The following is a 71,410-nucleotide window of genomic DNA, read 5'->3' as shown; positions in this document are numbered from 1 at the left end:
AACAGAGTTGACTGTTGCCCTGGAAGGAACCTGACACAGTTTCTAAGACCCCAGGACAAAGGGACGGTCAGGTGTGAGGCTTTGGATGGCCTGTCCCAGGATAAATGGTATAAATCCATTTCGGAACAAACCGCGGCCCCGCGGCCCGACGCCAAACCCCGGCTGTGCAGGGGTGAGGGAGGTGGGGTGGGAGGGCTCAGATGACACGGCAGAAAACACAGAGGTAGAATTTGCAGGTCCCCCTGCTTACTGCTTATTCGTGTCTCCTAGGACTCGTTCTTGCTCTGACACCTACAGGAAATCCATAAGCCAAGTTTTTCTTTCCTCCTTTGATGTTGCCATAGCAACACTGGGCGTCCCTGGGCCGATGGCTTCCTCCCGGAGAGCCTTGCAGACACATGTCCTCCGGGAGCCTTGCCGGGCCCAGGTGACCCAGACCGTCCTGAAGGTTCTGTTCATCCGCTTTTACCCGCACGCAGGTCTTGCCTAGCTCTGCCACGCTTATGGTTGACTGCTTTGCTTAGAAGCAAAAACCCAGCTCTGAAAATGTCTCAGCTCTGAAAGTAGTGTCCCGCTTGGTTCCCAAAGTCTCTCGGGCCTGTAATCAATCAAATGCATTTCTTTGCACACCGAGAACTAAGCGATTTGGAGCAGTTTTGTGCCGTTCCTTTATATCTGTTATTTAAAAATTTTTTCACCTTCATTTTTGAGAGAGAGAGAGAGCGCATTAGCGGGGGAGAGGCAGAGAAAGAGAGGGAGATACAGAATCCGAACCAGGCTCCAGGCCCTGAGCTGTCAGCCCGGAGCTCGGCCTGGGGCTATAGAACCTACCCGAAATCATGACCTGAGCCGCAGTCAGGGGGACGCTTAACCAACTGAGCCCCGCCCCCCAGGCGCCCCTATATCTGTTATTTAAGTGGAAATCCCACGAACGCCAAAAGGTTCTAATTCAGGTCTCCTCAAGTGATTCTCTAGGTTAGGAGTCGCTGCTGTTCCTGTGAAGGCCACGTGGTAAATATGTTACAGTTTCAGGCCAACCGGTCTCTGTTGCAAACACTCAACTTTGCCCTGGTAGCCGGAAGAGTCGTAGGGCCTCAACAAATGGATGTGGCCAGAAGGCGATAAATCTGTATTTACAAAAACAGGCAGCAGGCTGGGCTTGGCCTGGGCCATAGGGTGCAGGCCCCTGATCCAGGTGGCTCTTTCAAACAGCCCCTTTTAAACATTTTTACGTACTCCCTATTACCATTATTTTAAGACAGTTATTTTAAGAAAGTTCCTAAATTTGCATAAACTAGCTATACGTTTCTGTGATTTTCTTAAAAGCACACATAAAAACATACTTTTCGATCTTTTTTTAATCATAACCTTACGCATAAGAAAAACACAGTAAGTTCCATCTGGCGTAATTCCAATTCTTGCTCCAAACACGTGAATGTATTTTTATTCAGTTGTGGTTCAAACATATATCCCATTTGCTCTGTTGTCATTTACACATACTCTGGTAGAACCGCTGTTATCTGCTGATATAGTCTGCCTTCTCCTTTCTAAAGATAATGCAGTATTTCACTATACCCACAGAGCTGGCTTACTAAAAATTCTCCTATTGTTAAATATTTGGATTTTTTTCCCCATTATTTTTCCATGAGCTAAGTAAGGCTGGACTGAGCCACCCAGGAACCCCTTAAATAAACAGTTTCACGAACGTTGTTAACAACTGCACAATTCACTGTTACGCTCAAGCTGAGAATTTTCTTTTTCCAAATGTGGAAGCGTGGCATCTCAAGATGAGACATTACCTGCTCCAATAAAAGACTTTTCCCCAGCTGAAAGTTCAGACATTGCTTGGTATTTCCCTGCAGTAAATTCTTGCCCCTGAGATCCACTGGAGACGCCGAGTCTGAAGCGACAGAGAGGGCTGGGTAGAGACAGCGTGAAGAATCGTTCTCGGGCATTCCTTGGGAGAAAGGGGCTTTCTCAAGATGGCTCTGGTTCAATTGGAGCTTTTCAGAAATACAAATCACCTGTTTGAAACAATCGAGACAACAGGGCACCGAAATACACACTGGCTCCTAACTCTGGTTCTATCCTATTGACATCTTCAGGTACTTAAGCCAGCAAGACATAGGACTGAGGATCAGTGCTTCTGAAACAATCCATGGTAAAGAACCAGTCTGGATTTCTTCTTCTTTTTTTTTTTTTAATTTCCAAAATGTCACCAGCTGATAGCTTTAGAAAACACAATCAAAGAACGATCAGAAAAGTAAGTAAAAAGACAAGACATGCAAAATAGCAACCCCCAATTATGCATTTGCCATTAGAGACCATTTTTATTTTTTATTATATAGTTAATATAAATGCAGGTATTATTATTATGTTAGAGATCACATATTAAATTGGAGTTAAATAAACACAATCATAGCACAGATAAAATGATAAAAACTGAACCCATTTTTCATGAAAAGGGCGTATTGGTGAATAATACAGGCTTTACCTTGCTCATTATAAACTAGTCTAAGGCCCAAACTTAGAGTCAGAGGCTGGCCTTGCTCAGTCTGCTACTGGCTGTGTGAGCCAAGGCAACTTACTGTCTAACCTCCATTTCTTCATCTATAAAGTATGGATAAAAATACAATCAAATCGGGTTGTTGGGAAGATAAAGTAGGACAACACATGGAAAGTTCTTAGGGTAGTACCTAGAGTAGTAGATGCTAAACAGTGATAGCCAAGGGGCACCTGGGTGGCTCAGTCGGTTGAGCATCCGACCTCGGCTCAGGTCATGATCTCACGGTTCGTGGGTTCGAGCCCCGTGTCGGGCTCTGTGCCGACAGCTCGGAGCCTGGAGCCTGCTTCGGATTCTGGGTCTCCCTCTCTCTCTCTCTCTGCCCCTCCCCTACTCACGCTCTGTCTCTCTCTGTCTCTCAAAAATAAATAAATGTTAAAAAAAAATTTTTAATTTTAAATAAAAATAAAAATAAAAAGCGATCGCTAACCTTTCTGTTACAGGGTCAGCCAGCATGGAAAAGCTTTGAGGAGACTGGGTGATGAAATGTGTGAAGAGCATACATTCATCTGGCTTCAGGGTACCATCTAATAAGAGTCAGATAGGCAGTGAAAACCCACCGCGTAATAGACTCCTAAACTAATAAGAGTTCGGTAAGGCTGCCAGATACAAATTCAATTCACACTATCAATAAGCAACAAGGGACTGTAATAGAACATGAGATGCCATTCGTAACATCAGGAATCTCTCAGGTTTCTAGGAACAGAAATAAAAAGGAAGGCGTGAAATTTTATGGATAAATCATTCAAATTCTATAAAAGGCATAGAAGAAGACATGAATAATGAATGAATGGAATTATCTGATATTATAAACCTGTCGGTTCTCCCTTAAATGAATCTACACATGCCATATGTTCCCCCCAAAAGCTCCAGCAGAGGTTTGGGGGAAACTCGACAAACGGAATCTAAAGTCTGCATCGAATAATTCAGTTTCACAAATAGTGGGTCAATTTTACGTGTGTGTGCGTGCACGCGCACACACACACACACACACACACACACACACATACACACACACACAAAAAGCAAGGAGAGGAGAGTATACACCAGCACAGCAGCAGAGAAACAAAGCATAGAACAGAAAGGAATGACCAGGAATAGAGATGTGTACAAGGAAGACGTCTGATAGAGGTGGGGAGTAGATAAACTGTTTAGCAGACGGTGCTAAGAAAGCTGGCTCCTTAGAGCTGGTAGGAGAAAATATTCCCGTAAGTGGAAAGAGATTTTTTGCAACAAGACCGTATAAGCACAGGCTATAAGGTAGGAGAGTATTGGGTCTGGCCACAGATTTCTATTCAACACGGACACAGTCGACGGTTGTTAACAGGTGTATACCATATCGAGAGACTGTTCAAAGTTTAAAATCAATGGGATTAATGTTTAGCTGAGAAAGGAATTCCTATTAATCCTTGAAAGAATAGGAAAATGGGTAGAGGATAGAAATAGGCAATGCACAGAAAGGAAGACACCCTGAATGGCTAAAGTTCAAGAGATTCTCGACCTCACCCATAATGACAAACATCAACATGAAAACAACAGTAGTTGGGGCTCCTGGGTGGCTCAGTCAGTTGGGCGTCCGACTTCGGCTCAGGTCATGATCTCACAGTTGGTGGGTTTGAGCCCCTCGTCGGGCCCTGTGCTGACAGCTCAGAGCCTGGAGCCCGCTTCGGATTCTGCATCTCCCCCACCCTCAACCCCTCCCCTACTCGTGCTCTGTCTCTCTCTGTCTCTCAAAAATAAAGGGGCGCCTGGGTGGCTCAGTCGGTTGGGCGTCCAACTTCAGCCAGGTCACGATCTCGCGGTCCGTGAGTTCGAGCCCCGCGTCGGGCTCTGGGCTGATGGCTCGGAGCCTGGAGCCTGTTTCCGATTCTGTGTCTCCCTCTCTCTCTGCCCCTCCCCCGTTCATGCTCTGTCTCTCTCTGTCCCAAAAATAAATAAACGTTGGAAAAAAAAAATTTATAAAAAATAAATAAATAAATAAATAAATAAATGTAAAAAAAAAAATCCATTAAAACAACAGTAGGTGCCCCTTAATATCTACTCCAGTGACAACAATGTAAAAATTTGAGTCGGAGGTGGGGGGGGGGGGAAGCTGGAACACCGGGGCTTAGTTGGCGGGAGTGGAAACTGGCACAGTCTTTCTGGAAAGTAATCTGGCAGCTCTAAGGGAATTAGCCTCTGGGTGCCCTACAATACAGCAGCCTCTCTCCAGAGAACCTGCCTGGGAAAATCTTGCGTAAGCCCATTAAGGCCCCACATGGAAAAAGGAACACGGCAGAATTATTTGTAGCAGCAAATAGCTGTCCCATGGCTATGGGAAGCGATATACTGGTGAGCATACCCTGGAAGGAGTAAGCATAAAGGTAAGAAATGTAATGAGACACTATGACGTAAGCTAAATGCAACATACATATGTGAAACACCCGCACGCATTTCTCACAGGTAGGTACATATCCAGAAGATCTATTCAACGTCGTAGAGGAGGTGCCCACTTAATAGAAAAGAAAAGTAATGGCAAATGGGGCGTGCATGGAACCCTGAAATCAAATAAAAAGGGGACCTTGTGGGGGTCAACGTAATACCCCCATATGCCACCAGCTGCGAGAGGCATTTGATTGAATCAAAGCTCTGCCCCTAAAATCCAAAAAGTTAAAAAAAAAAAAAAAAGACCTACACGATACGGAAAGAGTGTTACCAGAGGCGCTCTTGGATCTCGGTGGACACTTTTCCTGAACATACGTGAGCCCCGTGGGACAGAAAATGCAGACTGAGACTCTGGTCTTCAATTCATGAACTCTGGTCTTCAGTCTCTAGAAGTTCTTTCCCATTCGGCAACACTGGGGAAGATGAGCCAAGCGGGGAGCAGAGGGCAAGGTTTCTCGATCCTGGGACGCCGGTGACAAAGCTCCCTCCCGGCCGGGGTCTCCTAGAAACGCTCGATTTGTGTTCCTGCCTGAGCAGTAGGGTCCCTGTTTTCCCTTTGCATGCTGGCAGTAGCATATGTCTTCACTGTGGCTGCCTTCCAGCGACTTCGAAGCCAGAGCTTTGCTCCGGGCGAGCATCCAGAAGAGTGATTTGGACTCCGTGGCTGAAGAGCCCGAGTCCTTAAGGAGGACCCACAGGCGATGCCGACTGCTTCTTCCAGCCTTTGTAAGCTGAGGAGGGAAGGAGGCCGGTAGCCCTCGCTCATTCTCAAGTCTTTCCTAGGTCATTCTCAAGTCTATCCCAGCCACAGTATGCTGGCCTTGATTTGATGTGCATTCTTTTACGGGATGCCCAGGCGCTTGGGAGGGTTTCAAAAGCAAGAGGCAAAGCCTTGCATTTTTGTTGTAGATCTTTGCCCCACCTGCCTACTGGCTATGAGTCGCTGGGCAAACGCTTCTTCAAGCGTGTCGTGTTGGTGGGGAAACCGAAGCGTGTGTATCTTCTCGGTGTGAGAGAAACACCGTTCACCAAACAGAGCGAGCAAGTTCCTCCATGAGGTGGTGAGAGGCCTCTGGAGGTCTTCTGATCTCACCTCCGATGCTCTCCCCCAAGCTGCAAGTGACACGATTCTTAATGGCGAAACTACCATTGGGGGTGTCTGTCGTGTAGTAAGCTGTTTGTAAACAAGACCTCATCTCATAATTTTAACCCCGCTGCTAATTAGCTGCTCTCAGTCCTAGGTAACAAGCAAGGAATGGTCTAGAGAGGTTCCTGCCTTGTCCCAGGTGACAGAGCTAAGGCACAACAGACCCAAGAGGCAACTGAGGCGTGCGTGGGTCCATGTGCGGAGGCTTCCGCCGTCTCCATATTGGTATTAAAAGCCTCTGTTAAGATCCAGAGACATTTTCTCCAGCCCTTTGCAAACTGAGTCGTCCTCAGCACCTCGGTATTATTCATCGGTTCCAATTAGGCAGATGTGCCCTCAAAAGTAGGACCTTGAAAGACCGAGGCACAGAAAAATAACGAGGCTCCCATTTCGGGACCCTTCGCCACCTAAGGAGCACACAGGAGAGGCCCGATCGGTAAAAATCCCCTTCCCTTCCTGTCTTGCGACAGGTGCACCAGGGAAGGCTGGACCCTAGAGGCTGGATTCTCGGAGAGGTGGCAACCCAAACCTGCAGGCCCTCGGGAAGGGTGGTAAGAGACCTTCCACGGCAAAATAACCTGTTTTTCCAGTCAACCAAGGGCTATTCTCTGGGCCATTTTTCTAGCTAAGACTGATGGTACCAGGGCAGGTTTTGAGGTCTTCCCACAGCCTCTAAGTCCGCCTGAGGACTGTGCAAGAAGGAGCCTCTGGCTGGTCAGTGTTATGGGTCAGGCATATTGACTTCCACTTGATCGCCAAAATGCCCCATGGTAACAGGTAACGATAATTGTACTCGCGGGGATAGCATCGGCTAGTTTAGCTCCTACTATATTTTAGAGCCAGTGACAAATGCCTTAGAAATATCTCATCTCACTTGACCCTCTAACCAACCCTCAAGAGTCGATATCATGACTCCTACTTTATATAATTCAAACGGAATGGGGCGCCCGGGTGGCTCAGTCGGTTAAGCATCTGACTGCAGCTCAGGTCATGATCTCGCGGTCCGTGAGTTCGAGCCCCGTGTGAGGCTCTGTGCTGACAGCTCAGAGCCCGGAGCCTGCTTCCTATTCTGTTGTCTCTCTCTCTCTCTCTGCCTCTCCCCTGCTTGCACTCTTCTCTCTCCCTCTCTCAGAAATAAATAAACGTGAGAAAATTAAAAACACAAAAACAGACACTTGCTTAATTGTCCAGCCATTCATCTTACTAATATTTATGGCGAGGAATAATTAATATAATCGGTATCTATAGTGAAGTGTAATCGAACATGGTTTATTATTAATAAAGGAAAAACAATTAACAGTAAGCGGAATCATAAGTGCTATTTCCTCCATAACTGGTTGCCTTCTACGTAAAAGCCTTCTTTTACTAGGGCATCTGGGTGGCTCAGTCAGTTAAGCATGCAACTCTTGATTTCAGCTCAGGTCATGATCTCACAGATCTCACAGAGCGTCAGGCTCTGCACGGACAGTGCAAAGCCTGCTTGGGATTCTCTCTCTCTCTCTGCCCCTCCCTTGCTAACACTCACGGTGCTCCCTCTCAAGATAAAGAAATAAACTTAAAAAAAAAAAAGCTTGTTTTTTATTTCCTCTAATCTGGGAATTCATATTCTTGGGTCCCAAAGGATTCATGGGTAGAATTCAGGGGTGGAAAAGGGAGGCTGTACCTAGATTTGAATAGAAAATATAACGCTTAGACTTTAGTAGCCTCTCACTAAAATGTAATGTTTTTCAGTTCTACTTATCGCCGACAAACTACAACAGTATAATCAGAAATATCTAACTTTATCACCAGTATAAACTGTATATTTTATTTTATTTTATTTTATTTTATTTATTTTAATTTTTTTCATGTTTATGTATTCTTGAGACAGAGACAGAGCATGAAAAGGGGAGGGGCAGAGACAGAGGGAGACACAGAATCCAAAGCAGGCTCCAGGCTCTGAGCTGTCAGCGCATAGCCCGACGCAGGGCTCGAACCCACAAACTGTGAGATCATGACCTGAGCCGAAATCGGACGCCCAACCCACTGCGCCCAACCCAGGCACCCCTAAACTGTATATTTTAAAATATTTACAGATATTACAACTATTTTAAAATTTCACTTATGCTTGTGTCTACTTGGAAATATAGTTAATAGACCCACCTCTAGACCTTTTATATTTAATACTTTAATAAAGAAGCATGCACGTATCTATTACTAGATCACAATTTTTTAAAAACATTTTGGTAAGTGCATTTCAACATATTCCATCTCTTTGATAATCCTGTGCAGTTTATGTTATGCATTTGGAACTATGGCGATGAGTGCATGGACTTTACTGTAGAAAGTTTGAGAACTGCTGCGCTCTGCCATGCCCCCAAGGTACATTTTCTTACCAGTTGGGGCTGGAGTTCAGAGAGGTAACACTACCCAACCTCTTTAGAGCAAGGGGGCCAGACCCTCAGACCATCCCTCATAAATTCCTTCCATCCACCTTGCTCCAGCCCATGAATGTCCAGATGGGTTTCTCTCTTTAGTTAGCTTATGTCTTCACGATCCCAGAGAGCAGTAGGTCATCATGGACAGAAAGCTCTGTGACTGGTGTCTCTCCCAATATCGACTGAGACTCAGGGCCCGTGGCGCCAGCTGGTCGTTCAAGAGTTTGGTGCTGGGGCGCCTGGGTGGCTCAGTCGGTTGAGCGCCCAACTTCAGCTCAGGTCATGATCTCACGGCTCGCGAGTTCGAGCCCCGCGGCGGGCTCTGTGCTGACAGCTCGGAGCCTGGAGCCTGCTTCGGATTCTGTGTCTCCCTCTCTCTCTGCCCCTAACCCACTCGCATCCTGTCTCTGTCTCTCTCAAAAATAAACAAACATTTAAAAAATATATATTTAAAAAAAAAAAAGAGTTCGGTGCTGACGCCTGGGTGTTGCTGGACCTTCTCTGTGATCCGGGGCAAGTTCCTCAAGACTCAGAACCTCAAGTGCCTCTCGTTTAAAACTGGGATGAGAAGGCTTGATATTTGTAAAGTGCTTCACCACTTTCAGGCCACTCCTACCTTACCCCTGGAGCTCTCACACCAGCACGGTGGGCACAAACACCGTCAGGTTGTATGAGACGCAGGGGAGCAGACTCAGAGGGGACGGTGCAGGGTGGCTCTAGCACCCGGATCTTCAGACTCTTCCTCAGCAGGGACACCCTCACTCTGCATCCCCCGCCGGAAGAGCCTCGGGGACCTCCCTACCTGCCGTCTCCATCCTTAAAGACGCAACTCGTCCAGTGAGGACCCTTCATTTCCTCCCGCCATGATCCCTCTCGACCTCGCTGTCTGTAGCACCTGCCGCCTGCCTTCTGCCCTTGCCCGTGAGCTTGGATCCCTTCCCTAAGTGGTAACACTCCCGCGCGCTCAGGTCTGAATCTCAGGTCTACCTCAAATGCGCTGACTGACCCTGAACAAATCACCTAGGCTGCCTGGGCCTTATTTTCTTATTTTCTCACTTTTTTTTTTTTTCTTTTTTTTTTTTCAACGTTTATTTATTTTTGGGACAGAGAGAGACAGAGCATGAATGGGCGAGGGGCAGAGAGAGAGGGAGACACAGAATCGGAAACAGGCTCCAGGCTCTGAGCCATCAGCCCAGAGCCCGACGCGGGGCTCGAACTCACGGACCGCGAGATCGCGACCCGGCTGAAGTCGGACGCTTAACCGACTGCGCCACCCAGACGCCCCTATTTTCTCACTTTTAAGTGGGGACACTACTGGTGTCGAAATTTGTCGTGAAAATAAACAAGATGGTGTCCGAAGACGCTTTTGTAGAACCATGAGATAGCCTACAGGGTATCAACGTGACGCTGTCAGCAACCAAAGTAGATGGGGGGTGGGGGGTGAGGTGCAGAGAAAGGGCCCAGCTAGGTCACTTCCCCTTTCCTGAGCCTTTGCCCTCGTCTTTGACAACAACACTCTCATCTTCCTATTAAAGTTTTTGTGTGGATAAAAGGAGACAGTGCACAAAGGATCTTAACACAATGCCCGGCCCTCAACAATTTGTGCTGTCGTAGCGGGGTGCTATTATTTTCTTTGGGGGAACAGAATCTTCTCTTATGTATTTCGAGCCCCACGGCATTAAGCACAGTGCTGCAAATAACGGGGGCCCAAACACAATTTTAAAAGTACGATGAGGTGGGACGCCTCCGAGGCTCAGCCAGTTGACTGCCCCACTCTTTAAATTTTTTTTTTTCAACGTTTATTTATTTTTGGGACAGAGAGAGACAGAGCATGAATGGGGGAGGGGCAGAGAGAGAGGGAGACACAGAATCGGAAACAGGCTCCAGGCTCTGAGCCATCAGCCCAGAGCCCGACGCGGGGCTCGAACTCGCCGACCGCGAGATCGTGACCTGGCTGAAGCCGGACGCTTAACCGACTGCGCCACCCAGGCGCCCCTGACTGCCCCACTCTTGTTTTGTGCTCAGGTCATGATCCCGGGGTCGTGGGATCAAGGGCTGCATTGGACTCTGAGCTGAGGACGGGGCCTGCTTGGGATCTTCTCTCTCCCTCTGCCCCTTCCCTGTTCTTGCTCTCTCTCTCTCTCTCTCTCTCTCTGCAAAAACAAACAAACAGACTATGAGGTGACAGAGAGATAGGAGTGGCTGTAAGAATTGTAAAGTTCTGTCTAAATACCACGGCTTCCTATTTTTCCATGTTACGGAGCACGGCAAGCAGGCCCCAGTTCTGGAGGTTTATCCTGGGTTGCTCTGTGCACTTGGAAAGACCGTAGGTCACACGACCGACAACACGCTTTTTGGTTCCACTGCGCCAGAAGCTTTCCCGGCTCTCTCACCCCCATTGGACATTGGGCGCCACGAGAACTGAGTCCACGTTTCCCGCTCCGCAGATTCTCAGGGGTGAGCGCGACGCGAGCGAGGGAAGGCCCTTGCTGAGTATCTGCTGCTGACCGCAATTGCTCGACCCATTCGAGGACCCAGGGTCCAGGCAGAAACGGGGCTAGGGCTTTGAATACAGAACCCCTTCGCTTTCTCTTTGACTTCTTGGGACAAAAGCCGCCCTTAGGTTGAACAGAAATAGAGGACAACAGCACCCGATGAGGATGCTGTGTTTTTTTACTCCAGGAGTTCATGCCCAGCCGAGAAATGAAAACAGGGTAAGCGTTTATAGGCATTTGTTGTTAAATTAATTAAATGCACAGCGGGGCACTATAGCAGATATGATGAAATTAGCTCTGCACCCCTAGCCTGTTAAATTAGGAGCTCGTAACCTGTGATACTAAGCAATTAAGATTGAAGCCTCAAAGTGCCTGAACTATGATGTTTCTGGAGTGTGTGTCTTACTTTTGTGTCACACATTGAGATACGAGTCGCTTTGATTTGCATACCATTTGAATCCCTCGAGAGCCTTGTGGAAGTTGGTGGTATTATCTTCATTTTCAAAGGGGCAGAAAGTGGAGTGGAGTGAATCACTGCTTCAGGATATACAGCCAATGTACCCGTTATTGGCTGAGGCGGAACAAATTACCCCAAAATTTAGCCGCTTAAAACAACAAACGTGTAAAAAACCCATTTTTTTTACATTTATTTATTTTTGAGAGACCGAGCCCAAGCGGGGGAGGGGCAGAGAGAGAGGGGGACACAGCATCCGAAGCGGGCTCCAGGCTCCGAACCGTCAGCCCAGAGCCCGACGCGGGGCTCGAACTCATGAACTGTGAGCTCGTGGCCTGAGCCGAAGTTGGGCGCCTAACCGACTGAGCCAACCAGGCTCCCCAAACAACCAACATTTATTACGTCACAGTTTCGGTGGGTGAAGAAACAGGACACAGCTGAGCTGGGGGGCCTGTGGTTCAGTGTCGCTCTTGAGGCTGCGGTCAAATCATTGCTGAAGGCCCACCGTGGGGGGGTGGGGAACACTGGCTTCAAGACAAGACTCAGACTCAGGTGAATGTTTTGTCTGACATGACGTGTTGCTCCGTCAAGGACCCGTTAATTCCTTCCAAGCCTTCCTGCAGGGACCCATCCTGACACCAAGAATGCAAAAACAAAATATATGACCCGAGGAGATTCACGGTATTTGGGCGAAGACTTAACTGGACAATTAGAGCGCACGGGGACAAAGGCTGTGCTCCAGAAAGCGCGGGGCATGGTGGGAGATCTGTGGGAAGCCAGGCAGCCATGTCCTGCACGGAGGGACTGGACAGCCGTCTGACACAGGGGCTGAAGGGCTGGCGGGACGAGGTAAAGTGAAGACGTGGAGAAAGACCTTGCTATGTTTGCTAAGTTTGCTATGACGGGGTCATCTGTCTTATTGATGATAAGAAAAGCTGTGTTGAGGGGCGCCTGGGTGGCTCAGTTGGTTAAGCGGCAGACCCTTGATTTCAGCTCACATCGTGATCTCAGGGTTCGTGAGTTCGAGTCCCCGCCTCAGGCACTTCTGAGCTGGCTTGGGATTCCCTCTGTCCCTTCCCTGAGCGTGGTCTCTCCCTCTCTCTCTCTCTTTCTCTATCTCTCTCGCGATCTCAAAATAACTAAATAAAAACTTGAAAACAGAGAAAGGCTACGCTTATTACTTATTTTATCTATTGCTTATCTATAGACAAATCTATTGACAAATCAATCTGCCACAAAAGAATATTAAATCGGTTTGCGTGAAACGGCTTGCAAAGCTGGCTTGTTATTACAAACACCTGTGATGGCCCAGGAGTTAGCAGATTCATCATCTGTCTTTCCCTAGGGCCCTTCCAAGAAACAGGTCGCAGGATCGATCAGCCGTGTCCACGGAATCTTCCTTTGCGTTCTCCTGTTTCCCTGCTTCTTCCGATGTTTGCACTTCACCCTGTACTCATTCCCCGGAATTTCCTTCCCACAAGAGCTTCAGCCAAGCTAGCCCCGAGCCGTGCTCAGCGCGCAAGACCAGCGGACGGTAGGAAACGTTGATATCAGGAGAGTTGACGACAACAGCTGCATTGATTGAGCGCTTACTGTGTGCCAGGCACCGCGCTCAACGCTCTCGCACACCGTAACTCTTTTGATCTTTGTAACCGCCCGTGAGCCCCATTGCACAGGAGGGGAAACTGAGGCCTGGAGAGAGGTTAAGTGATTTACCCAAGGGGGTGACCGCTTGAAATTCCCATCCAAGCGTTTCTGTCTTCAGAGATGGGAATTCTTAGCCCTTCGGCTGCTCCATCGTCCGAAAGCTTAGACAGGCACAGCAGACTCCTCTTGGTTCGTTTGGCTCATCCATGTCGACGTTTTGCTACGGCGTGCCCAAGACTTGAGTTTAGAAAAGTCCTAACGTTTTACCTGTTAAAACGGGTGCATTCGTTCTTTATCCCCCCAATGTTCCTTCAGGGAGTAGAGTCACTTTGCTTTATGACAAAGAGGCCTGGGGAGGGCATTTTGGGGAAGGAGCTAGCTCTGTTCTCACCCATCCGGGACTGACGGGAGCTGGTGAGAGGGCCCCCCCCCCCACCGGCGGGGGGAGAGATGGGACATGAGCACAGAGTCACCTTGTGGCAGAACACAGGGGGAAGACCGGGCTACCGAATGCGTGTGGGAGAAAGCAGCCGTGTTTCTTTCACAAACCTTTAGAGGTCAAGGGTAGGCTACCATGACAGACGGGGGCTCTGGGAGGCGCACACACTGCGAGTTTCCAGCCACTCGGGATTCTTCAGTACGAACACCCACTGTATGCTCATGAGCGGGACCAGAGGCAGGGCCAGGGGCCAGACAGCATCCCCCACCGGCGGAGGCCACCTGCAGGTAAAGCTTGACACTTCGCTCAGACCCTTTCCCCTAAGGAGCAGAAGCCTCAAGTCGCCTGTGGGAGGGCAGCTATCCCCGTCACCCCCAGATCAAGAGCGAAAAGCCATTAGGGCTGGGAGGAGGGAACAACTCCACCCCCCCCCCACCCCGGGTGAAAGAGGAGGAAGCGTCCAGGGGCCACATCAGCAGAAGCACCTTCAGCCGGGGGCGGAGAAGGACCAGAGAGAAAGGCGCACCCCCGCAACCTGAGCCCCAGGGTGGGCCTAAGAGCAGGTGACAACCAGCCACGCGGTCCGGGGCTGGCACGGCCGGGAGGCAGGGAGGTCGTCCTCCAGACTCCCCAGCACGCAGACGAGCGGGAGGTACGTTCAGGAACACTTTTTTCCTTCTCCACCCATGGCTAAGTTCAAGGCAGATAATTTTCCTTGTGGACCCGCTTCGTGAAGTTCTTTTCTTTCTTTTTTCCCCCCTTTCAACCTAGTCTATTCTTTTGTGAAAAGTAGACGACTCTGTATCATTCCGGCTTTCCTTTCCCTCCTTAGTCGAGGGGGGTCCTACCACACGGGAGGTCCCAAGGCCACCAGGAATGAGCCGGTTGCTCCGGGATCGCTGGTGGGTTAAAAGCTTCCCCTCCTTTCGGATTCCCGTATTTAGTTTGTTTTCATCAGGCTAAAATTGCCTTTAAAAAATAAAGGAGGGACACCTGGGTGGCTCAGTCAGTTGACCGTCCGACTTGGGCTCGGGTCCTGAACTAGCAGGCTGTGAGTTCGAGCCCCGCGTCAGGCTCTGTGCTGACATCTCAGAGCCTGGAGCCTGCTTTGGATTCTGCGTTTCCCTCTCTCTCTGCCCCTCCCCCCACTCATGCTCTGTCTCTCTCTCTCTCTCTCTGTCAAAAATAAACATTAAAAAATAAAAAATAAAGGGGCGGAATGTCCTAATGGTGCCGGTTAGTCTATTCCTGGGTTTGAATCCCAGGTCTGGCTATTCCAATTAGGACTATGCGACCTCGGGTCATCTTTTTGCTTTTCTGAAGTTGCTTTGGCATGTGTAAAATATAAACAAATAATACGTATGTACATATTTGGCTCTCGTGCAGACTCCAGAATACCGAACGCAAAGAGCCTAGAACAAAGAGATCTTGCCTGGCCTGTAACCGCTGACAGTTACAACAAGTCTCGTAAGTAGATCCTCTGGGGATAAATGTCCTGGAATCTTTAAAAACTACCAAGTGGCCATTTCCAGGCGGGCCTGCTGTCCACTTAGCCCAGAGTGATAATAACATAGCAGAGGCAGGGTTTGGAGTCCACAAGACTATTACCTTAAGGGCAAGGATCGTGGTAAAGGGGATTTATCTTGGTCTCCATCATTCTCTGTCCTAACCAGAAATGACCCAGGGGCAAAAACAACACTCTGTCTGATGTACAAATGATTGCCTCTGAAAAGAAAATAATCAATAAGGTAGGGAGAATCTCAGCCAAAAAGCCAACTATGGTTATTAAGGAGACTCTTAGAAAGTACCAAGGGTATGAGCTCAGCCGTATTTGGGCTGCGAAGCAGGCATTCTCTGTCGGCCAGGGTGACGGTCCTAAGGATTACATCCACAACATCCGAAGGGTAACTTAATTCCCGTATTCCTGACCCACTTACACTAGCGTAATTTGAACCCGGCCCGAGAGACACTGAGCGATGCACAGCCTGCCCTCTCTCCTTTCGGTTCACTCATCCAGATGAAAATTAGTGAGGGCTTAATGTCCCTTTGAAAAGTGTTACGTCTATTGGAGTTCACACGTGGCGAAGCCTTGGGGATGGTGAAGTTTTTTTTTAAAAGTCGGTTAACTGATGGTTAGGGGGTTGTGATCACCTCGGATTTTCTTGCTTAGTACCCTGCGGGAATCATTCAAGAATCTGTCCATCAAAGAAATGATACGCCATGGCGGCATCATTCATGGGTGGCTGTCCTCCCCGAAGGGATGTTTCGACGACATGGAGTTGACTTTGCGGGCCACTTGACCTCTTTGCAATGCCCATTTGGACCTCCACAGACAGTGAGGGTCTCGGCTTGAGCTCCCCCGGAGACAAACAGTGAAATGTAGATTTGTGAATTCTCAGGTTTCCTGAGAAGTGCTTTCGGGTTCGAGATCTGTCGGTAAGTGCGGAAAACAGAGCTGGGCAAAGGGAGCAGTTGAATCGTGATGTGGGGTCGACCAAGGCCTCACCCGGTCCCACAGAGTGTTCTGGAGCAGGGGACGGCCCCTCAGAGTCGTCCTGAGCTGAGGCAACCGGCCCGTCCTCTGTACCACGTATCGAGCACTCACTGGGCTACGCCCGTGGAGGGAACAAATCTTGGGGCCAGGAACTTTCTTCTTGCGAGGCACAGAGCTGTGAACAGCAGCAGCCAACACTCTGAGCGGCTGGGGGGGAACGTGTGCCCCCGTCCTGGGCCGGGCCGGGGGGGATGCCTCACAGCTTCCCGTCCACACCTACCCTACGTCCATGAGCAAAATCAAACACAGCTCCCGGCCTCATGGAGCTCACAGTCTAGTGGATATTCACGGTGTTTCTCGGCTTCCTTTGTCTTGACCTCACCATTCATCTTGTCCCTGGTGGCCCTGTCCTCGCTCTGTCTTAGTCCAGCTTCCTTTCCCCCCACCGGACTGTGGAGACAATTGTGATCATAATTGGGTTCGGGTCAGCACCGGGCTTCCTCCAGCTGGAGAAAAGCGTTCTATTGGCTCAGTGCTGTGTTCCCCGGGGTTCGGTTTATTGAAGTCCTCACTGGGGGCTCCTGGGTGGCTCAGCCGGTTAAGCGTCCGACTTCAGCTCAGGTCATGATCTCACGGTTCGTGAGTTCGAGCCCCGCGTCGGGCTCTGGGCTGACAGCTCAGAGCCTGGAGTCTGCTTCGGCTTCTGTGTCTCCCTCTCTCTCTCTTCCCCTCCCCTGCTCACTCGCTCGCGTGCTCTCTCTCTCTCTCCCTCTCAAAAATAAATAAACATTAAAAAAGGTTTTTAAAGTCCTCCGTGTATGGTGTTAAAGTGGAAGATGAGAAAATGAATAAATTAATGCTTATCAAGCACAATAACCTCTGGAGGAAAAGAAGTTATGTAACTCTATAAGGGCCGTGGATGTTTACCTAGGTGATGGGAAGTTTTCTCCCTTAGCCATTGAGGGAGCCCAGTCTTTTCCAGTAATCAGGTACAATGTCTTATAAAGCTTTTGTAAGAATGGATGAGACACGCAGGGGACTCAGATTATTTCCATGCTACAGAGGAAGAAACTGAGGCGTGGCATAGGCACAGGCTTCCCCTTAAACCGCGAACCCATGAAGTTGCTGGAAATGATAAAAATAGCTCCAAGTTATCCAGAATCTACTACTTTCCCTCCCTGTTAGGCCCCACACTGCTATGTACCCATTTATTGTTACATTTACTTTTTTTATTTTTTACATTTACCATGGGAGCTAACTATGAGTCAACTGAGGTTCAGAGGGGTTAAGCGACTTGCCGAGATCACACAGCAACTAAATGACAGGATTGGGAACCAGCTTGTCTTATAACGGAGCCCAGGTTCTTTGCACTACCTTATGCCCAGGCGTTCTGGTCTGTGGCTTAGCATTCTGCGAGGTAGGGAACTAGCTCTAGCCTTTGATTTGTGAGCAAAGCAAAGGAGTTTCAGAAAAGAGAGCCAGGGACGGGATTACAGGTGAATTTCGCCTCGGGTGAAGGCTGCTGCAAAACCCCGTGTTCCTAGCGTCACAAATGTCACTGAGTTGCTGTGGGAAGAGGGCCAGTGAGGAAGGAGGGTGGGGCCTGTCCCAGCTCAGTGGGGTGGACAGTGCAGGGACCCAGCCCTCGGCTCGAGGAAGGGCCCTCGCGGGGAGTGGGCACCTCGGCCTTACCTGTGAGCCTCCTGCAGACACAGCATCAAGGAGCCGCCTGAAGCTTAGCCGGACAGACCAGGTTTCTGTCCCAGACTGACACTCTCCAGGGTGTGCCTTGGCCCTGTCACCTCACCTGCCTGAGGCACAGCGTCCCAACGGGGACATCGGGGATCATCTTTACAGCAAGATCGGCGCTTTACAGCAAGATGGGTTGAGCAAGTCGGACGCTCAACCGACTGAGCCACCTGGCGTCCCATAAACCATGTTTTTGAGCAGAGCGGGACGGCAGCCCCCGGCCCGGCCAGATCACCTCCGTGCATTTTGCCCGCCGAACCGCAGGCTCTCGGGGCACAACTTTATAGAACAGGGAGGGCTTCCTGGTTCCAGACTAAACCGAGCTGACCTGACGTCGGAGCCTCTGCGTCTCCTATTTCTCAGGAGCCCTCAGCTCTACTGTAATTTGCATTTCACATGGGCCCTGCCCCCGACTTGTCAGCCACCTTGACGGAGTGCCCCCGCACCGGGCTCCAGGGCCCTGGCTTGGAAGGGCACAACGTGGAACAGAAACCCGCGCACCTGCTTACCACCTGGGCCCTCGGCTCCTTGAACTTCAGTTGCTCCGTCTGTAAAGCAGGGATACGGTTCACGGACACGCGGGGCTCTGTCCGTGCTCCACGAAAGCCACGAATACGACGAGTGGTAGAAAAGCGTCATCATCAAGATGGTCATCGCGAAAAGCCAAAAAAAAAAAGTGTGTGCGTGTGTGTGTGTGGAGGGAGGGGGATAAATTCAGAGATTCCATGACTGATAAATCCAGAGAGGCAGAATTATGGAGAATGACCTCAAAGGCATTGATTTCTGACAGATGGCCACCCTGGTTCCGATAGAAGGCAGTCAGCTCTAAGGGGGCCTCAGCTTTAGAACTGCATTTTAATGAGAAGGATTTTTTTTTTTAATTTTTTTTTCAACATTTTTTATTTATTTTTGGGACAGAGAGAGACAGAGCATGAACGGGGGAGGGGCAGAGAGAGAGGGAGACACAGAATCGGAAACAGGCTCCAGGCTCCGAGCCATCAGCCCAGAGCCCGACGCGGGGCTCGAACTCACGGACCGCGAGATCGTGACCTGGCTGAAGTCGGTCGCTTAACCGACTGCGCCACCCAGGCGCCCCAAATGAGAAGGATTTTTAACTTAGTTATCATCTGGCTCAGGGGTGCTGGTGATCATTTCATTCATTCCACAAGTATTTCTCCTGCCTACCACGGGCAGGGTTTTCAAAATAGCACAACTACCACATTCAGACGAGAGCGGTACACGCGATTTCTTGCTAACCGGTCGGAATCCAGTGGGGGTGACGCTGAAAAGAGGGCAGGGTGGCCAGTTCCGGGCGCATCGGTTTTCCCAGCATCCTCCTCGCTCCGGGAACCCTCTCCGCCACCACACCCCATCTCAGCATGAAGGTCCTCACTTGTTCCCTGGGACCCCCTCCCTCCCTGATGTAAATCCTGTCTTTGGTTCCCCCCGTGCCCCAGTCCCGGCCAGTTCTGAGAAATTAAACAGAGAGAGCATCTTTCACATTAGAGTGATGATTATAATCCCATTGAAGCCTCGATCATTCCAGAAACATCCCCAGTGTAAAGTGAAACAGGCCTTTTCGATACATGAGCCTAGAAGGATGTCAGATAATTCTCCCGATTCCGTTACAATTACCTTTTTCACTTATAAGTGTGTTCCGATTGATTTATTCATTACCATCGTCTAGATCTTTATTTCTATTGGCAGAACTGTTGTCAAAATTGGTGACAGATGAAAAAAGCACAGTGCCTTACGTGTCTATAGTAGGTATGTAATCCACAGGAATTATCATTATTATCAGCCAATAAACCATGATGAATTTAAAAAATAATAATAAAGTGGAACAGGCTGGGCACGAAACACCTTGGCCTAAGGAGCGGAGTCTAATAGGACTGCAGGCTCTCCAGCAAAGGATGAGGTACAAGCAGATAGTTTTGCCTCCCACTCTGACATTTGTGCCGGAAGATGGGAGAGGAGGAAGAATGTGCGGGAAGAAAGTGGGCCAGATGCTGATGTGGGCTTTGGAAACAAATAAATGAATAAGACGGTCTGAACAAATGCTTAAGAACGAAAGAAGGATGTGCCTTGGAATATACTTTTTGTCTCCAAATAGGGACGTTAGCCGTGTTCTGGCTGTGACGCTTTGTGACATTTTCCCCTCCGTCGCAATCTCTAGGGCTAGACCTCTCTCCCCTCCCACCTGACTCATCTCCTGTTTGACCCATTGGATGGATCCTTAAAATGCCCCGTTAGTGAACCCAGCACTCCTGTGAATGGTCAGTCCTTAAGTCTGTTTTCCTGACATTTTAAAACAATGGTCATATGGAGTGATTTCCCAAACCAAATGAGGCCAAAGGGGTTTTGCAGGGGGATATTCGTTTGCATCACAATGCGATTATTTTATTTGTTTATATTCACAGGCTGGGGTCAAAATACCTTCCTGGGGCAGAGGGGGCAGCAATCTTTCAAACCACAATGCAAGTGGAAAGAAAGATTGATTCATTGGGAAATTTTCATTTACAAATGTACAGAAAGAAAACTATGGCTTATAATTTGATGACATTTTGACTAAAATTGTATACTACTGTATGATATGGATTAAAGATCAGGAAATAACAGATTTAACATTTTTGAACCGGACACTCTCTGGAATACTGAATTTGAAATTAGTGTCTTGAGGGCAGAATTGATGTCCCTGTGGTTTACTCCCTCTTGGAATGAATTCGTAGTCATAAAATGCGAAGAGAGGAAAAAAAAAATATGAGGACAGAATCCTTTAGAGCAGGGACCCACGGTCTGCAGATTGATTCCAAGTGTCCACAAATTCCCCCAGAGACGTATGCTAAAAGTCTAATGAGCATGTTTTCTTCTGGAAAGAAAGTTTACATTTTTATCAGATTCTCAAACTTGTCTATGAATTCCCAAATGTTAAGAATCACCGTCTTGGGGTGCAGACCGTGCTTGGGATTCTCTCTCTCCCTGTCTCTCTATCCCTCACCCGCTTGTCCTCTCTCTCTCTCTCTCTCTCCGATAAATAAATAAACATTAAAAAAAAAATCAGTGTCTCAGAGATAAGCCACATCAATCCTCCTTCAACCATTTGGGCCACTCCTCCCTCCTTCTAAAATCTGAATGTGTTAGCAAACTGCCCCACATTCGCCAAGAGTGTGAGGAAGAGCCCAGGAACACAAGAATTGAAACCATGCCCCCTAGCACAGTTTGCCTTTCAGCCAAACAATAGAGGCTCAATTGAGTCTTTAAAAATATCATTTCCACCGTAAGTAAGCTTGTAAATGGCCCCTTCACACTGACGGGGAGCTGGGACCTTACCCTTGAACAAACACTCTCCCCGTCCCTTCTCCCAAAATGCCTCCTGCGCACGTGTTTGGTGCTTGGCAAGTGTCTGGTCTCCTGTGATGAAGCGGGGAGGTGCCATCCGCTTTGGTTTCATGGAAAAGCACTCCCGTGCCTGCCCTGACACCTGAAACCTCACAGCTCGCTTCTCATCCAACAGGTCTTTCGGGTGTGAGGCCTTTGCAAAGCGGCCCCTGGGATAATAACAGAGAAGATAAAATTTCACAGATAGGGAGGAAGTGGTGCGAGTGGAAACCTACAGGGGTTAGTTAATTTGCCCGCTCTGCTCCCCGCCTCCCCTTGTCTCCACCGCTGCCGGGGTCTGGCCCCGGGACGCCTGTCTGCACGCGTACTACACAGAGCCGAGCCCGCACGTCCTACTTGTGAGTGATCCACTGAGTTCATTCTTCCTCTGCGGGCATAAGGTGCAAACTGCTCTGTCTCTAGCCGGTCGGGACTACGCAAAGTTGGATTTGAAAGGTTAAACGGCCTGTCGGCCTTCGAGTGACCTCAGTTCCCTTTTCCGGCAAACCTGGAGAGCACCGCCCCGTGCATCTGTCTTGGGGCGCCCAGAACAGCCTGTTTCCCGCCACTGACTCCAGGAGTTGATGAAGTCCTTTCTCTCCGACACATAAAGAGTCGTCTCCGTGGTCTTATTAAAACTGCAACTTTCTGGGGCGCCTGGGCGGCGCAGTCGGTTAAGCGTCCGACTTCAGCCAGGTCACGATCTCGCGGTCCGTGAGTTTGAGCCCCGCGTCGGGCTCTGGGCTGATGGCTCAGAGCCTGGAGCCTGTTTCCGATTCTGTGTCTCCCTCTCTCTCTGCCCCTCCCCCGTTCATGCTCTGTCTCTCTCTGTCCCAAAAATAAATAAATGTTGAAAAAAAAAATTAAAAAAAAAAAAAAACTGCAACTTTCACCCGCATGCTTCAGTCGCTTCTCACTTGCTGTCAATTTCCTGACGGCCCAGGGCAGGCGACTGTTAAACGTGACGTGCTATGGAAGTCTCTGGCACCCTGCTAAGTCTGGCCGCGTGGCCACCTGACCCTTTCACGCTGGAAAGACATGCGGGCCATGTGTTAGGGCAGGTCAGAGAGTGACTGTATCTTCGTTGTGTGATCGGGAGAATCTGCAGAGCGGAGGGCGCGTTGGAGCTGAGCCCGCATTGCCTATGATGGTTAACAGGTATCATTTATGGGGTGCTTACCACCGAGCACCGGGAATGTTCCCATCTCATACTCACAACATCCTATGAAGGAGACACAACTCCAGCTACCCAAGGCACTTTTTGCTGATTCCAGCACCCGTGTCCTCACCCCTCCACCACGCACCTGCTTAGTTCAGAAAGCTTGGTGACTGGCAGAAGACGGAAAGCACCCCAGGCTGTGCTTCCATGTTCATGGGGCGGACGGCAGAAATGCAGTCCCAGAGGGCAGGACTGCGGCAGCCTAGAAAATAGGATAGGAATGTTTCTCAACCCCCACGCTGTCACTCTGTGCCCGGCTTGCCTGAGCACCCCGCAGACACGATTATAATCTCATCCTCATAATGATCTTGACAACTGAATATTATTATCGCAATTTTCACAACTGAAGGGACCCAGAGACTTGAAATTACTTACCTGAGGCATCAAAGAGTGTCGAAGAGCAGGGCTTTGACCTGGAGTCCCGGTCACTCCTTTCCAAACTCCCGAATCCATTAGAGGAAGAGGAGTTTCCGCAGACCTGATCAAAGACCTCCGGTCTTTAAACCGTGACTATACCTTTACCTCCGTCCTTTCTTCAGCCCCGACGCAGAAGGCAAATTTAAAAAAATCCTAGATCCCTTCTATCAAGTTGTCTTCCTGTTGTCAGTCGGAACGGTATTGGTTGGATTATCGACTGACAACTCAAAAGAAAAGGGAGTAGATTAATGAGTATTATGTTCTCCATTTTACACATGAAAGAACTTATACTCAGTGTAGGGCCTTGATCAAAATCAGAGAGCCACTATATAGAGGGGGTAGGGATGAATTCATCACTGGTTATAGAGATTAGGAACACGTAAGACACTCAGGACGCTCAGATATTTATCCCTGGCCTCCTCTGGACTATTCTTTTAAGGGATTCAAAGTCAGAATTTGTAGATGGATCTCTTTCCTCATTGTTTGGATTAGGGGTGTTCTATTCCTTGTGTGGTTTGGGGAGCTTTGCATTGGACCCACCTTAAACGGTGACAAGTGGTCCTTTGCAGTTCTTTCCTGAAATGTTGGAGTAGATCCATTCTGAGGCCACTTTCACAGGTCTGGATCATCTCTACATAGGAGGCAAGGAAAATCCCGGTGATTCCATGGCCCTCGGAGAGACTTTGCAAAAATGTGCTTCCTTCTCCGTTCCAGAAAAGTGAAAACAGCGTGTTTCTCAGCTGGTCATAGAGTAAATGCCCAAACGCCCTTTGGGTAGCCACACCACGCTGGTGATATATGGAGCGGCTCTCTAAAGACAGTGGCACTCAGAGGAACCAACTGACAACCACAGAGGTGAAAATCTTACTCCAAGGCACTAAACTCTCACGTAATTATTAGCGATTGAAAACTGCTCAGAGCTTAAAGTTCTACAAGAGCCACGCTATGTATTTATTGAGCACCTATTATGGGCCAGATACTCCGTTTAGAAATGGGATGTAAGGGTGAATAACATAAGATTTCTACCTTACCATCTAGAAGTGTCTAAAAACTAAAGAAGCAAGAACACTAGAGTTTGGAAAGTGGTATATAATAATGGCACTTGAAACAAACAAGAATGCCCAGCCGGGCACTATCCACATGGGAGAGTCAAGGAAGCCTTCTCCAGAGAGGTGCCAGCTCAGCTGGAGTCTGCAGGGTGAATTAGGAGAGCCAGACGAATGGAAAGGGGAGATGGAGAGTGTCCCGTGCCGTTGAAAGATCGTGCAAGGGTCAGGACGTAAGAATGATCATGGTGTTTTAAAAAATCTAGTAGTAATTTGTGTGTCCGAATCGTACAGCTCGGGGGAAGAGGCAGGGGGCAGATCGTCAGAGGACATCTCCTATCCTCTCAATAACCGATTCTTCTCCCTAACCAATAATACAATGGTGACTTTGAAGTTTTAGAGACAGAAGCTTTGTCGACACTAAACAAAGTATTTATTTTTTCAAGATTATATTTTAAATGTATTTCCAGAGTCGGAAACGGCCTCTCGTCTAATGCTCACCCCTTGTTTGACAAGGGAGGAAACTGAGGCTCAGGGAGGTTTGGTGACTTATCCAAAGTCCCCAACAAGCTTTTTTTTTTTTTTAATGTTTATTTATTTTTGAGAGAGACAGAGACAGAATGCGAGTGGGTTAGGGGCAGAGAGAGAGAGGGAGACACAGAATCCAAAGCAGGCTCCAGGCTCCGAGCTGTCAGCACAGAGCCCGACGCGGGGCTCGAGCCCACAAGCTGTGAGATCGTGACCCGAGCCGAAGTCGGACGCTCAACCGACTGAGCCACCCAGGCGCCCCTGAAGTCCCCAACAAGCTTTAATCAAGCTTGTCTTTTAGTAAATGCATGACTATCTTACGTTCCTGGATGGCAAGAATATGTATCGCCAAAGTGAATACTTTTTCCAGATCCGGGTACAATGTCCATACAGCCCCCATTCAGCTGGTGAAAGGACTGCGTAGAAACATCCCCCCAAAATCATTCTAGAAATCAGTGATACGGAACTCTTCCAGTCATTCCAATGGTAGCTGTCTATTCCACAGTACGTTCTAGCTTCCAACCGTAATAATAATGGATGCTTATATAACGTCTTTTATCCTAGGGATTTACTAGCATCACAGTGCTTAGCTCCTTTCTGATTAGCCATGGGAAAACGTCAGCTCCCATTTTTTTCCGGGAAAAACCCCACTCCCATCACTGGAGCCGGCACCTGGCTTTGGTGTGGAGACCGTGGGCGTCGAAGCCGGAATTCTGGAGTTCGAGTCCCACGTGCTCTCTGACCTGGCTGTGTGACCTGGGGCTGAATCTGCCTACGAATCAGCGATTCTCACCTCCCACATGGATCCAGGCCCACCTCAGAGGGTCGTCGTGAGGATTAAATGTGCACAAAGCGCTTAGCCGGGCACCCAGCATGGTCACAAGGTGGTTGTTGCTGTTGAACTTGCTTCCAGTTAAGCCAGGGACCCTTTGTTTTTGTAAAAAGGGACCAGGAGATAGTTTTTCTCTGTTATGATAATCAGGGTGTTTTAAAAAACCTACGAACTGAGACCTTGCCAAAACAGTATTAACGGTATCGGGCTAATACTCTTGGGTGCGGACCCCTCTCTTGGGTCCTTTGCTGTGAATACATCTTGCTTCGCATATGTCGGCTCACCTGATTCTCCCACTCATTGTATGAAGTAGGGACTGTTAATTTTCCCGCTTGACAGAGGAGGAAACTGAGGCCCAGAGCCATTCATTAATTCGCTCGGGTGATGCCTCTGTGTCTTCCCAGGGTCAGCTAAAACTCAGCACCGGAGGCCAGCACTGAAATGTTCAGGCTCCGTTTGGGGGGTGCAAACCTGAATGCAAGAGACGGGGGAAGAGTCGAAGCATGGGCAGGCATGCTCCCTGGGAGTCTGGACCTCTCTGGAATGTTTACAAGGAGAAAGTACACTTGGGAGCAGTGGGCGGAAGGGAGGACCCATTCCCTCCATCCTCTGGATCCCCTTGGATGGAGGTGCCCCTTTCCCCCCACCCCCCAGGAGCTCCTTTCTTGCCTCCAGGGCTCGTTCGTGACCCCGCGCAGTCCCCAGCCCAGCAGCTGCTCCGGAAGTCAACCCTGTGAGGCTCCGTCCGAGTTACAATGCGGAGGGGCCACTTGGAAAGGGTAGGATGGGGTCAGAAAGAGAGGACGAGGGAGTGCTGGAGGGAGACTGAGAAGGCTGGTGGGGATCGTGTCTCATTCGAGGAGGGCAGCTGTCAGCCCGGTAGCAGAACCCCTGGAACCCGGAGGTACTTTTTTCCCAGGACTGCCCCCAATAAGTAACCACAAACCTGGTGGCTTCAAATAATGGAAATTGATTCTCCCACCATTCTGGAGGCTACGAGTCTGAAGGCAAGGTGTCCTCAGAGCCAAGGCCCTTGAAGGATCCAGGCAAGCATCAGGCTCCCGGCGATCTTGGGTGTTCCTGGGCTTGTGATGCATCACTGTGGTTTCTGTCCAACAATGTGTTGTCGGGACAAGATTTATCTTTGACTTCCTGAGGGGAACAGGTTGCAAAGGGGGGCATTAGGACGGAGTGATGTTAGGGCTGAAGACGGAGAAACAGCGGGTGGACGTCTGTCTGGCCTCACACTGAAGAGGGAGCCATGCCGATACTGCCTGACATCACCCAGAGGGCGAGAACTTTCTTCTGTGAATAGCTAACGCCCACAGCAGCTGGAGACGGATGTGCAGTGCCTGGGACAGTCACGTCGTTTCAAGATTTTCCTTGTATTGAATTCAGCCAGTCATCGCTTCTATCCATCAGGTCCCGGCAGGAAGCAGGTGCACACTCGAGAGGGGTGTGGAGAGAATTAGAGGGAGAATTAATGGGGAGAATTAGTGAAGGAACTGTCGACTAAGGTAAGAGCAGGGTTAAGGTGGAACATTCCAAGGCCAGCTGTGGCTAGAAACTGCTGAAACACCTCTCCAGGCCTGAAGTGGCAGGGTTGGGGGGGGTGGGGGTGGGGAGGTGATGTTCCTGGAGGGACCGGCCAGCAGAAGCCAAGGCTTCATGGAGGGAAACCCAGCCACTGGCAGCCAGGGCTTGGCAGGCAGGGAACCAGGGGAATTAATAATCTGACCCTCTCCTCCCTCCTTCAATAGTCCCCTGATGCCTGCCGTTGGCCAAGCCCCCCCTCCCCCCCCCCCCCAGGAACCAGAGCGCAAGAGGCACATTCATGCAGCTAAATGAGAAGAGTTCCAGAAAGCGCAACAGAGAATGTGGAGCACAACACCTTGTAAAATGAGAACTCTTACTGTTTGTTGTTTTTTTTTTTTTTTGAATACCTGACTCTGTTCAAGCCCTTTCCACGTATCGTCTCGTTTAATTTTCACGAAGGAGGCAAAGTAAAGTAGGTGCATGTGTGTGTGCGCGCGTGTGTGCGGGTGCGTGCCCACGCGCGCGCACCCGCACGCAAACACGTGTGCACGCATGCATACACACACACACACACACACACACACACACACACACAGAGCAGCGCTTTGGCAACCGCAGAAATGCTGCGGCTCTGTTCGCGCAAGCCCACCGCGGAAGAGAGTCGAATTCTTCCGGGAGGTGTTAATATCGCAGCCTTTAAAAAGCTGCCAGAGAAAATGAGAGTCATTAGCTCAGCCACAGGCCGGGGACGGGGACAGGAGGAGGGCTGAGCCGCCATTCTGTTCTGCCCTGTCGCTGTCTGCACAGTGGCGTGTGGGCAGGAGGCAGCTGGGGCTCCACAAAAGCAGGATTACAACGCAGAGCCCTCAGTTTACCCTGGGCCTGGACCAGCAGCGGGGCGGACGGGGCAGAGGCGTGTGGCCTCACGCTCGGGAAGAACACAAAACTCAGAAGCATCCTCCGGGAATGAAAATGCACCTTCGCCTGCGGTTCCAGGCTCTCGCATGCATCGAGTTGGAGTGAGGGGACAGCTCATTGGGACCACAGATTCCAGGCTCCCCCCCCCCCCCCCCCCCGTCTCCCGGGACTCCGCTTCAGCAGGAGTCACTAGCACGTCCCTCCCTGACTGTGATGCTGCCGGCTGCGGACCTCCGCTGGGAAAGGCCGATTTGGGGGGGGGGGGCTGTAAGCCTGGGAAAGGCAGGAGGCTTCCTCAGTGTCCACATCCAGCCCCTGCAGCCTCAGAGGCGAAGCGACTGATCGATGCCAGACGGTGTAGACGCCACCCGCCCTGCAGGGGAAGGGCCCCTCAGGGAGGCTACTGCCGCTGCTGAACCCCCAGCCCCACAGCCCTCAGAATGGTCAGCGGGAAGGGCTCGGTGAACGGCTGTGACTGGATCTTCCGAAGCACTCTAGGACGGGTCCCCTCCGTCCACGCAAGGCAGGTCCCCTGGAGCCCTGAGCCCAGGGTGCGCCGGGATTGCTCCTTACCCGGATTTGCAGGATGAGCTCACTGCCCCAGTGCCCAGGGGTTCTCCGAGCTGCTAATGACCACCTACCTTCGTGTCAAGAGTTACAATCTGATCTCGTGCCCCGCCATCACCACTTGGCCCCCTGGGGTAAGGCCGTCGCCTCACTAAAGAAACAGGCTGATGAATTCAAGTCCCCCTTTGGGTCTCGTGCCAGCTGTAAAAAGTGGGGTGAGTTACCCATCCCCTGTCCACCCCATTTTCTCCAGTGCTGAAAGGGTTATCCTAGGACTGATTGGCTGGTTAGCTCTCAGGGTTAACCTCAGCTGGCACCACCGAGGTGCAAAAAGAGACCCGAGGAAAACAGTGGGTCCTTCCAAGAGTGGCAGGCTGGAGGGATGGGAGGACCGACGGGGATATTGCCGAGGCTATTTAAGTAAGACCTTCCCCGGCTGAGAAACGTTCTTTTGGGCCGAAAGAGTATATATGCAGAATGTCTCAAGAAGGAATTCTATGCCTGAGGAAGCTACCGACTGGAGTGGGTCCAGACCCCAAAAAGGGTCCCCGGAATGGCTGTGGCTTTCCACAGCTTTTGCAATTCTACCTCTGGGTAGAGAAAGGAAAGGAAAACCTACGGCCGCACAAGAACTTGCCCGTGAATGTTCATAACCACGTTGTTCATAATGGCCACAAGGTGCAACCCAAACATTTAACGTAACAGCCCCAAATGTCCGTCAGCTTATGAATGGACAAATAGCAGGTAGTATATCCATACAATGGAATATTGTTTGGCCACAAAAAGAAATGAGGTCCTGACGCAGGCTACAACATGGATCAAAAGTTATGCCAAGTGGCAGACCCGTCACAAAAGACCACATGATTCTATCGACATGAAATGTCCCGACTACACCAATCCGTAGAGACAGACTATAGATTTGTGATGACCCAGGGCCAAAGGCAGGGGTCCTGCTAATGGGTACAGGATTTCTTGCTGAGTGACAAAAATGTTCTAAAATCGGCCGTGGTGACAGTGGTACAATGGGAAGACCCTAAAAGCCATTGAATGATGTGCCTTAAACAGTGAATCATGGGGCATGTGAGTTATATCTCAACAGAGCTGTTAAACGGAGAAGGAGGAGGAAGAAGAGGAAGAGAGGAAGAAGGAAAAAGAAGAATCCTTCAGGCTTTGGAATGCCCATTGGCTGAGCCTGTCCAAAAGATCTCAAGTTCATTACTACTAGGAAGTGGGATAGTCCGGTGATCACTGTGTAGTCTCTGGAATGAAATAAATGATTTGGCATCTGATAGGCTTTGGTAGCACTCAATTGCCCCTTACCAAGTGACTCCTGGAACTTGGGGAGAGTTTTCCGAGATGTCTTCCGTATAGTGGCTCTCACTTCGGCGTGAATCAGATTACCCGGAGGGCCTGTTGAAACACAGACTGCTGGAGAAGATATTTACAAACGGCATAGTATCCCAAGGGCGAGTATCCAAAATCTATGAGGAATTTGTCAAACTCAACACCAAAAAATAAAAATAAAAAATAAAATAATAACAATAACCCAGCGAAGAAACGGGCAAAGGACGTGAATAGACAGTTTTCCAAAGAAGACATCCAGATGGCTAACAGGCTCATGAAAAAAACGCTCGCCATCACCCATCATCAGGGAAATACAAATCCAAACCACAATGAGATACCACCTCATACCTCTCAGAATGGCTAAAATTAACAACTCAAGCAACAGATAGATGTTGGCAAGGATGCAGAGAAAGAGGAACCCTTTTGCACTGTTGGTGGGAATGCAAACCGGTGCAGCCACCCTGGAAAACAGTATGGAGGCTCCTCAAAAAATTAAAAATAGAATTACCCTACGACCCAGCAAATTGTGTTACTTGGTATTTATCCAAAGGATACAAAAATGCTGATTCGAAGAGACACATGCACCCCCATGTTTATAGCAGCACTATCAACAATAGCCCAAGTATGGAAAGAGCCCAAATGTCCACCAACTGATGAATGGATAAAGAATACGCGGTATATATATGCAATGGAGTGTTACTCGGCAATGAAAAAGAATGGAATCCTACCATTTGCAACAACGTGGAGAGAACTAGACTGTATTATGCTAAGTGAAACAAGTCACTCGGGGAAAGGCAAAATCACATGCTTTCACTCATGTCTGGAATTTAAGAAACATAACAGATGAACGTAGTGGAAGGGAAGGAAAAATAAGAAAAAAACAGAGAGGGCGACAAACCATAAGAGACTCTTAAATACGTGGGGCGCCTGGGCGCCCGTCGGGTAAGCCTCTGACTCTTGGTTTCAGCTCAGGTCATGAGTTCGAGCCCCTCAATGAGCTCCAATCCCTGCTCCTTCTATCTCTGCCTCTCCCCCATTCGATCTCTCTGTCTCCAATAAATAAATAAATAAATAAATAAACAAACAAACTTAAAAAAAGAGACTCTTAAATACAGAATACAAACTGAGGGTTGCTGGTGGGGTATTGGGTAGGGGGATGGGGCTAAACGGACAAGGGGCATTCGGGAGGGCACTTGTTGGGATGAGCCCTGGGAATCGCTAAATTCTATTCCTGAAATCATTATTACGCTCTCTGTTAACTAACTTGGATTTGAATAAAAAATAAGTTTAAAAAATCCGGAGATTAAAAAAAAAAAAAAACATGCAAAAGAGAAAAAAGCTAAAACACAGATTGCTGGGCCCCCACGTGTCTGATTCATTGGGTCTGGGGTGGGGCCAGAGGATTTGCATTTCTCACAAGTTTCCGGGCCATGCTGAGGCTGCGGGTTCTAGAACCACACTTTGAAAACTCAGTTCTCGAGAGTCCTCAGATTATTGAGCACATGTTGCCGAGAGCCGCAGAAATCCATAGTGCGAATGAGTCGTACGTGTGCGCGCTGAGATACATAACCTCATAAATATTTTACGTGGCGTCCATCCTGAGTGTTGATTTCTCGTGGTCTAGAAATGGACCTTCCTGTGTTCTGTGTTCTCATGGGAGAACCACTGCTGTAGACGATTGATTGATTGATTGATTGACTTACTGATTTTCTTCCATCCCTTTCCCCTAAGGGTTTTAAGTGGTAGTATGCAGAAGCTCGTGAGTTATCCTGCATGCTGGGTACGACGTATGAGTCATCTGAAACCTTAACTCCCAGAGAGAGACGATGCAAGTGACTGTAAGCCCTTCACTCTATTGCACCTTCGTTTTCCAACCATTTCCAGGCCCCGCCTGTCCCCTGTTCTGGGCAGACCTCTCTGGCCTTACAGCTTAGAGATACCAGGGCTGGAATCCCAGTGTGCAAGAGTGAACATCTTGATAACGTAGGCCAGTGTGGGTGTAGCTTCCTCTTACTTAGAGCCGAAAGCAGCCCAGCTTATGCAACGTCTCGGGGGATCCCAGAAACTGCTGAGGGCTTTGAAGCGAGTTGCCGGGGGCTTCACCGAGAAGGGTATTCCGGAGCGGACATTAGGAACCTGTTCCACACAGGAGAATCATACAGGAAGGTTTAAAAGGGTACTGTCGTCTGAGCCCTGCTCAGAAGCGTCTGGTCTGGTGGGTCTGGGAGGAGGCGCAGACATAGGTGTTTTTCAAAATCTCCCGGGTTTCTTTAGTGGTCATTTTTGACAGGGGGTGAGAATGATTATTCCAGCATATTATAAATCAGAGCAGCTGCCCTAAGCTTGAAGGACGCCGGTTGCCAGCCGTGGGGAATTACCTAAGGGCAAAGTGGTAGGAGTAGTGATGCTAAAAACAAAACTAAGCCTCCGTCCAGCCCACGGCCTCCTCCCCTCCCTTTGGTAACCACAATCTCAGAGCAAATTGCATGCCCAACACACACACACGCACGCACGCACGCACGCACACACACACTTGCTTTCTGTCCTTGTGCAACTTTCTTTCTCCTTCAAGGTTACCTTGATGTTTAATCGAGCCCGAATGCCAGCTGGTGTATGTGCCATAGGTGGCACAAGGCGTGGGATTTCCAGTGGGATTTCTTTTTTCCCTAGCTCCACTTTCCTCTAGGAAAGTGGTTCTTCACCTTGGTGTGGATAGGAACCACGTGGAAAACTTTTAACTGTAGATACCTGTGCACCCCGCGTGAGGTTGTGATTTGGTACCTTCTGGAGTGGAGGCCAGGAGTCTGCATTTTAACAAGCTAAGAGATCATTGGTCTACAACCACAATTTAAGGCAACTTCCTTACGGTCAACCCCGAAGAAGATGGAAAATGGGAAATACTATGCACTTAGGAGACACCCAGAAGGCTCAACAGATTTGAACAGTTAAATCACCTAACAAGGGGGCGCCTGTGGCTCAGTCAGTTAAGCGTCTGACTTCAGCTCAGGTCATGATCTCGCGGTCCGTGAGTTCGAGCCCCGAGTCCGGCTCTGTGCTGACTGCTCAGAGCCTGGAGCCTGTTTCGGATTCTGTATCTCCCTCTCTCTCTGACCCTCCCCCATTCATGGTCTGTCTCTCTCTGTCTCAAAAATAAATAAACGTTAAAAAAAATTTTTTTTAAAAGAAAAAAAAATAAATCACCTAGCAAGGCATACAGTGCTGATAAACACATGACAAAATGCTCAAAATCCTTAGTCATTAGGGACATGCCAATCAAGACCCCACTGAAATACCTCTAGATGCCTATGACCCAATTAAAATGGTTAAAAGAAAGAAAGAAAGAAATGGCAGTTTTCTGGGAGGAATGCACAATGACTTGGCTGCTTTATAAATCAGATAGTTTCTTATAAACTTAAACATACACTTGCCTTATGGTCCAGCAACCCCACTCCTAGGTATTTGCCCAAATAAAATAAAAATGTGTTCACACAGGGGCACCTGGGTGGCTCAGTCGGTTGAGCGTCCGGCTTCAGCTCAGGTCATGATATTGAAATTTGTGAGTTCGAGCGCCACGTCGGGCTCTGTGCTGACAGCTCAGAGCCCGGAACCTGCTTCGGATTCTGTGTCTCCCTCTCTCTCTGCCGCCCGCCCCCCCCCACCCCCGCTCACGCTCTGTCTCAGTCTCTCAAAAATGAATAAACTTTTAAAAAATAAAAAAAAAGGTGTTCACACAAATTTTGTAACCAAAGCTCTCACAAAACATCTGTGCGTGAATATTTATGGCCGCTTTTTTCACAGTTACCAAAAACTGGGGGGAGAAAACCCTCCAAATGTCTTTCAGGTGTACGTGTGGTACAGCCATAACATAGAACACCACTCAACAGTACGAGGAACTGAACTATTGACACACGCAACTGCAGAGATTGATCTAGAAAGCATTATTCTAAGGCAAAGGAGTCAGACACAAAAGACTACGTATGAGTCCATTTACTGGACGTTCTGGAAATCGCAACGCTATAGTGACAGAAAGTTGATCAGGGATTACCAGGAACAGGGTATGGGGGAAGATTTGATCACCGAGGGGGTCTAAAAGGGATTCGGGGGCTGATGCATCCGCTCTACATCTCAGTTATAGTGTGGGCTAAATGACCGTATGCTAAACATTTTAAAAGATGAATTTTATTGTATGGACATTATACTTCAATACAAAGAAAACCCCCAACGTGGAGGAAAACCACTGAACGATGAGTTCAGATGATTCGGATTAAATTCGTTAAGACTGGAGAGCAGAGCACAGCTTGTAGATGGGGGGGGGGGGGTTCCAATTTCAGCAGCTCAGGGGGTTGCTCAAGTGCAGAGATGGTGCCTACCTCGCTTCCCGGGGCCCGCAGCTCTTCCATGTGCGACTTCCTAATTCACAGAGCAGCCTTGCAAACTGGCACGCGACATGCACACACTCAAGGTCAAAAGACATTGGGCTGGGAACTTCAAAGAAACCGGGCATCTGGCCTTGCAGAAATCTAAATGACTCCGTCCCTTCATCCCTACTATTTTGGTGTTTTGAAATCACTCCGGGTACCCGTGGGGTCCTGGAAGGCTAGTTGGGGGAACGAATGGAGGGGGGGGGGGGTTCCTGGGGGAGGGGAGCAGAGGGAGGTGAGGTCCTGAGAGACGAGGGGCAGACACCCTGCGCCTCTAAGGGGCGTGAAGCCATTTGCCTTTATGATCTCCCCGCAGGGTGGTTCTTTCTCCAGGGAGTTCCTTTCATTTGTATGTTCCTTACATTTTCCTAGCATTCCACCTTAAAACGAGCTGGACCGACTCATGGCCCGGGCTCTCCACGCTGAGGTTTTGCTTCAGCAATGACACAGTGCACTTGGAACCTGCTCTCCCACATCTGGAAGCCACATGTCGGCGGCAGCTGTATAAAACGGTCAGCCCCGCAGACCTAGGGTGATGTTTTTTGCCAGAAGCCCGGGCAGCATGGACCTCACTCGGCTGTGGGTGCTGCTGGCCCTGGTCACCGTGGCCTGGGGCCAGTATGGTGACTACGGGTACCCCTACCAACAGTACCATGACTACAGCGATGACGGGTGGGTCAACCTGAACCGGCAAGGCTTCAGCTACCAGTGTCCCCACGGGCAGGTGGTGGTGGCCGTGAGGAGCATCTTCAACAAGAAAGAAGGCTCGGACAGACAGTGGAACTATGCCTGCATGCCCACGCCCCAGAACCTCGGGGAGCCCACGGAGTGCTGGTGGGAGGAAATCAACAGAGCTGGAATGGAGTGGTAAGGGCGGCCTGGGCTCTCGGGCGGGGGCTTGGTGGCACATCTGTCCCCTGGCATCGGCTTGACCACAGCCTCCAAGGACTAGGCCAGGAGTGCACTGTAGCTTTCTCCGGGGGGGGGGGGGGGGGGGGGGAGTGGGCCGCCAGCCGCCCAGCGGCGACATCAGACGACAGAGACCCAGGATGGGGAGTGCAGACGGGCTCCCCCGCGCCTTTGCTCCTTCCAGAGGCCGCCCTCCTTGTAATCTGGTCCAGGGACTGCTTTGGGTCTGCGAGAAGGTTCCCAGCCTGCAGACCAGAGGAGTACGGAAATTGGCAGTCTTTAAGACACTTTAGAGCCCACAACCAACGTCGTTGTGGTGTCCGGACAGCGTTTTCGTTTCGCAGCAATTTATTTTTAGTGTTTCACCAAAGGACTGGCGCACGGTTGTCGGGGGGCAAGAAATGACTGGCCCCTCCCCACAGACCGTTTGAGAAACATGAACCGAGAGCAAGCGAATGGGGGGGGGGGGGCAGAGAAATGTAGGCCAAGAGAAGCGAAATGAAAAACCTCTCCGTCGCCCTGAGAAGATGTGCTCTCTCAACTATAAATACTGAGCCCCTTCTCTCTGCCCGAGCCGAAAGTGGGTTTCACCGCCGTAAAATAGTTTACGGAAAACTGTTGTTGGGAGAAGGGCTGCTCTTTGCCTGACGGGGCTCCGCCACAGTCAATGGCATGGACACGGTCCAAGTCTGTGATTCGCTGTGGGGTGCGACCGTCCCAGCCCCAGTACTTGGTCAGGAGCCCATCCCAGTACTACTGACGGCTAGGCTGGTTATTCATTCAGCCTGGATTGGGGGCAGGAACCCTGGAGGGGGGGGGGGTGGTGGGAAGGGGGAGGGAAGCCCTGGGAGGTTGGGAGGGGAGGGCAGCCCTAGGGGAGGCAGGTCCAGGGAGGAGGATGCCCAGCTGGGAGGCTGCTGTAAGGCAGGGCTCTGTGAAGGTTCCAGCAGGCATGTGGCATAGAGGGGGTTGGGGTGGTCAAACTCTGGGGGATCGCTCGGTCAACAGACAGAACCATGATGAGAGGCCAAGAGGCAAAGACAGTGACCCGCGGAGGAGCCAGGCAAGAGAAGGGACCTCTGAGTGGTAAAAACAGCCACCGTTTACTGAGTGCTTCTGCTGGGCTGGCACCATGCTGAGTGCTTTGTATGGATTACCTCGTTAGTGCTCAAAACAAATCTCTAAGTCATTTTATAGGCAGACAAACTGTGGTCTAGAGACCCAGGTGTTTCCTCAGCCGGAAAGTGCTAGAGCCAGGATTTGAATCTTAACTCCAAAGTGGATGTGCGTGGTCCCGGTGATGAGGTATCTGAGAGCCCGCTGCCCCCGCCCAGTGGGGGCCATTGGCTCAGCTGGGGGGCCAGGGCTGGACTCAAGGCAGTTCTTCGTCCTGGGAGGATGGGATCTGCAAAGGTCAGAGCACAAGCCCGGCCCTGGAGGACGGGGGACCAGCTCGGTACCCATGACTGACGAGGGGTTCCGCCAGCCTGGGGAAGGGATGGGGAGAGGGTCCCACAAGCAGCTGCAAGTGGGGCCCTTCATCCGGCCTTCCCCGTCTACCCCACTGCCTCCGGTGAGCAGATTTAATCAGCCCAAACTCCTTCTGGTAGGCGGCCAACTCAGAATGTAGCCTCACCTCAAAGACCTGAAGCAGGTCCCAGTGCCTGGCCTGGAGCTCAGGACCAACCCAGTTATACTTCCACCTGGTCCTTCCATCTGGGGGGGCCATGATATGGGCGGATCCCCTTTCTAATCCCCCCTTTTAGAGACAGATTAAAACGGCACTCGGAGATGATTTCTTCACCCCAAAGGAAAAGCCCCGGGCTCTGAGTCAGAAGGCTTGGGTTTGGATCCGGGCTCTAAAGACCATGTGACCTTGGACCAGTGGTTCAACTCTCTGGGTTCCCACCTCATCTGGAAAACGAGTGGCCCCACTACATGATCCCAGAAGAATCCACATCTCCAGCACCCCACGCTCCGTTTGGCCCTGAAAACGCACTTGGATTTTTCTGGCATTCTGTTGATCCTTGTGTTTATCCCTGCTAGGCAGAGGAAGCAAATGATGTTTAGTTTTAAACTTGCCAGCTTGCTACTCAGCTAATCACAGAGTTAAAAATGCACAACCATGCAAAACAGCCCCTTTACGGTAAACCTCGGCTGCCCCAGGACCAACACCAATTACCCCAGAGGCATGGTTTTAGATGATTAGTGCCTCGAGTTGAGACTTCATTGTCAGTGAAAACTCTGAAAGGAAGGGATTTGTTTGTAGGCTGAGGGGCAGTTACGTCTTCCCACGGGCTGCAAGCGCGTAATCTGCAAGCGCAATCTGCAAGCGCGTAATCTGCAAGCGCGTAATCTGCAAGCGCGTAATCTGCAAGCGCAATCTGCAAGCGCGTAATCTGCAAGCGCAATCTGCAAGCGCGTAATCTGCAAGCACGTAATCTGCAAGCGCGTAATCTGCTCTGCGGAAAGAGTCGTTGATGGTTTTGCGCAATTTGGCTGCCTTTTATATATATATATGTATATTAGATATAACTTATTGTCAGAATGGTTTCCATACAACACCCATTGCTCATCCCGACAGATGCCCTCAATGCCCATCACCCACTTCCCCCCCTCCCCTGTCCCCCATCCACCCTCAGTGTGTTGTCAGCATTTAAGAGTCTCTTATGGTTTGCCTCCCTCCCTCTCTGTAACTTTCCCCCCCCTCCTTCCCCTCCCCCATGGTCTTCCGTTAAGTTTCTCAGGATCCACCTATGAGTGAAAACATATGGTATCTGTCTTTCTCTGCCCGACTTACTTCACTTAGCGTAATACTTTCCAGTTCCATCCACGTTGCTACGAAGGGCCAGATTTCATTCTTTCTCGTTGCCAAGTAGTATTCCATTGTATATAGAAACCACAGCAATTTCTTAACTCGACACGTCTCCAAAGGCAAGGGGACGAAAACCAAAAATGAACTGTTGGGACCTCACCAAGATAAAAAGCTTCCGCACTGCAAAGGAAACAGTCAACGAAACTAAAAGGCAACCGACGGAACGGGAGAAGATATTTGCAAATGACATCTCGGATAAAGGGCTAGTATCCAAAAGCAATTTGGCCGCCTTGTATAACTGACTCAGCTTGCCGGTTTATTTTAAGAGGCGGGAGGAATCTCGAGCGCAGGTATGACAACAATACATAAGATCTACTAAAGACGCTTGCTAAAAAATAATAATAATAAAAAAATAAGTAAAAAAAAATAAAGACGCTTGCTAATAAGAGCACAGATTTGAAAGGTGCTCCAACCGTGGCTGAGCGGCTAGTAACACTGCTGTTTGCTATGGTTTCTCTGTAGAAACCATAGTCCCAGATTCTGGTGTGTGGATCCTGGCTCCCCAACTAATGACCACCAGGAGGCTCTACGTAGGTCCCAAGCGTGGCATTTTGCTGTTTCAGGGCATGGCTCTGTAGTTCCCGGGGAATCTTCTCTAAATTGACACAGCACAAGCTGTAGGACATGTCGGTCCTGGGCGGAACAAGATGAAGTTGGAATTTTCTAGTCAGGCTGAGCTGTTACGCGGTGGAAAGAGCTTTGGTCTTAGAGTCAGGAAACCCCTGATTCACAGCTCCTGTGTCTATCATCTGCCGGCCCTGGGGTCCTGCGCATTCATTCTAGAAAGAAAGAAAGGTGTAACACCCGCGTCGCAATAGGGGTGCAAGGAAAAATGTGTACAGGAACCCTACGTGTATACGGGAACTCCAAATCTAAATGTAAACAGATGCCCGGCACATCCTGGGCGGTCAGTAAAGGTTCAGAGATTCTGGAATCTGCTGAGGCTGGGTTTGGACAAGCCACCTTTGCATGGAGCCTGCATTCAGAGGAACAGCATTGTGTTTATTGGCACCTGCTTTCTTCCTCCACTCCCCTCCCCTGGACTTCAAAGGACCTCAGGAAGACCTTTTGCAATGGCTGCTTCCATCAGAGCTGACAATTTCAACGTATTCAAGTTCGATTTCTTACTCAACGCGCCTCCAAAGGCAAGGGAATTCAAAGCAAAATGAACCGTTCATGAACGACAAGCCACGTGATGGAGAAGAGGAGAAAGAAAAACTCTCCCACTAAGCTGTGGGAGCACCCACGTCAGTCTGAACCTGGGACTGGTGGACAGAAACTCAGTTTTTTCCATAATCTCAGTGTTCCAATTCTGATGGAGACCAGGGCTCTGGGTAGTGTGGGGCAAGCCCTCCTGATCTGTGGTTCTGAGCACTCAGGACACACAGCGCCCGCCTCCTCAGAGATCCTTCCTCAGACCACCGTCTCTAAACTCACGTTTCTCACCCTCCACTCCCCAACCCGCTTTATGTTTGCGGTGGTGCACCTGTCATTAGCCAATGTGTATTTGTATATTGCTCGTCTCCTTGAAAACAGGCTTCGCAAATGTAGGGACTTCGTCCTATTCAGTGCTGCGTAGAATATCCTCCAGCGCAGTGGATAAGGCTTGTGCAAAGCAGGCCCGCTAAATATGTATGCAAGACTAAATCTGACTCGTTAGTGGCTTGGGCAGTCCCAATCCCAGCCGGTGTTCCCACCGCCCTCACCAAAGAAGCCTGCGGATTTTTCCGCAGGGGACGCCATTTGGTTTCCATTTTTGAGTCTCGGTATTCCACTGTCCGTAATATAGGGCCCAACTTTATTGTTCACGTCTCACTGTGACGAGGTGCCTTTGCGGCCCTGCAGGATGGTCTTTTGAGATTTCCCAAAGTTCTCTAAAACATACAAAGGATGGCTGACACACTTACCTTAAGATAAATTCTTTTTTTAGCTTCCACTCTCCCACCCCCCCAAATGTTAACGTCCCCATAAGCTTCAAAAAAAAAAAAAAAAGAAAATACAGTAGTGAACTCTTTATCTCAAAAGCCACAGAGCCCCAGTGCCATGTGGATTCCGGGCTGGATCTCGGAACAGCAAAAGGGCATTAGTGTGAAAACCGGCGAAATTCCAAGTGAAGTCGGGACGTTAGGGTCGTACTGATGTCACTTCCTTGGTGTTCATCAAGGCACCGGAGTTCTGAGAGATAGGGTCAAGGGAACGACTCCTCTGTAAATCTGCACCTATTTCAAACTAAAAAGATATTTGAAAACAACGATGCAGGCTAGTAGGGTATGTATCGGGAGTTTATGAGGAACCGGCAACAGAGTCGAAGAAGCCCAGAGCTGGGAGGGACCTGGAGAATAATTCACAGCAGTCTCCTTGCTTTGTATAAGAGGAATAAAGGCCAAGGGAGCCAGAAATACATTCGGCATAGGAGCTATTACCCTTGGCCTAATTTAGGTGACGCTTTGGAGTTTATAAACATTCCCCATTTATACGTTCCTTTGCTCATTCATTCACTATCAAATGCTCATCATCACAAACTTTGCCAGACTCCGGGAACCTGAAGACAAATGATATACAGTCTACGTACGCCCTTGGCTTCCTCATGGTCTATCTAATCTTACTTGTTCCTCATGGTAATACTGGGAGGCAGGCCTATTTCCCGGTTTCGCAGATGAGAGACTGTAGCTCAGAGCGTTGGGAGACTTGCCGGCTCCAAGCTGATGAGTAGCAGAGGGGGGAGGGGGGGGCAAGCCAGACAGTCTGATGCCACAGCGCTGACGGCGGATGTGAAAGGTCGGTATTGTTTTTGTGCTTGGATGGAGCCATGGTGAGTGCTGGGCTGGCGATGATATCCCATCCACCGAAGAATGACTTCTGGAGGCAAGGAGGCAAGTGTGGGAGGAGGGTTATGGCAGATCCAGGATTCTTTCCATCAAGGTCGTGCCTCTAAGTACTAGGAATAAATCGTCTGGGGGAAACCTTGAGTTCTGCGAACTTGGCTCTTGGTTGGGCTGATCAGGATGGCAAAACTTCCCTCCTCCGGTAGGGGGTTTGCTCCTGCCGGGGTACTTGTCAGACATAATTTTCCCAGTAAATAAGTCTGACCCACAGACTTAGGATTGCTTCTTCTGTGCGTCCGCGTGTGTGTTTCTTTGAAGCAGTGGAGAGGTAATTTTTGGAGTCAAACAGGACCATTCTTTTTTTAAAAAAAAATTTTTTTTTAACGTTTATTTATTTTTGAGACAGAGAGAGACAGAGCATGAACGGGGGAGGGGCAGAGAGAGAGGGAGACACAGAATCAGAAGCAGGCTCCAGGCTCTGAGCCATCAGCCCAGAGCCCGACGCGGGGCTCGAACTCACGGACCATGAGATCGTGACCCAGGCTGAATTCGGACGCTTAACCGACTGAGCCACCCAGGCGCCCCCAAACAGGACCATTCTTAAAACGCTGCCCCCTCCCCCGATTTGCTGACGCAAATCATGTCCACGTTCCAAGACCCAGTTTCTACCTCTACAAAAACAACCCCCTAGAATTGTTGTGATAAGTACCTTCGATAATATTGTAGGCATTCCTGGCTGTGTGTCCTTGGGGGAATCACTTAACCTCTCCCAACCCGAGTATCCTTGTGTACCAAATGCGAGTGGTGGGGGGAAGGGGGGGACTGGTTATTCAAGCCATTTCACAGGATTGTTTGGGTGATTGAAATAACGAACACAGAGACAGTGCTGAGCACAACGGCTGGCACATGGAAAGTCCCCGGCAAAGGTCGCTTCTTTTTACTCTTATGACTACTCTGTAGAAACCGAAACTCAGTTTCACACAGTGAATTGGACAGCCGGCGCTGAAATATAAATCGGGCTTACAGGGCTTACAAAGACCCCTGATGGGTACGTACCATTTTGTTTTAGGAACATGCAATTCGGTTCTGATCTGTGAATATTTAAATGTACATTACGAGCGTCTGGAACATGTGTCACATTTTCAGTTAGACCTGGAGGTAGCGTTAGATCTCCTGGTCAACAAACATTGCGATAATTGATGTTCAAGGTCTCCCGGGGCTGAGCCTGCAGTCCCCACGTGACCTGAAATTGTTCCCAGGCCATAGCTGATCTCAGGCCATAAATCCATCATAGAAGCTCATCTGCATCTTCTCAGAGGCCTTCGGGGTAGCCTTGACTTCTTGTGTTTTTCCAAAACGGGGCTGGAGTTTGTATTGTGGGGAGAATTTGTCTTTCTCCCTCGGTCCTGGCCTGTGTCTTTTTATCCAGAAAAGCTGTTCGGCAGGCCATTTGTGCTTCCCCATCTGGAAACCTGGCAGACAGGCCGGCAGACATGAAACCGGGACAGAGAAGACGGCAGAACTCTTCCCCAGACGCGGGCAGGCAGAGAACAGCCTGCGGACAGCTCGACATTATTTAAATAGGTAGTTCGCGTCTCCACCATTGTGGCAGGAGGCCCAGTACTCAGCGGTGCAGCACTGACCTCCAAAAACTCTGCACTGTCACACTTTGCCCCTAAACTGGGTTCGTCTCTGCCCCTGGCCGCTTCCCTGTCCCAAGGTCCCCATCTGGTCTCTCATTTTTCTTCTCTGCCTTTAGTGTCAACCCCCTTCTTCTCCCCACTGTCTGAATTTCCACAGTGAGTGCTTCCCAGCACAGCCCTCTGGAAAGACCGAGGATAGCACCAGGCACAGAGGAAGTTCTGAGGAGGGTCTGTTGAAAGACTTAAGAAACATTCTAAAGCCCTGTGAACTCTCTTATAAATGCCTTAGAGGAACCCGAAGGATTATTCTGGGGAAAAGAGAATTAGCGGGAATCGAGGCTTCACTCCAAAATACCGAGTCTCTCTTGGGGGGACTTGAGCCCTCCTCAAGCCGGGTTGGGGGAGAAGTTTGGCCGAGTGAAGGAGGCCGGGTCACCGTGTCTCACACAGTCTCCCCAACACCGGCTTTTCCGGTTTCTGTCTTGGCCAAGACTTTTGCAGGCGTTCTTTCATTCAGTCTTCATGGTGACTTGGGTGAGGCTCCGCACGGCCTGGTAAAGACAGGACAGGCGCAGACCTCAACAAAAGCTCTTCCCCTGCATGCTTCTTTATTGGACGGCGGCAGATACAGGAGAACGTTTTCTGTCTCTGCTTTCGGGGCAACAGGCCCGAGACCAGCCATTTTCCAAAGGCCGCTTCCCAGAGAAGGTTCCTCCCTGAGGATCGTAAGGGGGGGACTAAATAACTGCCTCCTAGTCTACCTTCTGGAAAGTTTCTCCCATCAGGGGGAGCCGGGCCAACGATGATCCAGGTTGTGAGACAAAACCGAGCCTCCGGCCTTCACGGGGTTGGTGAGAAGGAAAGGCTGCCTTCCGACGTGGGGAGTAGACAGCCTCTGAAGCAGGGCACCCCGAGGTTCTCAGGGAATCTGGGCCCAGGGCTTCCATGGGGTCCCGTCATAAGCCACCCAGAAGCCTACGGGCTTGGGTCCTTATCCTCCCGTAGACCCCTTCAGGAGCATCGCACAGGTGCCGGAAAGGGGAGCAGAGCCTCTGTTGTGCCTTTTCATCACCAACCACTTCCTTTGTTTAATGTTTATTTATTTTGCAAGACAGAGAGCACACGAGCAGGTGAGGGGCAGAGAGAGGGAAGAGAGAATCCCAACAAGGCTCCCCGCTGTCCGCACAGAGCCTGATGCAGGGCTCAACCCCATGACCCTGGGATCGTGGCTGGAGCCAAAGTCAAGAGCAGGACGCTCAACTGACTGAGCCACCCAGGCGCCCCCATCACTAACCATTGTTAACGACTGGTTTGAATCACTCGAGCCATGCCAGCCCTCCCCTGCTCCCCCGCACCCCTCCCCTCTACAGCCACCCTCACCCTTCTTCTCCCCTGCCTGCTCCGTGTTTGTGATTCTGCAGCTTGTGGCCAAATGTTTAAGTGACTCTTGTCAAATAAGGTGCTTTCAGAAAAGATCGAAAGTTGCCAGGAGGGAGGGGAGGAATGCCCAAAGCTCTATTCAGTTGACACCCTCAGCCTGAGGAGGCTTGGTTCCTGAGGGCGAAGGTGGATGTGGGGAGATGATCACTCACTTGGGTTCTGGAAATTTCATGGGGGGGGGAGTTTCAGGGTCCTTTCTGGGTCTAAGCGATGGGCTCTCCCAAGTCAACTCCGTCATCAGTCATCCGTTCGTTCGTTCTTCTGTTAAACATCTGCTAGACCCCTTGTGTCAGGCACTGTGGGGACTTCAAACTAAAGATCAAGCTGTCCCTTAAGGATTTTACCTTCTACTGGGGGTGAAAGTGAGACCTAAGTATCTATACTACAAAGTGTTGTGTGTGTCGGGGCACCTGGGCGGCTCAGTCGGTTAAGCGACCGACTTCGGCTCGGGTCACGGTCTCACGGTCCGTGAGTTCGGGCCCCGCGTCGGGCTCTGTGCCAACAGCTCGGAGCCCGGAGCCTGCTTCGGATTCTGCATCTCCCTCTCCCTCTGTGCCTCCCCCGTGCAGGCTCTGTCTCTCTCTGTCAAAAATCAAATAAACATTTAAAAAAATTAAAAGAAAAAACCCAAAGTGGGTGTGTGTCTGCAACCAAGGCATCCAACCCCCGTGAGCTTTGTTTTAGGGAAACAGACCCTCAGAGAATGCACTGGAGTCCACCAGCTTTCCTCTGACCAGAGACTGGGGAGCCGAGGCTGCTTTCGTCGCGTATGCTCAACAGTCGTCAAGTGGACGAAACGAAAGTATGATGGCAATAATAAATGACCGAGCAACCGTCGAAAGCGTCAATAATAAGTCATTTAGTAAGCACCGGGATTTTATCTGCGTGGTGTTATTTCGTCTTCACGATAACCTACATAAGTATGTGCGATTATTATGCCCGTTTTGCAAATGAGAAAACCGAGGCTGTTGGGGGCTACGAAACCCACCCAAGGTGACACAGCTGGGGGTGGTTGGAGCACTTGGTCCGGCAGCATATCCTATGCTGTTAGCCTTTCTGCTCCGCCGATCGCCTCGTGAGAGTGAAAATGGACCCTGACAAAAATCCACTTCAGGGAGGAATAATTTCACGGCTCGGCCACACGCACTACCAAAACCCCGGTGCAGGCTCGCTCTAGCAACACGTGTAGGTGACGGGACAGAAGGTAGGGGAGGCGAGCCCTGTGTGGTTCTCTAACTTTTGCCACACGGTCTTACACCCCGCGCCTGTCGTGTCCAAATGACCTTCACAGGGCAGCCTTCCTGAGGTGGCGAATGAGGGAGTGACAGGCACACTTGCCCTACGGGACAGTGGGGCCAGCTGCCCGGCTGACCGCCGGCGGAGAAGTCACAGGACAAGGAGTGCCTTCAGCACCAGGACTCCACGGGCTCAGGTCAGCTTCTCTTGCCGCACTAATTTTTACTCGAGGGAAATGATCACCCTGGGAACCCTGTCCCCGTGGTGATCCGAGTGCCTCTGACAAACCAGAACAATGGAACAACAGCCACAGGGAAACCACAGCCTGGCTCAGTTCTGAGAAGGAACATTTTTTGTTTTTTTATAGAGGAAGCCAGAATTGTAGTGATGGTAAGAAAGAAGACACCAGAAGCTTCGCGGACAACTTTTAGTGCTTTCTATTGAAAAGCTCTCACTCACGCTGCTAGAATGAGTCTGTCATAGACCATCTTGGACACTCCACTGCCAATCACGTGGCTTCCAACACGTGCCAGGCGTCTTCCCAAGGGGGTACTGCTTCCGATAAGATGTGGGCAACGGTAGGGCAGAGAAGGCGAGCGCGTCAAGGGCATTTTCATCTGCGTTCCTGAGCTCCTGGAGCTGAGGGCTCTAGGGTCCCGGCACCTGTTGCAAGTTCCAGGGACAGCAACCCAGGCTAATCTGCACAGCTGGCCAAGCACCAAGCCCAGGTCTCAGTTCTCTCCACACGGAAGCACGGAGATGGATGCAAGAGTAAAGCCTTCCAATCAGAGCCATGAAATATATTTAATTGCTAGTGTCGTCAGATCCACAAGATCGTTTCTAGCACTTCCAAAGAATCACGTGAAACCCGTCACCACCGATGGTTTTCTAGTTTGTGTGTCAGCACGGCCCTTCCCACCCGTCAGCACGGAGCACTTATTCTTTATCTGTGATCGTTTCTGGAAACGTACCGGGACTTGGGAAAACGGGGTTGTGTTCCGGCAGCTGTCAGGCCAGGACGCGGAGACAACTGCCTGCTCCGCTCACTCGAGAGAGGGATCGGGCTCCGTGGCCGGATGGGTGGGGAATGCAGAGAATCCAAAGGAGCTAAAGACTTATTTTGGAAGGACTTGTGAGCGACCCCCACCCTCTTGGGGGGGGGAGCCCTTTGTGGCCAGGTGGAGAACAGCGTCCTCAATATCAGCTGGAGGTGGCAACCTTCAGGCCCCAGTGTGATTTGGGGGGGGGGGAGGGGGTGGGAGAGAGGAAGTGGGGCAAAGGAGGTGGGACAAAGGAAGAAATGATCACACACCGTCCAAAACCAACGCTTAGTGAGGAAGGCGCTGTGAAGGGAAAAGGGGCCGATCCCCAGAGTGAGGGCCCAGCGACAAGGAAAGGGTGACCACGCCCATGGTCGAGGGGAGGGTCTGTGGACCAGAAAAGAGGGGATACCTTCTGTGAAGAATTAGAACGCAACCTCTCAGGCAGGAAAAATGCTCGTCCAGGGAGTTTGAGGCCCAGTTTGAGGCCCAGTTGGCCTGTCACCACCCTGTGGTGGTGCCTCCATATACCAGGACCCACCGTGGGCACTGGGGATAAATCTGACCCAAATCTGCTCTGACCAGGTAGAGCTTATGGTTTAGCGGGAGGTAGGAAGACTCCTGGGTAAGTGCCTCCATCCATTCACGCTCTCCTCTATCCAACTCTACATTCGTAGAAGTCTGTCGGGAACAGTGTTCCCCCAAGTTTCCTTCAGCTGAAAGATTCTGAATCATGTGACTTTCAACGGTGAGCGTAATGTGATTTCTACAAATATAACGAAGTCTTGACTGTTTGCATACAAATGGAATACGTTGTTGGGAATCTAGGTCAGTCAAAGCATGGCCTGGCTTGGTAACGGTGGCAGCCGGGGTCTTGGGTGTCTCTGTCGTTAGTTCACTTTGGATTGTTCTCTTCTCTTCAGGTACCAGACGTGCTCCAACAATGGGCTGGTGGCGGGGTTCCAGAGCCGCTATTTTGAGTCCGTGCTGGATCGGGAATGGCAGTTTTACTGCTGTCGCTACAGCAAGAGATGTCCATATTCCTGCTGGTGAGCTTGGCGGAAGGACCCTGGAGTCCAGAGGGGAGCTTGGGGGGTGCTCTGGTCCATGTTTCTGGCTTCAGATAAGCCTGGGCGGTCACAGACAAGCTTAGAATGCAACAGCCAGCATATAGAAGGAAATGAACAAATAAAATTAAGGAAAGGGCTAGAATAATATCCTAGCAGGGAGGGACCTTACAGGTCGCCAACCCAATGCGCCTACACCCCTCTTTTGGCAGGAAAGAAAACAGACAGAACGATAGGACAAGGAAGTCACTTGTCCGAAGTCACCCAGCTGTTTCATGGAGATGTCACCTCTAGAATTTGTCCCAAATCCTGGGTGTGCAAACAAGCCAGGCATTTCCGCCTTGGACAAATGGATCCCAAAGTGGCAACATTTGAAGGGTGGCTCACTCAAGTGATTTACCTCTCTGCGGTGTGATGCCAGAAAGGGCAGCCTTGTGGGTTATGCTGTCTTCTGCAACCAGAGTTCCTCCACAGATGCCTGCGTGGCTCTGAGGATGGGCAGTTCCAAAGGCTTAACATTTTTCTGTCCAAAGTTATGGTGACTAGAAAATCCAGATTCCATATGATGGAGCAGGGGCCTCTTCCAACTCTCCACAGCTGCCTCCATAAAGCAGTTCTTACCCCACCGTGGCAGGTGCACAGGCATGACTAGGACATAGGCTAGAACTGTGACAGGTCCCAAAGGCAAGGACCTAAAGCCCGTGCGTGGTGGCACAGTGTGGAACTCCCTCCCTCCCCTCCTCCCCCAGCCTTCCTCCTTGTCCACTGTGACATCTCTAGAAAGTCACTTTCCTTCTCTACGGGGTCTCAAATCTAGCCATCTTTTCTGGATCTCTGAGGTTTTTAAGAATCTCATGAAAGCTATAGATCCTGTCTTCGGCGTGTTTAAACAAAAGTTTACAGAGAATTTCCAGGAGTCCTTAAACTCCCGAAAGCCACCAAAAGATCTTTGAGGTTGTTTTGAGCCCTAAAAATTCCTTGACTCCAAAGGTGCTTTTGCAAAGGGCAACCAGATGCCCAGAATTGTTTCCAAAGAGAGGATGAGGGTCCGAAAGATGACTGGGCCCCACTGAGAGAGAGAAGGAGGTAGGAGCCTGCCCACTGTGACCTGAGAAATGGGGCTTTCCCCAATCTTCCCAGCCCAAGTCGGCTGACAGAGGCCACCCCCACCATGAAATCCGCCTCCCTTGTGGCAAGGCACTCAGAGCCAGTTACATTGCAAATAAATTATCTGAAAGAGCAAGCCACAAACTAATAGTTAATCCATCACCACATTGGCAAGATTTCCCCTTAGGCTCCAAAGGAGCCATCAGGGTTGCAGGATACCAGGTGGCCCAGAGGAGCATGTCCAGGAGAGAGGGGGTAAAGAGGAGTCAGCCCAGAGCGGGCCTCCCTGGGCAGGATGGACACCAGCCCTAATTTTGTGAGGACTGAGATAATATATACCCGGTATTGCCACCAGCTATGATCTGTCCCCTTCAACCCTCCCAGCTGCCGTGTAGACCCAGCCTCCTGGCCAACTAATAAATGTTGAGATCCCAGAGGCATCCAGATCGTTATATCTCAAAATTCCATTAATTTTCTCATGATGCCCCGGACTTCCCTTGATCACTGGAGCGCTGGTTCCAGCCTCCATCCTGCTCCTCACAAGGGCTGGATGTCCTTCCTCTCACGCACTTTAGAAATGACTCTTTGAGTTCCCTTAGATGCAACCCACGACTTGCTAGGATGTGAAGAATTTCATGAACGGGGACGTAGATACGAAGGAACAAACGCCTTGGGTTAAAGACGGGAAAAGGGAGATGAGCAACTTGTCTTCAGTTGCCGGAGACGTTCAGGGCCCCATGGCAAAACTCACCCCGAGCCTCGCCTGTGGTGCCCCCCCTCCCGCCCCCCCACCCTAGAGGGTTGGCAGAACCAGTGGGGGGAAAGTGGAGAGAATGACTCAGAAAGACACTGCAAGTCAACTTGGAGGCAAGCCCCTCCGAGGAATGCTTTGCTTAGCTGCATCTATTCTGACTGCATGGTGTCAGAGCCGAGAGCCACCATGGCTGTCCCAAGGAAAACTTGGAGAAGCTGCAAAGTGAGATTGCCACACGCACTCACTATCCCACTGGGCTGTCTAGACATCTTAGTGGCATCTTTGAATTGCCCGAGTCATGACGTTCCTTATATCATATGTCTTTAAATTGACTGAGTCATGATGTTCCTTCTATTATATGTCTTTCTAAACTGAATGAAGTCTCTAGGGCAAAAATTAGGTCTCGTTCGCCAAGGACTGCCTGGCACAAAACAGGCCCTTCATCAATTTCTAGGATGAACGTTGCAAGCCCATAGGAACAGGAACCATGGTGAAACCTGACACTGTTAGGATGATGTTTTCTAGTTGAAAAGGATTTTTCCACGCGCATTGTTTTCTTTGATCCTTTTAACAGCCTGTCGGGGTGAGGAGTGTTTTCGCACACCTTCCCACGGTGAAAACCGCTGATAACCTTCCAATCTGTAGCCTCCCTTTCTGTCACTTAAACTGGCTTGAATTACCTCCCCAGGAACTAGACGCATGTGTGGGGGGACGTTTTTTCTCTCCCACTTTGAAAGCCGATCTGCTGCACTGAGCCCGACACTGTTTGGAAGTCGCTAAATGAGCATCTATCCTCTTTGTGTGTGCAGGCCTTTAAGGATTTGGAAATAGCACCGCTCTTACAGGGAGAGAAAAAAAAAAAAACACAAATAACCCCACCACCTCCCAGATGAGCAAGAGATTCATTTGTTTAGTTCAGACGGAGGTGCTGCTCTCGCTTCAGACTGAAGTTTCTCATTAGAGAGTAGAGCAAAAGAGAGAATTTCTGATAGATTCAGACACGCTGTCACTAAACAGTCCCCACTGGATGGGTTCCATATGTACATCTTACACGTCTTTATTTACATGTGAGAATTCAAAATCTTTGTCCGGTTGTCTGCAAACCACAAACACATGTCGCTGACGGAGCCACAACCCTTCGGAGCCTGTGTGTTAATAATCCCCAGGCTCCCAGCAGCTACAGCTGCTGCCTGCCACGTACCAGAATGTCCCCCATTGCCAGGTGACGCCGGCCACGTGTAGACGATGGGTCCCAGGAACCAACGGTTTTGAATTGAGCATCTATTTCCTTTTTCTCATGGTTCTTCTCCAGACCTGTGGCCTTTCATTACGTTCATTGCATAGTATGTTTGGATGGACCAAGAATAATGTTCTTCCTCAGAATCAATATAGACGACATGTTCAGTTTTCCTCCAACCCAGACGTCCCATGACTCTCGCACATTATACTCTCCACTGCCCAGCTCCCCTCTCCCTGAAGCTCGAGTCTGACGCCAGAGAATATTTTCCTTAATGCCTAGATAGCTCGAGTCCACGACAATGAAATCAGCTTACCAGAACACTCTTCTCCCCCCACTCTAGAGCACTCGATCAAACTAACCTTCAACTCTGGGTCTCGTGGTTCAGATTTCAATACAAGATGGGTGGTGTTTGCCTGAAGTCATGGCAGGGACAAGAATGACATCACAGGCACCTCCACTGCTGTGTCTGTCACCCCCGGCCCTGCTCAGCGCTGTGCCCAGAGTCTGGGAAGAAAGGCGGCTTCTACACTGGTTCCTCCAAGCCATTGGGAGCCAGTATCAGAGAGGTGGAGACACCCATGCTTTGAGACAATAGGACCGGATGTTGCATTTATTTTTAATACGAAATTTATTGTCAAATTGGTTTCCATACAACACCCAGTGCTCATCCCAACAGGTGCCGTCCTCAATGCCCATCACCCACCCTCCCCTCCCTCCCACCCACCATAAACCCTCAGTTTGTTCTCAGTTTTTAAGAGTCTCTTATGTTTTGGCTCCCTCCCTCTCTAACCACTTTTTTTTCCCTTCCGCTCCCATTTTAAAGCAACTCACATTGAGTTTAGTCACTTCCTCTATGAACAGTGGCTGCCTCGCATTGCCTGAGGCCCAAAGCGCTCCTTTTGGGGGACACCAGCCGCTCTGAGCCTGAGCAGAATCAGTCACACCTTTCATCAGCCCGAGCGGCTGTTCACAGTGTTTTGCACTTGAGAAATTGTATGTGCTGCCTGCATGGCAGTGATGCGTTTCCCCCCACCACCCCCACCCTAGGCTCCAAGTTCAAAAGCAGCAATTTCAGAGGTGTGGCTCGTTGGCGAGTGAGCGTCGGCCACCCCAAGGCCAGGCCCCGTAGCTCCTCAGAACAAGGCAAGCCTCGCGGCGATAGACGTAATCTGTTGCGTCATTCTAGCCAGTCTGCTTGCCTTTACTGGAGTCTAGAGACCATCACTCATTCCATTAATTTTGCCTCAGCAGCCAGTGAATGTGAATGGATATAAAGTAGGTTACCATTTAGAGACTTGGATTCAGTTCCCAGGAAGGATGACGACGGTACCCTTTATGCCTTGAGCACCTAGCGTGCGCCCGCTGTTTACTTCAAGCAGGTCCAGCTGCCTCCCAGCCCTAGGCTCCACACGCAGTGCTGAGCTCTCTCAATCCAGAGGAGAAACTAAGACCCACAGGGGCGAAGTACCAGGGAGTAAGGCGGCGGGGCCTCTAGAAGGGAAAACAGCAGAGAAGGGGGTGATGTGAGCTGGGGCAGAGATGTGGGACGCGGAGTTGTTCCCCTCAGTGTTGAAGACCAGGGCGACCGTGATGCAATGTGGCTGATGAGAGCCAGGAAGCGTGGAAATGAATGTGTTTGCTGAGCAGCCCTGGGCGTGGCCAGTGAGCTGGAAATTCAGTTCCAAGAGAGCAATTGGGAAAATCTTTAGAGGTTCTCCTCTTCTGACTGAAGTCAGAGATGTCTCTGGAACCGCATTTCCATGTGCTGTGTTACGTATTTGAACCTTTTGCGATCTAAATCTCCAAAACGCCAGGAGAAGGTCGACGTGAGCATCCGAGGTTCTTTTTTTTCCTCCCTTCAGGGTCTAAGGTCTCTCCACAGAGGATGGCACTTGGGTGACGGCAGAGACCTGGGCCTTCAGCCCCACGGGGCCAGTTCCCCAGCTCTCTGGGTGAGAAGCCAGGTGGCTGTTCCTTCGCAGGTGCTTTCCTTCATGCATAACTGCATTTGGGTCTTCGCACATCTTTGCGCAAATAATTCAGACAGGTTCTGATGAGGCTCCTATTGGAGATGCCAGGCCATTAGCAAATTGGTCCAACCTGAAATATCCTCATGCCTGCTGGCTTGCCTGGAATAGCTTTGTGCAAGAGGATTGATCGTGAGCAGACTGTTTATTTAAAAAACAAAAACAGGGGCGCCTGGGTGGCGCAGTCGGTTAAGCGTCCGACTTCAGCCAGGTCACGATCTCGCGGTCTGTGAGTTCGAGCCCCACGTCGGGCTCTGGGCTGATGGCTCAGAGCCTGGAGCCTGTTTCTGATTCTGTGTCTCCCTCTCTCTGTGCCCCTCCCCCGTTCATGCTCTGTCTCTCTCTGTCCCAAAAATAAAATAAAACGTTGAAAAAAAAAAAACAAAACAAAAAACAAAAACAAAAACAAAAACAAAAACAAAAACAAACTTCTCCGTGATTTGCCTGCCAGAGAGGGACAACCTCTTTGTAGCCGGATGTAGAACGTAGGCCAACCTCAACACATCAGTTCTACAAATGCTGAATTTCTCCTTCACGCCACTGTGGGGGCCACTGTCCCCTTAAGGAGTTCGCCACATTGGTCATCATCGTGAAAAAAAGACATATTTGTGGGATCCTGTTTTTGTAATTAAATGCTACATATGTGGGGCCGACAAGTAATAGGACATTAGAAGAGGGTATTTAAAATCAGGTGCACAAGGCACCTGGGTGGCTCTGTTGGTTAAGCGTCTGACTCTTGATTTCAGCTCAGCTCATGATCCCACGGTTCGCGGGTTCGAACGCAGCATTAGGCTCTGAGCTAACAGCATGGAGACTGCTTGGGATTCTCTGTCTCCCTCTCTTTCTGTCCCTCCCCTGCTCGCTCGCTCTCTCTCTCTCCCCTCCCTCTCAAACTATGAAATAAATAAAATAAATAAAATAAAATAAAATAAAATAAAATAAAATAATAAGGTGCCGATTGGGAAGTGGAGGAAACAGGAGGAAAACAAGATTAGAGGTTGGACTGACCAGAAGCAGCTTCTCTAAAATGTCGATTGAACGTGGGCTACTCACCAAAGAACGGGTCAGAAAACATCCTCAGTTTATTCTTGTTTAGACAGAAGCTGAAGCTCCCATCCTGACGCGTTAATTTGTAAAAGCTGGGTTGTTCTTCCAGCTTTTACCTTCGGGAGGCTGTGGTGTGTGCTCCCCTGCTGTCCCATGCGGCGGGATAAGGTTGGGGACGTGGTCCTCGCTGACTTGGGGCCATGAGACAAGGCCCCGTTGTCCGTGTGCACATCAGTGGGGCACACGGCCCGACAGCAGCCTGCAGGAGGCTGTCGTATAATCCAGTTGTCCCCACCGCCAGCAGATCAGGTGGGTGGGAAACCGATCCTGGGGCTACGACGTTTGACTGTAGGTTCAACTGCCCCGTAATCGATGATAGAGGTGGATTTTGTTACGGTTTTACACTGAGTCACTCTCCGCCGAGGAATAGATTTAAAACCCGTTCCTTTATTAAACCCGGTCCTCAGCCAAACCTGTAACAACCAGTAAGACCGGCCTCTTTATCCAACTAAATCGTAGCTCTACTCCCTCTTTTGAAATGGCTGTGATAACATATATCTGGGCCTGGCTCTGTGATACGCCCCATTCTCACAGCAAAAGGAGCAGGGACATCTGTCGGCTGTGGCTCCATCAATGGTAACGAACACCGCAGCAGTCCTGTTTTGACTCTAGTTGGGCCTGTTGATAATTTCAGGGCTTTAATCTTAGATGAGAATCTTAGATGAGAATCTCCTCTATCAATCTTAAAAATCCCTTCAGTTTGAGTTTTCTTCGGCTCGTAAGTGAGATGTTATTTAATTTCTTTCCATCTCGCTCGACCCCATCTAACACAGGAAGTTGTAAAGGGGTTCTATGTTATCGAGTTCTCGCTTAGTTTCCCTCACTTTGCAAGTTCTCGGTCAAGTTCTTTGTCTTGCCTGCAGATGGCGTGAATGGGGTATCATTTATGTATGTAGTTATGTATGTAGCTAGGTATCATGGGGTGAGAAAGTGTACCCCAATAGTCATTCATCCAAAGTGATAGGAGGAACGCACACACACATACACACACGCGCACACACACACACAGTTCTGTGTAAGGGAGTATGTGAGGATCCCAATAGAGACTTTCAATAATCTACCCATTTCAGTGTTTTTCTGCTTCCTTATGGGCTCTTTTGATGTCCTGACAAGTCCCCACGCCCCTGTTTCAGTGTCCAACTATGAAAGTTTACATTCTTTCTTTTCTCTCATAGAAGCTATTGCTGGGGCTTTCCTCTATTAAGACATGTTGTGTGTACCCAACACCATCAAGAACTAAAATGGCGACACATGTATTTGGTTCTAAAACTCAGGATCCTGGATCGTACTGAAACAGTAGTTCCCTCTATGGATAGTCTTTGGGTTGTTCACTTCCCACTCATGACTTGGGCCATTTCTTTCTCTACATTTTTAGCGTCAGAGAGCAGGCATAATTTCCATCAATATGTAAATTCCTTCCCTGGCCCCATTAATCCAGGGGCCGGTAAGAGAGTCCAAACTTGATCTCACAGTTTTGGAACAAAATAACAACAAGAACCAAACATCAAATAAAACAAAAACCCGGCCGGACCGAGACAGAAATGTACTAATGAACATGCACGCCTTCTCTGGGGCAATCTAGAAATTTACTGGATCGCAGTCCCCCACAGAGACCAACTGTCCAGTTGATCAGGGGACCTGTATCTGATCACTACCAAAAATAAAGCAATAAAAAATGCTAGTTAAAGTATTGGATACATTTGTCCCCTTCGAAGCTTAGAACTTCGTGATTTTTTTTTAACGCAAGCCTCTCTTTTCCACGTTAGTCCAAATTTGTTTAACTAACCAAGTAATCTGAGGTCAGATCAGTAAAAATTAAAAAAAAAATAAATATCTAGCCTGGTCATTTCCAAATAATTTTAGTAATTGGATTTAGCTCAATAGAGTATTGCCATATGTAGATTCTGCCTTCACACATATAAAACTGTTTGGCACTTAGCTTTCATGCATTGTATCCAAAGAGTGTTTCAAAGTTCCGGAAAATATTTTACGTTCCCTGAAGTAAGGAAAACACCTCCTACCCCATTTCTTTTAATCCTAATTTGCATCATTAACATTCTCAACCAATGCCTCTTTTTTTGGGGGGGGGGGATAAACTTTAGTCTAGCACTTGTTAGAATCCTCGTGGATCAGAAACCAATGGGATCCAAGTGAGGCCCTATTAAGTCCATTTATGAGTCATTTAACACTTTCATTAGAAAGGGAAGTTCCTGTTCTGGGTCCCTTTAGAAGCACTGAATAGATTTCTGAATTAGCAGAGTCTAATTTTCCTTCATGAACACATTAGGCAAAAACACATATAACCCCCCCTGGGTTGGGCTTGGCATCCTAATGGAGCATAATTATGTCTTGAGAAAAGTCTCAGAAGGAGGGCAACTATATAATGTGAAGACGAATTGTGAGCCTCGAGAATGGGCTTTTGGGGCTCTAGCTAACCCCACGTTATCCTGAGCTAACCATTGATCTTGCTGCAGCCAAGCTCTGAGATCCTCCTCCGAGCCCTTCCAGTTTACAAACCAGTCTTTTCAAGATTTCATGACAATCATTGCAATTCTAAGTCCACATAATGGAAGGTCTTTGGATCATCAACAGATATACAATAACGCACCATGACCTGGTGAATCCAAATCGGATGAGATTATTGACACTCGCTAACTGCCTTGGGGACGCAGATGAAGACTTTGGCACACCCATTTCACCCTGAAAGGACCCTTTTTGGTCCTGAAGATCCCCTTACGAGCCTCCTCGGGAGGTTCTAGATTTATTCCAGGGTGGACCACAGCAAACCTACTTTTAGGGAGGCCTGGGATCAACCTCATCTTGGAGGAGAAGGAAGAAAAAGGAGGAGGAAGAAGAAACAAATTGCTCCTTATGGCTCAACTTCTACCATTTGTACATCACACATATGAGCATTAGTTCCAATAACAAACTTATAAGGTAGTTTTCATTCTTCGCTACACCAGGAAATTGAGATTGACTCTCCCAAGGCCATTTATTTATTCAGCAAATACCTACTACATAGAAGGAACTGTTCCAGGTGCCACAAAACAATAGTGGACGAGGAAAAGACTAGCTTCGTGGGGATTAAATATTATTTGAATATTTTTCAAACCCTTTAATCACGACTCACAGTAAAAAAACACATACTAAACTATCACACCATGCATACATCATAATTACACACACATATACAGTATATTTGAAACAAAGTTTTTACACACACGTACACAACCTTCAGCATGTGCTCTGATATTTCCTATTCTACTTTTTATTTTTTTATTTTTATTTTTTAATGTTTGTTTATTTTTGAGAGAGAGGGAGAGTCAGGGCGCGAGCGGGGGAGGGGCAGAGAGAGAGAGAGGGAGACGCAGAATTTGAAACAGGCTCCGGGCTCTGAGCCCCGACACGGGGCTCGAACCCACGAACCGCGAGATCATGACCTGAGCTGAAGTGGGACGCTTAACCGACTGAGCCACCCAAGCGCCCCTATGTTTTAAAGCTCACTTGGAAATAACCAGGTGAGTTGATTTCATGATCCACTAAGAAGTCACAATCCACAGTTTGGAAACACGATTCCAGTGGACTTGTCTGGAACAGACTACTAGTGATATTAATTAATATTTCCTCAAGGCCCGAGGAGTTATCTACATCTTTTTCAGTGTGTAGTTTAATGGCAAGAAGAAGGAAGATGAGAAGTGGGAGGCAACTGCCCATCGCCTTTCTGCAGCCTGGAAAGGTTTACTGGAGGCCATCAAACTCTGGCTTGGATTTCCCGTGATGTTCAGACGCCCTCTCTTCTTTGTAATGATAGTGCTTCTTCCTCTAAACTTTTCTTCTTCCCGCATAGGCTGACCACAGAATATCCAGGCCACTATGGGGAAGAAATGGACATGATTTCCTACAATTACGACTACTATATGCGAGGAGCGACCACCACCTTCTCTGCGGTGGAAAGGTGAGCCAGGGGCTAGGAGTCCAAGGAACTGGGGACCCCAGCAAGGACCGTGTCAGCAAGAACTTCCATCTGGGGTTTTCTCTAGTTCATTTCCTCCTTGGTCTAGAATTAAGGGAGAGGTTGTCAGGGCAATGGACGGCTGTGGGAATGGAGATATTCTCATCAACCATTTCATGGAGCAGCTCACCCTTGGAAATAATGATGGGTTCCAGGCCGCTCCAGAGAAGGAAAACCCCAGCTAGGTCTCCCATGATGTTCTAAGCTCTGCCTCTCACTCGATTTCAGAGAGCGCTTTCCCTATAAATTCAGGGACTTTCTGTCAGGTGATAATCGCCTCACACAGCATATGGATTCCCAAAAAGTCACCCATACGTGTTTTGCAAACAGAACAAAACTTACATTGACTCACTCAATAATGGACTATGATGAATGTGAGTGTGGCTTACCTTTCGGGGAAATTTATGCTTTTAAATGAAACGACATCTCACCTAACTGAAGTGATCGTATTTAACATGGCCCAGGATTTGACAAACAAAAACCAAAAAACAAAAGAACAAACATTAAGCAGCTCTGAAAAGGCCCCCTACATGGTTCAGGCTCCATCATCAAAGAACCTTTATGTTTATTCATAAGGGAACCCTTCATTTCTCACACATGAATCATTCTTATTTTAGACGCATTTTAAACTAGCTTAGTTGTCTATTTTCTAGAAGCACAAAGTCTAAAAATGATCACGGAAAATAGTGCTTAGAATGAAACTCTTCACCAGGGAGAAGAAATCGCCAAATGGCATCACACACACACACACACACACACACACACTATTTTTAAGAAAAGGAAAGACCTGAGAACTCAAAAACCAGGGGAGCCTGGTGAAAATCAGTGGCTGTGCCGTCCCAGAGGGCAGACTGGATAACAGTGTAGCAGGGCATTCAGTATTCTTGTGACGTCTCCACATCAACAGGAAAATTAGTTCTGCATTGCCTGTTTAAGAAGGCAGGAAAGACTACAATATGGAAAGAATACCATCCAAAATCACTACAAAAGACATATATGTTGGTGGTTAAAATACCCAATTCCCATTGGCTTAAAATGTATCAGTTATGGGGATTAACCCAGGCCCTTGGAAAACTGAGATACCGTGTCACGCGTTTGTTTACTATGAACGTGCCCGTGAGATTTTGCTACTGTCCCTAACAATCAGTGGCTTAAAGATCCTCAATGTGGGTTCCTTCAGCTCTGTTGAAAGATGCTAAGGCCACCTCCTTGGAGAAATATTGTCAGGGCAGGACCGACCTACTGGGCAGGGGCTTTCCTTCCATATGCAAATCATAGTGGGTTCTTCTTGGTATGGAGTTGCTCAGCCTGAGTGCTGTAGATATCGGGGGCCAGATGATTCTCTGTTGCAGGCGCGGGTCCAGGCATTCCAGATGTTTAGCGGTATCCCTGACCCCTATCACTAGATGGCACTAGCAACCTCCCCTCCCCCATAGTTGTGACAACAAAAAAACCCCTTGGGGAGCAACTGGGAGACCCTCCTGCCAATGATTTTAAGCAAATGACTTGGAACAACAGACTCAGAATTCCAAATCCGGACTCAGACTGAGCAGCACGCCCCAGAGCTGCTGGCCAGAGGTATCTCCCAGAACTACCTTCCAGATCGGAGGCTGGATGGAGACCTTCTCGGGATTGGTTATTGTTCACGATAACTGGGAAGTAGCCTGGCAGGTTGAAAGGGGAGAAGGATAATTCTAAGATTAAACGACAGGCTGCGCTTTGGAAGGATCTGCGTGACCACGGATGGAATGGGTTTTTATTTTTGCCTTCGTTGGAACTTTGCGAAGGATGCGACAGCCATGTCCTCCGGTGGGGTTACGGGCACGTAGTTACAGTTGGTATCGTGGGACAGGAGAAAGAGGAAGATTTGAGTTCAACACTCTTGGAATCTGAAATCACTGCCTAGTTATCTTAAGGAAAGGCACGTATTTCTCGGAGTCTGCTTCTTCACTTAAACCCATGAATCACTGTCAAGGTTAAACGAGCAAACCTGTGCACCAGTGTGACGCTGGGTGTACCAAAGTTGCTCCGCGAATAGCGGGTATAATTGTCATATCGCTGTTAGGCGGTATTATTATGCCAGAAGAGCACCACGCAGGCGCTCAAAAATATACGCAGTATATACGTATATATACGCAGTTAAATGCGCAGTTAAATGGGTGAACAAAGAACGTAGGCTTGCCCTTAGCAAAGAACATCCATTGAAATGTACCCACCACACCTCATTTTCCCCAATGCAACAATGCTATGGCCTTTCATCCGCGTGCCTGACCTCTGGGACGAATACGTGATGCAATTTCCACCGTGTGTGGATGGTGGGCATTTTCTTGTTCGCTTTATGGCGGTTTAGGGTTGTGGGTCCCCCCGCTTCATTTCCCCGTCATGGTGTTTTCTGAATGGAAACACATAGTGTATGGTGTGGAGCCTAGAACTCGGGAAGCACTTAGTAAAGGAATAAACGAGCAAATGGATGGCCCATGGAAGAGAAGATTCTTTACAGTGGAAAGGAGACGATGCTAAATAAATGCTTTTATTCCAAACTGTGCACCTATTTGTCCTGGAGGTACTCATGGGACAGAGCAGTGGCCAGCAGACCCCGGGTGACAAACGGGACCTCCACGTGGCCAGGAACCTGTCAGTCACCTGCAAGGTGCGACCTGCCCTGACCAAGGAGGTGTCGAGAACTCCTGACCTCACAGATGGATTACCTGTGGGTTTTCTAGAGACTTCGTAGAGATCGACATGAGATTAGGCGCCCCTTCGGTTCCTAAGTCCTCCAAAAGTTGTTCACTGCTTCTCCCTCAGCAGCGATAGTCCTCACTGGCTTGCCTTTTGACTCTCTCCCCACAGGGATCGCCAGTGGAAGTTCATAATGTGCCGAATGACCGACTATGACTGTGAATTTGCGAATGTTTAGAGCTTCCACCTACCAAATCTGGGCGAGGGGAACGGGGCCAGGAGACCGGAGGACGTCCACACAGGTCCACGTCAGCTGGAGCTCCAAAGCAGTTTCTGCTGCTCTTTTCTTCTCCCTGAGCTGGTTAGTGGCCACAGCGCCAGCTTTCTGGGCCTTTCTGACTAGTATCACACTTCTAATAAAATCCACAATTAAATCGTGTTCTCACTTTCCGCACGTTCCATAGCAACCGTTTCACGTGACTGACAATGGCTTTCTTGCACACCGCATACACAGTGGGCATGCTCACAGCCGGAAAAATGCCTGGTTCCAGGAGCACCTGTCACCGCCTCCCTACGGCTTTTACTACCAAATGAGCTGCAGGCAGGCCCGGGGCTGAGTGCTGTCTATGAAGGGGTTCAGTGGAGGGGAGTGAATGACAGAAACTGAAGAGGGTGGCAGGGAAGCTCTTGGCAGCTCAGTCTGTTTGGATGGAACCCAGGGTCCTCAGCAAGCCTTGAGGGGATATGCTTCCACTCTCCCCCTCCACATAAACCAGGCTTGTCTGGAAGTCCAAGTGCAGAGCTCTGCGCTCCAGGAGGGAGGAGACAGGGAGGTAAAATAGGGAGAGAAGAGGGTCTGGGGCAGAGCTAAAAGGCCTGGCGTTGGAAGAATCTTCTGAGTGGGAGGAAGGTTGTTGGCATACCTCTGAGGTATGACAATGGTAATGACAGCGATGCAGAAACCAGAGGAACGCGTGCAAATCTGGCTCGAGTCAGACAAGTACAAGGAAGGAGACAGAGACCAGAGCATGGGACCCGAGTCAGGAACTTGAGAGGGAAAAAAAAAAGAGTGGCCAGGTTGCTTTGGGAATAGAAGAGAGGGTTTGAGCCCCTGGCACCTGGAGATATGGCCAGGACTCCTGGGAAGGCTGGCATATGCCCTGTAGCCATGGGAGTTACTGGAAAACTCACCTGGATTGGTCCCGATTTTCCGGCTGGGAAAGGCGGCCCTGGGACTCCATTTCTCGTCTATGTACAGTTTAGGGGTGTTTTCTGCAGAGGTGACACTGTCTTTCCTCTTCCTCTGATGCCTCTGTCCCCAGCCCTCTGTACTCTCTTCATCATAAAAGAAATAAAAATGTTAACATTCACTGCGCTGCAAATGTCAAGGGTCGATTTTTGCTGTCTGCCCCTCTCCTTTCCAATTACTCACGCCAGCCGTTCAGCAAATGTCACTTAGCGTTGTGATTTGTGTCAAGCACCAAGCACCGTGCGAGGCACCGGGACGACAATGATGGCAGGGACAGAGTCTGGCTGGCGAATCTAATAATTAAGACATAAAGCACCAAGTGCCTTCACTAAGGACCGGACTGAGGGTAGAACCGCGTTTTTGCCTTTGAACCTAACCCGATTTGCCATCAGCCTCCTTCAGCCCCCCTCCCACCAGCTTGCCACATGCACTTGTCACTCTGGGAGCCCCTAGTCCTCTTATCCACACAGTTTACCTTTTGTTTTCAAACCTGTGCCACCCTTCCCTCCTCCTCTCCCCCAGTGGACCCAGGAGAGCAGGCAGCCAGGCAAAACCAAAGGTGGCCAAGATGGTGAATCCCAGCCAATGCACCTGCCATTTCCCGTGGTGACGCCTGGTACCGTGAAAGGGAAGCAGAGCTAAGATAACTTCCTTTGCCTCCGTTGCCCTATAAGGCCATTTTTTGTGTTCTGACTTTGCGTAACGTCTTCCATTTCTTTGTTTCCACCTCCCTGGCAATTTTAATTTACAGCAGGCTTCACTGTGTTATTTTTCACACAGGGAGCCATTAATATTTTAGCAACTGCTGTACCGGTTCAGGATGCAGCCAGGAAATGGCCTTAGAGGGGTGTGTGGAGCCCAGCTGGAAGGCAGCCATGAGGAAAACAAAGGGTTGGTGAGAGCATGGGGGGTACAGGGGCTGGGGGGCTGGAGGGATGACTGTGGCAGGGAGGGGAGGTCCAGGGGACTGCAAGGGAGCAAAGTTGATTTAAAAAAAAACAACAAAACCTGATAAAGCAATCCCATAAGGGCCCGCACCAAGCAGAATAAATAGGTTTCACTAAGAATAAAACTAGTCTTTGCATGCGGGCCAAGGACAATGATAGTAAAGGCATTACCCACTTGGTTCAAATCTGAATAATTTATACTCGATAACGTATGTCAGTCAGTAAGAACACAGGCTAATTCCGTGTTCTCACTACTCCAATCTTTCTGCTAACATGCATCACAGCCTTGGCTACGCCACCTCCCCATTCTATGAGGACATTTATTTCAGGTAACCATTGCGGGTTCTTGCAATTCTAGAATTCTGTGAACTCCATCACCGGCCCCCAATTGCTTGTAAGGAGCCTTGCTAAGGCATTTTCTTCCAGATCAGAAGCCCAGCACGAGAGCTGAAAAGCTAAGTACGACCCCTGGCTCTGACAGAGGGTGGCCTTGTAGTATTCCTCAAATCCCCAGGCCGCCATTTTCCTCAGCCTCCTGGTAGGGACAGAAACCGCTCTCCTGACAACCTCATAAGATGGTGGGCACACAAAATGGGAAAAAGGGAGAGTATTCATGCCTCCCAGGGCCTATAGTCCTAACGGGGAGAGATGAGAACATGGACAATGAAGACACAAGTGGAGGAAAGATTCCTGAGGAAGCCAAGTCTCTGCCTGGCCCTGAGGGACAACGAGAACCCCTGAGGTGAGTGGAAAAACATGGGAGACCTTGTTCAGACTATCCAGGCACAGATCTTGGCTCTGTCACTTACCAACTTCGTGACCTCTTTGTACCCGGTCCTCCATCTAACCCCCAGCCTGCTAGGCTCTCTCCTTGCCCTCCCAGTCTTTGTCCCCCTATTAACAAGGGAGAATGTTGCTTCACACAGCCCACGCCCAAACAGGTATGCCAACACAACCAAGGTCGTATAGTCAATAGCATCCACTCTCAAAAAAACCTCAATCGATTTCAACTAAACCACTTCTGTTTAGTTCTGTTAAATCAAAATGCACTGCTAAGGAGTGATAGCGGAACCTGGTTAACGTTCTGGGTTCCGGAGTCAGTGAGGTAAGGGAAACCCTTTGCAAAATGGCACGTAAGCCTACGTGGCTGTGTTACCCTCTAGGTATCGAACTGCTGAGTTTCTTTTATCAGTTCATTCTTTTGTAAAGCCAGGAGAAGAAACACACCTCCTTCAAAAGTCATTTTAATGATTAATAGTAATATATTCACACACAACTCAGATTTTCATGGAGCTTACAACTTCTCAACAGAATGGAATGTCCATTGTCTCCTAAAAACTAAAAAACAACCACAACCCCTCACGTTCTGTAAACCTATTTATTAGGAAATGTTTGAAATTGGAAATTTTGGAAAATGCAAATTATTGTATTGTCGTAGACTCTAAGTCTAAAGTTCTCTTTCTTCTTAGCAAAAAAGCGGATGGAGGATTAAAATGAGAGATGGCTAATGTCCAGGGAAAAAGACAAGAGCCCTGAATAAGGGCCCTTGCCTCGTATTTATTCAGATCAGAAGGCTTACAAACGTGATGGGCATGTACAAAGAGACAAAGAAACTGTGAACATTAACTTGAGGACGTGAGGGGGAAAAGGGAGGTCTTGAAGATATACAGTGTTTGGGGTTTGGGTCAATATAAAACAAAATCCAGGTGCCGGGCAGATGGGTAGATGGTTGTTAACAGCAGAGAGGAGGCGCCTTGCCTGTTTATCTTTGCCAGCCTAGGGGATGAGACAGATAGGAGGAGTAACCTCAGGGTTAACAAGACACCTTTTCTTTCGTTAACCATCTTTGCTCCGGGCTGTTTTGCCTGCAGGGCAGTGGTCCAAAGTCCAATACACCAATTTACCTGCCCTGGCCCTATTCTCCTATGAAAGCAGCTTTCTGCTGTAGTACTAAACTTGGGGTGCTTTCACCCTAAATATCTAATCTCATTATTCCCATGTATTGGGCACCTTTGTGTTGGTTCAATTTCAGGCCTTTGCCTTTCCCTCTCTATCTTGGGCGGTATAGTAACCCCTCCCTATTTTGGGGTGCCTTTGCACCCCCCTATTCTTGGCACCTTTGTGCCTCCCTATTCTTGGCATGCCAATCTGTTTTTCTCGAACTCGGGTGTAAGCATTTTATGACTTTGTGTTTCTTTACGCCTTATTAACCCATTGGTGCAGGCCCAGGGGATTCCTAATCTTAGCCCCCACATTATATCATTTGTGTCGTGACATCACTCTTTATTTCTTTGTTCTTCTTTCCTTTTCTATCTTCCTCGGCTTTAAAAAATGATTACCATTGACTGTTGATAATCAAAAAAAGAAGAAGAAGGAGAAGAAGAAGAAGAAGAAGAAGAAGAAAAGTAATTCTAATCTTATGGAACAAAAATAGTCACCAGCTGCCAAGCAGTTCGGCCCTGGGACCGCGTTCCAGTCCAAAGGTAAAAGCATATGGCGGCTTCATGGAAGGAGATTATAAAACCAAACCCTTTCATCCAACCAGTTGACTGGTGGCTCATGATCTCATATGCAGAAATTCCTGCTCCTTCCCGTGCTGTTCACCATTCCCAGACAGTGGAACAGGTGTTCACTCTGTCAGGTGGCCAATGGGAAACTGACACTTCAAACTCCTTCACTCCCCGAAGTCCTCCGTGAGGGTTAATGCCCTCCAGCATCATTGGGTGACCCTTAATTTTAGCCTTTAAAGAGCTACTTACTCACTAACGTCGGGTGTGTTGGAAAAACACACCAATCAGTCACAATTGTCCCTTACACGTTCAGAAAGCGTATGTCACCACGCTAGGTACCCGAATGCCAATTTTGTTGTGGTGGTGACCTCTGAACTGTAGTGAAATCAACATCTGAGCAGCCAGCATAGGACTCTGCACGTGCTGAGTGTGACCCTAGCGCTTTGCTAATGAGCCCCGGGGCGGAGACTGGGGGACTAAGGAACAAAGGGGTTCAGGCTGGGAAAATAGGGGCAATCCTGTATGAATCGAGACGCATCTGAGTCCAGGGGAGGTAGAGCCGTGAGTTTTGTTTGATTGTACCCCCTGCACAGCAAATATTTAATGAATAAATAAAAGTAGAGCCCGAAGACAAATCCTAACCTGGATTATGACTTCATGAATGGAGACTTGCTTCATGCCTGACCCTTTCTCTTTGTTCTTACTCCCACTGAGGGTTCACTTGTGGAACTAGCTGCTGGTTAGCTGGACCCAAGCAGTAAGACCGGTTTCTCAGAGTTAGGTGGTTTCCTGTTTATAGGCTTGCCTGGCAGGCATTCAGAGACCACTCTGGTGTCCCGCGTTTTCCCCCTCCACGGCTGGATTTCCACTGATCTGAGTGTTTCCATGGGTCTCGTTTGTTGGCAGATTCAAAGGTGAGCTCATTCGCCATCCCCCCCAGGAAAGATGTTCCTGGAAATCAAACTCGCTCTGAGTCACATCTGCCTGTCCCCTACCGAGATGGTGCAATGTCATGCAGATTGGCTCTGCCCACAGGCTTCCAGGAGACAGGAATGGCAAACCTCTCACAGCACAAAACACCGCAGCCCCAGTTGGAGAAGGGCTTCCCTCCACGGGAGGCAAACTCACTCCGAGAGAAGGCAGGCTTTTAGTTCACTGCATGCGTAGGTAAGCCTTGATAAAATTCACAAGTTTCTGCCAAGGGGTTAAAAAAAACAAAAACGAGAGGAGCTGCACAAGTGGATTGTTTGGAGCAGAGGGACCAGGCTTGGCTCTTCTCAGAATGACACCATTTCTTGTTCTCAAATCCAAAACCTTGCACATCTGTGCTTTTCTCCACATCAGGTTGACTGTTACTTCAACAAGGTGCCATTAACCACCTGCTTTGCTCCTGGCACATACCGACCGAGGCCAAGCGTATAAAACACACTCCTTTACCCAGGGAGACGTTCGCTCGAGATAGGGAGATGAGAACTAAAATCTGGAGAGGTTAATACAGAAAATAAGGCTGTTCACAATCAAGTCATGATGAGTGATGCAGGAAATCTTGCTACTGCAGACATAGGAGGATCGCCATGGGCTTGATGAGACCGAAGCCCGTAGGACAGGTACAAGAACACTAAGGTTCACGCCAGTGGTGGAAACTTCTGAGCAAACGTGAGCCAGAGAGGTTGTTCCTCCAGGAACCCAGGGGAACCTTGGGGATTAGGAGTCCAATTCTTACATCTTACCCATAGGAGGCTGGAGCCCACTGAGGTCAATGACTTACCCAAGGACACCTCACGTGTTAGTGGCAGAGTCGGATCTACTCTACTAGAGTAGAGTAGAGTGCTGCTACTCTACTTTTTCATAGTATGGCAGGCTTCACCCATCATGATAAAATCTGGAGCAGACTCAACATCTCCTGCAATTAGAGTAACGTCTGTTGTCTACCCTTGAAGAAAATGACTCATACACCGCAAACCCTCAATTCCACAAACTCAGTCTAACCCAAGGAAGACTTGAGACATTAATGTCTTTGCTCGGTCTTCCAGCCTCCACGACGGTTTTGGCTGTCCACACAGGGTCACGGCCTTGTTCCTCCTCCCACGTGGGCTTCGAGAAGCTTTCCGCCTGGAGAATCAGCTAGCTCGACGAGCACCACATTCTCCCCAGTGGATTAAGCCCCAGGACACCCTGTCTGTTAGCAGAAATGTGTTGGGCTGACTTCAAAACTCTAACCCGTCTCATCGCATGAGGCTTTCCTCCAGGGTTGTTTTGGAGCGTGCAGTGACCTGCATCGTAAACCAGATCAATCACTGGCATCTGGTAGTTACAACCAATTCGTTAGATACATACATGATGTTTCGTTAGCTGTAAATTTGGACGCCTAATCCAAAACAAGAGAATACTGTGTTGCCGTTTTGGGAGACATTGTAGAGATTTCACCTGCCGAAAGCAGAGAAATAAGCAAGTTTACGGTAGTGGCCACGTTGAGGTCCTTCCACACGAAACCAATCTCTACGGCCATTAAGGACGCTGCTTCTGACATTAGGTGCAGCTTTGACCCACACTGGCCTCAGTGAATTCAGAGGAGGTCTCCATTTCCTGAGGTAGCCGGGTTTTTTATTTGCCTGTGGCTATGGATATATGCACCAGATACTGATGATGGCGAAAATTATTTTTGTGCGTACTCAGAGCAAGGTACCTTACTCGGCCCTTAAAGCGCCCCATTTGAATGCTCATAGCACACGTACAAGGTGGCTGTCATTATCTTCATATTACAATGAAAAAATTGAGACTCATCAGTTGGATTGTTTTCTCAAGGCACACATCCTACACATCAGAGCAGACTCCGGCTTAACCGAGTCCAGAACATTGATATTCCAATATAGACGTTGCTATGCTGCCTTCCATGGTCAATGCCGTGGATGCCAATGGCACCCTTTCTTTCACTATCTGGGGCCAGCACGGGCACCAGACCAATTTAAAGTCAAGCTTATCTGAAATCACAGGACCAGTCAATTCCTCCCTGGGACCCATGGAGCAGAAGGGAATGATTGTATCCCCTTCACCTAGAGGAATACCTGGTACATCGTTGGAGATTAATACATATTTGTGGAGTGAATGAATGACTTACTTGGTTGATCATTCTTGGCTAATGCTCTAAGTGGCAGCCACTTTATCCACCTTCTCTCCCATACTATTATTTCATATTCTTTTGATTATATCCCCTGTTCTCATCCTCACATCCCCAAACATTCATCTCATCTAAGCTCCGGGAACCTCTATCACACAGCTCAAAATAATCCTAATCCTAATCATCCAGCTTCCTTCTTTTCACAGACTCATGCTTCACCTTCTGGTTTTACATGAATCTTGCCCCCCCCCCCACCCATCCCCCACTGGCTTCTTGGCTGTGCGTTCACATATGGTCTGAGTACTATGGACTCATGGGTCATAATTTTTGCCCCGTAAGCAATTCTTGATCTTCACCTGTTTTATTTATTTCCCCCACTACCACCTTTTCCCAGACCCTTATCACTGCTTCCCCATCTCCTTAGCCATACAGTCTTTTCTTCAGGAAATGCAGCCATCTTAGGAGACGATCTTTCTGAACATAAATGCAAGAAGCTGCAGCCCTACTTAAAATCGTCTCATAACCCACAGCTAATACGGTCAATTAACCTTCAACAAAGCAGGAAAGAACATCCAATGGAAAAAAGTCAGTCTCTTCAACAAGTGGTGTCGGGAAAGCTGGACAGCGACATGCAAAAGAAGGAAACTGGACCACTTTCTTTTGCCATACACAAAAATAAATTCAAAATGGATTAAAGACCTGAAACCATAAAAATCCTAGAAGGGAATACAGGCAGTAACTTCTTTGACATTGGCCATAACAACTTCCTTTTAGATATGTCGCCTGAGGCAAGGGAAACAAAAGCAAAAATAAAAAACCTTTGGGGCACCGGGGTGGCTCCGTCAGTTAAGGGTCCAACTCTTGATTTCAGCTCAGGTCGTAATCTCACGGGTCATGGGATCAAGCCCCACATAGAGCTCTGCGCTGACAGCACAGGGTCTGCTTGGGATTCTCTCCCTCTCTGCCCTGCCCTGACTTGCACTCACGAGAGATCTGTCTCTCTCAAAATAAATAAATAAACTTAAAAGGCAAAAAAAGGCTTCTGCATGGCAAAGGAAACAATCCACAAAACTAAAAGTCAACCTACAGAGTGGAAGAAGATACTTGCAAATGACAGATCGGATAAAGGGTTAGCACCCAAAAAACATAAGGCACTTACAAAACTCCACACCCAAACCCTAAATAATCCAACTTAAAAAAGGGCAGGAGACATGAGTAGACATTTCCCCAAAGAAGGCAGCCAAGAGACACGTGAAAAGATGCCCGATGCCATTGGTCATCAGGGCAATACAAATCAAAGCTACAAGGAGATGTCACCTCACACCTGTCAGAATGGCTGACAACAACAACATTAAGAAACGACGCGTGTTGGCAAGGCTGTGGGGGCAGGCAACCCTCTTGCTCTGTTGGCGGGAATGCAGAGGGGAGGAGCCACTGTGGAAAATACGACAGAAGTTCCTCAAAACGTTAAAAGTAGAACCACCCTATGATGCAACAGTTGCAATGCCAGGCATTCACCCAAAGAATACAAACATCCTATTTCAAAAGGAGGTATGCATCCAACGTATAGAGCATCACTATCTACAATAGCCAAATTACGGAAACAGCCCAAGTGTCCATCGACATATATATATATATGGAATAAAAAGGAATGAAATGTTACCAGTTGCAAGGACATGGATGGAACTAGATAGAGGGTATAACGCTAAGTAAAAGAAGCCAGTCAGAAAAAGACAAATACCATATGACTTCACTCTGGTAGAATTTAAGAAACAAAGCAAATAACCACAGGGGAAAAAAAGAGAGAGAGGCAAACCAAGAAACAGACTCCTAATTATAGAGAACAAATCGAGGGTTCCCAGAGGGGAGGAGGGGTAGAGATGGGCGGAGTGGGTGATGGGGATTAAGGAGGTCGCTTGTGATGAGCCCCAGGTAGTGCATAGAAAGCGTGCCCCTGAAACTAATCTTACATCGTCCGTTAACGAACTGGAATTTAAATAAAAGCTGGGAAAAAAAATCCTTTTGTGATTCCTAAACGCGTTCCGAGCAGAACATACATGACTTTCAATGACATGATATCTGTTACACGCTGGCCCCCAAGTGCCTGTGCTCCGGCCGTGCAGAATTTTCCCATTTCCCTGCAGCGATCGTGTCTGTCTTGTATTATTTCCCATACCCAGAGGGCTCTGTACCTGAACCTTCTTTCCCAGGCTGACGTGAAGTGCTGTGTTTCCTGGTTCCCAGGGCGAGTTAGAGGTCCCTGGCCGGTGCTGCCATAACACCTAATCATACACGTACCTCATAGCCCGTGTCATACTTGTGCCTCGGCCTGTTTTGACAGAGACTAAATGGGTTTTTTTTTGTCTTTTTGCACCCAGCACCAGTGCGTGTTCATTACCTATTAACTATATAAGTATTCAAACGGTGAGAGAAGTGCCTTGTTAACACCTGAGAGTCTACGGTTCCATGAAAAACACACATAGGCGCGCCTGGGTGGCTCGGCCGGTTGAGCGTCCGACTTCGGCTCAGGTCGTGATCTCACGGTTCGCGGGTTCGAGACCCGAGTGGGGCTCTGTGCTGACCGCGCGGAGCCTGGAGCCTGCTTCGGATTCTGTGTCTCCCTCTGTCTCGGCCCCTAACCCACTCGCCTTCTGTCTCTGCCTCTCTCAAAAACAAATAAACGTTAAAAAAAATTTTTTTTTAAAGAAAAGAAAAATACACACAAAGCCCATCATCATTCCCAAAAAGCAATAGCTTTTTACCCAGGCTTTTTGTGTCCATCCTTCCTCATCACCTTCAAATCCCACGCACGCTTGGCTGCCAGAGTGAGCAGGCAGTGATCTCTCCCTCTAATCTTACACTTTCCATGCTCCCCACAGGGCGTGGGTTTAAGTCCTACTTCCTCATAGAACATCAACACTCTCCCTGCCCCATTCCCTGCCTGCCTTCATCCCTCGCGGGCTGGGTTAGAAAGCTTTCGTGGAGAGTCCCACATTACTGTGTGCAGAACACCATCACCTCTGCCACAATGCTTTATGGCAACTATTTAAATGATGTTCCTATCGCCAGACAGTAAATTCCTCGAGGAAAGGGGCTGTGTCATATTCATCTCTGGGTCCCTAGTAGCTAGCACGGTTATTGACCTATAGCTGGTGCTCAATCATGGGTACTGAATTAATCGTATCTGGGTTGGCAAGAGAAGTGTTGCAAAGAGAAGCATCTTTTGGACAAAGAACAGGCCTCTTAACAGACTTGAAACTTCGTGTATCCCAGAAGGGCTAGGGGACTTACATTTTTCATCAAACGTCTTCAGCTGAGGACGGTATTTCGTAAATACCCTTTGGTACAAATCGAAATCTGATTAGATCATAAAAATAAGTAGAAAACAAAATGGCAGATAATCTTCATAAAATGCAGTGAATTGCATAAAGCGAGTTTTGAACATGCATTGTCATAACTAATGATACATAATATTAACATCATTGCATTTATTCGTAGTATATACATGGCTGATTGCATTCTGTTATATGTTCCGTCTCACTGTTTGCCAATGCATGATAATCCCCATCAACAGGCAAGGTTTCAGTCAA

General features: G+C 49.0%; 1 protein-coding gene across 2 annotated transcripts; it reads left to right on the top strand.

The window, feature by feature from the left end:
* The first annotated feature begins 34,525 nt into the window (after positions 1 to 34,525).
* DPT (dermatopontin) lies at positions 34,526 to 61,366 on the top strand. Of its 2 annotated transcripts, XM_047839580.1 has the most exons (4): positions 34,532 to 34,902; positions 46,927 to 47,052; positions 57,153 to 57,260; positions 60,168 to 61,366. In XM_047839580.1, the coding sequence occupies exons 1-4, from the start codon at positions 34,571 to 34,573 to the stop codon at positions 60,232 to 60,234; spliced, it is 633 nt and encodes a 210-aa protein (XP_047695536.1). In that variant the 5' UTR covers positions 34,532 to 34,570; the 3' UTR covers positions 60,235 to 61,366. The 2 variants fall into 2 exon arrangements, with proteins under 2 accessions (XP_047695537.1, XP_047695536.1); XM_047839581.1 differs by lacking the exon at positions 57,153 to 57,260 and having other exon boundaries at positions 34,526 to 34,902.
* Positions 61,367 to 71,410: the final 10,044 nt, after the last annotated feature.

This window comes from Prionailurus viverrinus, chromosome F1 (genome assembly GCF_022837055.1).
Source record: "Prionailurus viverrinus isolate Anna chromosome F1, UM_Priviv_1.0, whole genome shotgun sequence".
NCBI classification, from domain to species: Eukaryota; Metazoa; Chordata; class Mammalia; order Carnivora; family Felidae; genus Prionailurus; species Prionailurus viverrinus.
The sequence above is the reverse complement of the archived record's forward strand: the minus strand, read 5'-3'. Positions and strand labels throughout refer to the sequence as shown.

What these genes read in the sequence shown, in the direction of transcription:
- DPT (XM_047839580.1), top strand. Translation starts at nt 34,571, where the DNA reads ATGTTTTTTGCCAGAAGCCCGGGCAGCATGGACCTCACTCGGCTGTGG. An exon ending in AACAGAGCTGGAATGGAGTG is followed by an intron (nt 34,903 to 46,926) that starts GTAAGGGCGGCC and finishes TCTTCTCTTCAG; the next exon opens with GTACCAGACGTGCTCCAACA. An exon ending in AGATGTCCATATTCCTGCTG is followed by an intron (nt 47,053 to 57,152) that starts GTGAGCTTGGCG and finishes CTTCCCGCATAG; the next exon opens with GCTGACCACAGAATATCCAG.